Here is a 72,089-nt window from a genome sequence, read left to right on the forward strand (position 1 = left end):
TTTGCTACGGCATAATCCACCGAATATGAACAACCATCTTAGGAATGCCATAGCATCTTTTCACCAAGCTGATGACGAGTCAATGTATGAGTGTTGGGATCGCTACAAAGAATTGCTTCGCAAATGTACCAACCATGGATTCCACGACTGGACTCAAGTCATGATGTTCTACAATGGAGCCAATGCACCCACGAGGATGATGCTAGATGCCTGGACAAATGGCACTTTGCTTGACAAATCACCTGAAGCTTTTGGCATTCTTGATCGAATTGCTAACCATGATTACCAATTTCCTCTTCAAGGTTTGAAACTAAGGAAGGCATTTGGGACATTCAAGTTGGAAGTTGAAGATTCAGTGTCGGCCCAACTCTCTACCATCACCAATATGTTGAAGAATTTGCAAAATTCTAAGGAGGTGAAAGAAGTGAAGGTTGATAGCTAGGCATGTCTGTTATGCCAAGGCAATCACCATGAATGTGAATGCCCGAGCAATCAAAAGTCCATCAAACTATTGGGAAGCTTCAATGGATGGAGTCAGCATCCCAATTTCTCATGGGAAAATTAAGGAGCTTGTAATGTCAGTCATCTCGCTCAGCAGCAGTATATGGATGAGCCCCCAGCCTTGCGAATGAATATGCCATGGCATACTTTTAAGGGGACAACATCTTCTCTAGAGGCCACTATGCAAGACTTTATGGCAACTACAAAGGCTCTATTACAAGATCACGATGTATCTATTAAGAGTCAAGAAGAATTATTACAAAGCCAAGGGGCAATGTTGCAAAGTCATAATTTGTCTTTGAGAGCTTTGGAAATGCAAGTGGGTCATATTGCCACGGCATTACAAGAATACCAACCAGACAGATTGCCTAGTGATACTGAAATCACTAAGGCTAAAGGCAGTGAGCAATTTAGTATATTCACCTCAGGAAGTGGCACCTATCTACAAGATGCTAAGTTTGGGGGGGAAACACTAGAAGAACCTAGCTATGAGATTGTGCATGAAGAGTCTCAATTGCACGAGGACTTACATTCGCTGGAGAACAAAGCTGGATGTTCAATGAGTAAACCCGATGATGACGAGCAAAATAATGCCACGGCAAAAGAAAAAACCCCACTAGCAGAAGTTGATGACCAAAGGGAAGCTGCAGAATTATGCCACGACAATTTTATAGGCACTTGTGAGTACTTGAAGCTCGATGAAGAAGACAAAGATGAGCTTAAGGATATTTCAAAAGAGGCGGGTCAATCTAGCTTACTCATAGCTAGACCAGGTACGAAATCTGAACCTGTGGATTTCATTGAATTTACTCAACCCCAAATAGTTGCCCATGTTAAAGCACTAAGGAATAAAATGGAGAAACAATTCTCTGATGAGAAATTATTATTTGCCACGGTATTGTCGTGGTACGCTGACATTGTCAATTTCTCGTTAGTGGTGTTTGCTTCCATACTTAAATAGCCAGGGCAAGAACAGATTGGTGCAGGATGATGACCCCTACTTCTTGAACGACTTTGCTTCCCAAGTAATTAAAAGATGCCACTGCAACGGGGAGAGAAAAGAGAGGACTACTGCAAAGGTTCTAAAAATCGGGTTCTATCGACTTACACTGAAGGTGGCGCTGTTATATATGTGGAGCATTTTGGTCTATACTGGTGCTCCAATCGAACGCGACAAAAATGCCATGACAATTCATGATGTTTGGAGTTTGCATCCCTTGAACCTTTTTAATTTATGTTTAGAAGTTTTGTTGTTTGTCGTGAGTGTTTGTTTGTTTATTTTTCTTTGTTTATTTCTTTATTTTAATATTAGTCTTTTTAGGATGAAGGGTGTTCTGGAGGATGAATATGATGGAATATCACGAGGGAACTTCATAGGCTTTTGCAAACCAATATGCCACGACAAAGCTAGATGCAATTGAGGCTCTAACAAGACGCAGTCGTTGCACCTGTTCACAAGGAGATGCTCCCACATTGGGCTTATAATCTTCTGGTCATCCTGGACAAGATCTTTCCATCATTTTAGGATGCCACGACATTTACAAATGTCACTCAACAAGACAGTACACCCAAGCCAGAGGATGCTAACCCAGTCGGACTAGATGACATCTGAAGTCATCTGTTGGGCGTATGGAGACCTCAACATCTAAGAACACTGAAGGCCCTAGCACACCAGCTGCTGAACCCAGTTCTGATCCTGACAAAAGCCCCACATCACTGAGGAAGTGCACCAGACGCAATACTACTAGCACTGCCAGCGCGACTCCACCACCATCTTAGGAAGACAAGGTACCTTGCATGGAATTGCATCGCATCACATAGCATGTAGTCTAGTTTAACTTAGGTTTTATTCAACATTGAGGACAATGCTTCTCTCAAGTTTGGGGGAGGTAGTGTTCTTTGTACATGTGCATGATAAGGAAGTTTTTATGAAAGAACTCTGGTTAGCCTTGGCATTAAAATATGGTATATGCTTAAATGATAAATCATTGTTTAAAATCCTTATGTCTAAATTTTGTTTAATCATGAATAAATGCTTCGGCATAACTGTAGAGGGACACTCCTCTTTGCCGTGACATTGCCTGGAACTCTCATTAATAAATGGCAGCCACGCGCATACGAGTGAATGAAAGTAGTCACGGGATGACTCTACCTGACTAGCTTGGGGGTGGAAGGTATGCTCCCTTTCACCTAGAGTGTGGGATGGTAGGTGTGATAAGCTGACTCCCTTCGTATCAGCGTAAAAAAAAGTGAAAAAAAATAAAGAAAAAAAAATGTGTAGTAAGTGAAAAGGGGGTATAAATGTGCTTAATGAATGAGTTAATGCCGTGGCAGAACTAGGGAACTCAATTAGAAATTGCCTAAATTCGTTAAGTATAGATTATATACAATCACACACACACAACACCATAAAGAATCTTGACCTAGGGAAAAGTACTTGAATTCTTGATATGTCTAGCATGTTAAAACCAATTTTTCTGAGGGTTGAAATTCAGTTTTTGTCTTGTTGTCCTACTGTTGAAATTGCCATGACATTTTGATTGTGTTAATTGTTATCCATTGCTTGAGGACAAGCAATAGTTTAAGTTTGGGGTGTGATAACTCCGTAAAAAGACTATTTTTAAGGCCTTTTCAACTTAAGTTATTGTTTGTTTAAGGGTACATATAAGTAATTTTAGATGTATGTAGCTGCATGTAATTGCATTTTTGGTGGTTGTGTTATTTTATTTTATTAAGGTGCTATATGAGGAGGAATGTGTGGTTTTTAGTGATGTGCAGAAAATAACAAGCAAAATAGGCGAGCTGGGAAGTAATGCCGCAGCATCACACGTTACTGAAGCAGATTGAAATGCCTTGGCATTTCTGGCGCAGAAAACGACAAAATATACAGCTGTACATGGACAGCTGGCTTGCACGTGAAATGATGGTTGTAACAGCTGCTAGGGACCACTGACACCTGGAGGATAAGGTTCATGCACAACATGTGATTCTAGGGGTATGAGGGGTATTTTCACCCAACAATATCCCAACAACATCATTACCCTAGATATTTTATTATATATTACACCTCACAAGAGAGAGTGTGGAAGAAAGGAGACGCATACTGTAGAAAAATCAGATTTTTATTTTCCCTTTCCTTTCTTTTCCTTGGGTTTCCTCTATTGATAAAGCTTCAAGGAGTGTGAGCTAGGCGCCGAGAGGAGCTAGCGAGCTAAGGCGGTTCGTGGTGGCGAGGAGACCTCCGGGGGCGCGCGTCGAAGGCTCTTTCTCACTTCCTTTGCTCCTTTTTATTATTTATTTGTGGGTTGTTGGAACGATATTTTATGGATTTTTCTATGAATATTTCGACCCCACCATGAATAACTTATTTGGTGGTGGTTGGTTTAATGGATGTTTAAACTTTTTTTAATGGTATGTTTAAGTTTATTTTGGTTCTTTATTTGCTTTGCTTATGAATGCTTCACCATCTAGGCTTTTAAGAGGCATGAAAATGTCTATTTCTTAGATGAAGGTTAGGTGTTCGGAAGAATCCTAAGCTAAAAATACTTGTAAGTATTCGGAAGAAACGCAAGACAAGATCCTCATAAGCAATGGGTTATAGTATTTTCAAGGGGCTTTTAACCGGCCTAGGAGTATTATAACCTAATCCCTTAGATCTCGGAAGAGACTAGGATAGGATTTCAATGACTAAAAAGGGTGTCTTTATCAATAGGGTAGGCTGTCCAACATCGTTGAGTGAGAGCAGATGCCTTGGCATCCTATTCTGTTAGGTTCCTGTGAGAACATTTTAGGAAAGCCCTGTCGAGTCGAGTAAGTAACGACCAGATAGCTTAAATCTGCCTGAGAGATAAGTTTAACATCCTTAGATCAATCCCTACCATTCATTCCATTGAAAGCTTGTCACGTGAGGATTATCTTCTTTTTATTTATTTACTATTTTTTTTACCATTTTCCTTTGCCATGACATTTCTTTTTGTTACTCATACACATTTCATTTGCCTCGGCATAATCATTTGTGAATACCATTAGCTATACTTAATTAATTTAGAATAGTGCATAAATTTTACTCAATATCCTTCCAATCCCTGTGGAGACGATACTCACTCATCACTGTATTACTTTTGCGATTGTGTATACTTGCACATTATTTGCGTATAATTTTATAGTACTCGCAATACGCAACACATGCACATACACGTCACATGAATTTGCATATTTGAATCATACATTCATCATCACATTACAATAAAAAGGTTTTTTTTCTTTCTCATAAGAATGCTTTTATAATTTCTTTTGAGAAACTAATTTCATATTTCTTAAGATTGTTCGTCTAAGAACATCAATTTAGTATTTCTTAAGATTTTCCCCCTGAAATCCTTATTTCATTTTTCTCAAATGCCATTTTTATCCTCTCCCGAGGACATCGTCTAATTTTTCATTCTCAATATCATTTTCTCCTCTCATGAGGGCAAATTCAAAATGTCATTTTTATCAAAATAAAAATCAAATCAAATACATACTTCATCTTAACATCCATAAAAACATAATCATTCATAAATGCATCATTTTTTATGTTGATCTTTCAGGAAATAAAAATTTGGCAATGACTAGACGTCTTCAACATGAAGGAACAATGTCCATCCACAAATTTGACATCCTGAAGTGAACAATCATATATTCTATAGGCAACTAGATCTCCTCAACATGCAGGAGTAGACTGTTCGTCACCTTAGATATTGTTTCTCCCAAAACAAAGTTTCGTCTCGTTTGAGACAATTTTTCTTGAAACAAAATTGATCTCACTTGAGATTGTTTTCTCTAAAAACAAATTTTGTCTCGCTTGAGACCATTTCTCTTGAAACAAATTTTGTCTCGCTTGAGATAATTTCTCTTAAAACATAAATACTTGAGATTGTTTCTCTTGAAACAAATTTTGTAATACCCCAAAATTTGACCAGTGACTAAAATATAAGTTTTGAAAGTTTGAGGGCTAAAGTATAACTTGGTAAAAGTTTAAGGGCCAAAAATGTAATTTTTGAAAAGTTATAGATTTTAGCTCATAAATGAATAGTTTGGCCTAAAACAAGGATTTGTTTGGGAATCAGATTTTCGGTACGAGATTTGTTTTAAAAGCTATAAAGCGATAAAGTTCGGTATTGAAATCAGATAATCGTATTAAACCTGAATCTTATGCAAATTTGAAGTATATTAGAAAATGGTTGGAAATATTATTTTTATATTTTAGATTAGAGAATTTTGGCTTAGAATAGTGTAATTTTTCATATTTGACCAAATAGTGAAATTTTAGTGATCAAAATGCAATTTTCAAAAATTCCACAGCCAAATTAGAAAGTCAAAGCCATTTTGATTCATCTTAGATGCAGGAATATTTTAATCGAAGATAATGCAATGGCAAATGGTAATTATCATGGTTCATTAATGACAATTTTGGAATTTTTCATTAATTGAATTTAATATTCAATTAAATAAAGTTAATGCATGTGTTATAAAAATTTGTTAGAAAAATCAAGAAACCCATCAACCATCTTCTTCAAATTTTAATCGAAGATAATGCAATGGCAAATGGTAATTATCATGGTTCATTAATGACAATTTTGGAATTTTTCATTAATTGAATTTAATATTCAATTAAATAAAGTTAAATGCCATGTGTTATAAAAATTTGTTAGAAAAATCAAGAAACCCATCAACCATCTTCTTCAAGCTGCCGAATCCACCATAGCTAGGTAAGGGTTATTTTCAATTTGATTTTTAAGCTTATTCGATTGATTTTTGGATTAAGCTATTAGATAGAGAATTATTCTACATGAAATTCTCTATCACTGGGTATAAAAATTCATGGAAATCATGCTTAGATGTTTATATTTTTGAATTTGGTGGTTGAAGAACATGTTTGGTTTTGAAGATTTGATGGAATATTTTATGTTATTGAAGTTGTTAGTTGATTCTAATTCATGAGTCATGATTAAAATCAAGTGTAGAAGCTTAAATCATGTTAGGCCATGGTTAGGGTTTATAGAATTAATTGGATTATGATTTAATTTGATGTTTGTGATGATTGGAATAACATGAATTTAATGTTAGGAGGTTGAATTCATGCTTGAAATTGAATGGAAATCAAGCCCTATATACTTGGATAGGTTCGACCACATGAAGAAAATTAGGGGAAAATGTTGAAAAATTTATTATGGTCTAGGATTGATATTAGAAGTATTCTATGTGAATTGGAGATTGTTTTAGATTAATTTGGAGCTTTGAAAGTGAAAAGGGGGGCTAGTTTACAAGTTTTAAGGATTTTGGGACATCATTGTATAAATGTGAGTTTCGGAGTATTCAATGATAATATTTAGTATTGAGATGCTGGAAAATTAAGTTGGAAAGATATTTGGAACCAAATTGAAAATTTGGTAAAAGTTTGGGTTGGAATTCAAAAGGTCCTAAGAAAATGGGGACTTGTTTGCAAGTTAGTAAATGTAGAAGTATCAATTGGGTAAATTAGTACAATTCTAGAAATTCTGGAACCTTGTTGAAATGTTTTTTTAATTATTAAGTTCGAATCAAATTACAATTTTATAGAGACTGAAAGTTGAATTGACAAAATTTAAGAAAGTTTGGGATGAATTTGCAAGCTTTTGAATGTTTAAGTATTGATTTGAATAATTTTATTGAGGTGCTGGAAATTTTATGTTATTAATGTGAAATAATCATAATGGTTAAGGATCATTATGAAGTTAATAGAAAAGTTAAGGCAAATTCTAGAAAGAATTCATAATTAGTGATTTGATTGTGTAGTTGGCAAAAGTTGAAGGGTTGATAGTGAAAATAAATATTCACAGGATCGAATAAGTATTTTGAGAAGTTTGAAAGTTACGATGGAATTATGATTTAGTTTTATACAGATTTAAATATGAGATTTATTTCTATCGAATTTTATATTTAAGTTTAGATTATGTTAGTTCGAAGTTTATTTACGTTATTATATAATGTCGTCAGATCAAGGTAAACCTAGTGATTCAAGTAGTTTAAAGAGAAGGAAAAAGTATGGGATCGAGAAGATTATCGTGGAGAAGGTTCGATAGCGAGGCAAAAGTGAGTTCATTTAACTTGTATTTATGTTATCGAAACAAAAATTGGTTTGCAGTGAGACATGTCGGAGTTACGTTAAGAATTGACTCCTAGTGCATGAGAAGTCTATTTTATGCCTATATTTTCAGTCGGTAAGATTATATATTTAGTAAATAAGTTAAGGGTGCAAATTGGTTAAATCTGCCTAAAAATTATGTTCTAAACAAAAAGTTTAGAAAATCACTAGATATTATAAAAAATAATTGAAGAATGAATATTATATCATTGGATTCATATATGAGTCTAGTTTAGTTTAGAAAAAACATAAATTGATTTCGATGGGTAAACTAAAAGATATAAATTTTTAATCAGTGATAGGTCAGAAAACAAGACAGCAGGTTCTGTCCAAAACAACTTATGTCATTCAACTTTGAAAATTTTCTATAAACTATATAAATGGAACTAGATGGAGTAACTTATATGGTTAAAATAATAGAAAGCAAAGGATTAAACCTAAAGTTTAGTGAGGCTTATATTTTGATTTATAATTAAAGTGTTAAAATAAGTATATTAATATTTTCGATTAAATTGATTGAGGATGACTTGTGATAAGTCAACCTCGTATTATTATTTTAAAGTATGTTTTCCTTTTTAAATACAAATTATTTATATAATGCTTGCAATAAATATTTTATGAAAGATGATGGAATGAACTATCTTAATCTATGATTATTTTTATGAGAATGATATTGGAAAATACTACAGATTGAAAATGTTGAATTATAAATGAATGAAATATAATCTGGAAGCCCATTATATGTTGCATTGAGAGTCGTGGGTACATAAGGTGGAGTGATTCTAATATACTGGGTGTTACCTGAAGGTGCACTAGTATATTTTCCGATGTGATTGCACCTTGTGTTCACATTACAATTCTGATATGATAGCATTGGGTGTGCTTATATGTTCCAATTCTGATATATTGTGGTGTACTGAAATGTACACTGGTATATATTCCGATATGATTGCACTTTGTGTGCATATTACAATTTCTGATGTGACAGCACTGTGTGTGCTTATTTGTTCCGATTATGATGATAGCACTTGTCTGACTCATGTATCTTGCATTCTCATAAATATACATTGGGCTATGAAAATGAAATAAGAAAAGTTCTAAAAGTGACCAAAAGAAAAAAATATAAAAAATGAAAATATGAAAGTTTTGAAATGTGTTTGAATGGAAAGTATATGCAAAGTATATTATATTATACTGATGTTGATTATTGTGATTTTGATTAAATTGGCAGAGCATGATTTTTAGGTTTTTGATGAGAAAAAATACGGCTTGAAAAGTTCGGTTTGAAGTTTTAATATTTTTATTTAAATTATAGTTTATTGCTTATATGTTATGAATGTTATGTGTTAGTTATATTTCTGCCTCACTAAGTTTTACTTAGTGCGTGATGATTTTCATGTGTAGGTTCGGATAAAGTAGGGGTCGTGAAGTGAGGAGCTTGCTAACATCTTATGCAAAATCAAACCTACGGACAGTGTCAGTAAGACATCCTAACTTTGACTTATTAGTGGGATGTACATCATTCTGTTGGGTTGCTTTATCAGATTAATTTTTAATAATCAAACAATATTTTATAAATTTATACGATTAAGGAAAAAATTTAAAGTCAAAAAGAAAATTATTAAATGAAATAAAATTTTAAGCATTTAAGTTCAGCAAAAATATCAGTTGACTTAATGTGACTTATATAGCTCGTATTACGAAACATATATGGGCCATGGTTGTTATATTTATTGGTATATGATAAGAAAGTTTAGTCAATTCTCGGCCTAAACCGAGGCTATGTTATGTTAGAAAAATGTACATGCCACTAGGATGTCAAATTTACTGATCTGGTATAGTTTTTAGGATTTTATTAGTGATGTTACTCCTTACTAAGGTAATACGGAATTGTATATGGTAGATGTTGGAAGTTAAGAACTAGGGTAAGTATGTAGAAAATATTAGAAATAGAATCAAGATTATAACCAATTCAATTGGATTCAGGGAGATTTTAGTATATCACCCTAGTAAGGTTAGGGCTATCAAGGACTTTTCTCTATTTTGTGGAAGATATACCCCAATATTTAATAATGTAGCTGGATTAGAGGAAACTATCGGAAGGTTTGGAAAGTATATAAGAGAAATCGAAATTTAAGAGACGTCGGGATTATTGAAATTACCGATGATTTTGGAATGTCTATAGGTAAGTAAATTGTTTGTTAAAGTTTAAAGAAAGTTAAGTTTTAGTGAGACAGATAATAATTATGTTATTATTTGAAAGGACCAAAAAGGAGATTGAAAAAGAGTAGTTGTTGATTTGAGGGGCTTGAAGGATTTCACTATTATGGTAATTGGAGCAAGATTATAGAAATGAGAAAGTATATAAAGAATAACTCCAAGTGATAGAGTAGTAATTTAACTGTTGAGAATAGAATTTAGGAATAAGTTGTGTTAATAAAAGAATTGCCTTAAACATGCATTATCTTAGAATTTATTTATAGTAACGAAACTAATGGGTCTTAGCATTAGAATAAAACACATAAGTAGGAATCTCCTTATAAAATTCAAGGAATGATATTTCCATAAAATATAATGGAATTGTTATTTGATGAATTTGAGATTATCATGATAAGTGCAATTGATAGTTGAACAACTGAAGTTAGATTAGAGGATATTATGATATTTTGAGAAATTCTAGATGTAACATTGATGAATTATTTGATTACCTTCTGATCAAGAAGTGGAGTTTAAACTTTATATTTTCCAGGCACAATGCTAATTGTGATGGTCTCATATCGGATAGTTCTGATAGAATTCAGAGAGTTAAAGGTAAAACTACATGAGTTATTTAATCGAAGTTTTATCAGATCGAAAGTATCTCCATATGATATATTGATACTTTTTGGTAAAAGAAAAATGAATAGATGTATATATATATATATATATATATATATATATATATATATATATATATATATATATATATATATATATATATATATATATATATATATATATATATATATAAATTATCATCAGCTGAATAAAGTGACAGAAAGAAATAAGTACCCACTTTTAAGGATAGATGATCTATTAGATTAGCTCAAAGTAACATTAGAAATTTTGAAGATTGATATTTAATCAAGGTATCATCTGTTAAAGATTAAAGAATAAAGATATTCTGAAGATGATTTCCAGAACATAATATGGATATTATAAGTTTGTAGTGATGTCATTTGGACTAATTAATGTTCCAACAATATTTATAGATTTAATAAATCAAGTGTTTTAGTCGTAATTAGACTACTTCGTAGTAGTATTTATTGATGATATTTTGATTTATTATAAGATTAAAGAGGAGCACGATTCAGATGTTGCCACATAAAAAAGTTGTATGTTAAGTTGTTAAAATAGGAATTCTAGTTGTCAGAAATTTCTTTCCTTAGTCCATGATTTCAGCAGAAGGAATCTGAGTAAATTCCAAGAAAGTACAAGTTATAATAGAATGGAAAACCTCAAAGAATGTATTCGAAGTTCATAATTTCTTAGGATTAACTGACGATTTTCGGGGATTTGTTTTTTTTCGATAATTACTTCTCTGTTTACAAAGTTGCTTAGAAATGATGTACCCATTAGTTGGACTGAAAATTGACAGAAACATTAGTTTTAGTGTAGTCATAATCAGGTATAGAGTATGTGAATTGCAATGATGCGTTCCTTAATGGTTTGTGATGTGTCTTGAAGCAAGAAGGTAAAGTGATAGTTTATACATCGAGATAGCTAAAGATGCATGAACGAGATTATTCGACTTAGAATTTAGAGTTAACGGTTGTGGTGTTTACTTAGAAATTTTGGCACCACTATTTATATGGTGAGCGATGTTATATTTAAATAGACTATAAAGGTTTGAAGTATTTGCTTATTTAGAAAGAATTGGATCTATAATAAAGAAGATAGATCGAACTTCTATATAATGGATATGATTATTGATTATCATCTTGGGAAGTTTAATATGGTAATTGACACATTTAGTCGAAAGATCTTCTCTGCTTTGAAAGTTTTAAATACGTGATCTTCAAGGAAAAATTATGGTGTACTTGTTGTGGAGTTGATGTTGAGATATGTATTGTCAGATTTAGTTAAATATCTTCCCAACAAAGATGAAAGATATTTAGAAAGGATTGAAAATTGAAGAAAGGAAATTGAATATCAAAGAGATGATAAAATATTTCTCAAAGTTTTACTTTAGAAAAAGATTCCAAGATTTGAGCATAAAAGTAAAGTCCGAGATTTATCACTTATATGAGATCGTAAAGAGAGTTAGTATGGTAATTTACCAGTTAGCATTATCTGAGAAAATGGATAAGATTTATAATGTGTTTCATGTATCGTTGCTTCAAAAATATAGTTTGAATACTTTACATGTAATTACATAGAGCACATCAAGATTCAGTCAGATTTGTCATATGAAGAGGAACCAGTAAAATTTTAGTATTTGGAGACAAAGAACTGAGAAAAAAAAACATGATTCCACTGGTAAAAGTTCTTTAGTGAAATCATAAAGTTATAAAAGCGACTTAAGAACATACAAAGACACGAAAAGACAGTTTCCTTATCTCTTTACTTCAGGTATATATATATGAACATAAAATTCAAGGATGAATTTTCTTTAAGGGGGAGGAATTGTAATACCCAAAATTTGACTAGTGACGAAAATGTAAGTTTTGAAAGTTTAAGGGCTAAAGTATAAACTTTGTAAAAGTTTAGAGACCAAAATATAATTTTTGAAAAGTTATAGATTTTAGCTCGTAAATGAATAGTTTGGCATAAAATAAGGATTTTTGTGGGAATCAAAATTTTGGTACGGGATTTGTGTTAAAAGCTATAAAGCAATAAAGTTCGGTATTGAAATCGATTAATCGGATAACACTAGAATCTTAAGAAAATTTGAATTATGTTATAAAATGGTTGGAAATATTATTTTCATATTTTAGATCAGAGAAATTTGACTCAGAATAGTGTAATTTTTCAGATTTGACCAAATAGTGAAATTTTAGTTATTAAAATGCAATTTTCAAAAATTTCATGGCCAAATTAGAAAGTCAAAACCAAGTTGATTCAACTGTTACTAAGGAATATTTTAATGGAAGATAATGCAATGGAAAATTATAATTATCATGGTTCATTAATGACAATTTTAGAATTTTTCATTAATTGAATTTAATATTCAATTAAATAAAGTTAAGTGCCATGTGTTATAAACAAATTGCTAGAAAAATCAAGAAACACATCAACCGTATTCTTCAAGCTGTCGAATCCACCATAGCTAGGTAAGGGTTATTTTCAATTTGATTTTTAAGCTTATTCGATTGATTTTTGGATTAAGCTCTTAGATAAAGAATTAATCTACATGAAATTCTCTATCATTGGATATAATAATTACATGGAAATCATGCTTAGATGTTGAGATTCTTGAAACAGGTGGTTGAAGAACGTGTTTGGTTTTGAAGTTTTGATGGAATATTTTTATGTTATTGAAGTTGTTGGTTAATTCTAATTCATGAGTGATGATTACAATCAAGTGTATAAGCTTAAATCATGTTAGGCCATGGTTAGGGTTTGTAGAGTTGGCTGAATTTTGATTGAATTTGATGTTGTGATGATTGTAATAACATGAATTTAATGTTAGGAGGTTGAATTCTTGCTTGAAATTTAATGGAAATCAAGCCCTATGTACTTGGATAGGTTCGGCCACATGAAAATTAGGGGGAAAATGTTGAAAAAAAACATGCCCATTAGAATTCGATTTAGAGAACCTTGAATTATTACGGACTCAATTGAGTTTTGGGATTGATTATTGTGCATACATGTGTTTTAAAATTGCAGGTTACATTCCTAATTCTGATTTCTTAAACCATGTCAAACCCTAAACACCCTAGGACTTCTTCTAGTCACTATAACCGACCTCCTAATCCTTTTTCTCCTCAAGCTCCAAATCCAAATGATACCAATATGACCATTCTAAACTCATGTTTTAATATGCCTGAGCGTCGTAGAGAAGAACTCTACCATAGGTACATGGATTCCTTTCAATCTTATAAAATCCGAGTAGAACGTATTCCCTCTGTTCAAGCCATGGTAGATATCAACTTTCAATACCTACCGACTCTCAAGTTCTGGAAGTTTGATAAGCTGTTTCACCTTAAACCTATTGTCTATCATCAGCTGGTCTGTATTTTCTACTCTAATATAGTATATATTCAAAACGAGAGTCAATGTGGGACTATAGGAATTAGATCCTACCTTTTAGGACAATATATTCATATTGACTCCGAGACTATAGCTAAACAATTTGGGCTAGATGGCAATGGTTTATATAATGAAAAAGAAACTGTGGCATATCCCTATATTCCCAATACTAGTGTTAGTACCTTACGTACACATCACGATTATTTTCTTCATTTAATGATCTCTTGATGGTTTAGACCATCTAGAGGTAGGTACTCCATTCTTCATGTCAGGGATTTATGGTGGATGCATTGTATCCAGAATAATAGGAAGATAAATTTGCCACATATTATTTTTAGTGAACTAGTAGGTACCATAAATGTTGTCCCTTCTAAACATGTCAAAACTTTAGTTTATGGATGTCTACTTAGTAATCTTTTTATCAAACTTGGTTTGAGAGTCTCTATCGACAATCCAATCCCTCTTCAAAACCAAATCAATCTCACCTCTTTGAAGAAAGCTGATTGGAAACAGGACGAGGAAACTGGTCAATGGGTCTTTCGACCTAATAAGCAAACTCCGGGAGTCAGTTCTTCACGAGCAGCTCCTAGCTCTTCTCGTGCTCCTCCTCCTCCTCCGACACCGGCTACTGACGACGATCCCAAGCTTCAACAGCTTATGCAAGATATTGACGATCACGTACCAGACGATGAGCCTGCTCCAGAACCAGCACAATAAGAAGATCAAATGCCTCCATACTTCCGATCATTTATGGAGAATCTTGATATGAGGCTCGTATCCATCGATTCTAATCTGACTGTTACCAACGATTCGACACTTTGGATGAGAGGGTCGATGCTCTTTCACGTGATGTGACCAACATTTGGACACATTTATCTCCTCCTGATCCACCGATGGATGATTAGATCTTGTTTCTTGCTTAACTTTATTGGATAAAAACTTAGATCTTATTGTTTTAAACATTTTGAATGCTTTTGGATTGTTTTACTTTGGTTATTGAATGTTTGAATTTGTTTGGATTTATGATTTGGATGATTGGATGTTTGAACTTGTTATATATATATTTGGTTTGGTTTTAACTTTCTTTTTGAGCTTAATGTTTATTAATTTTTGCATCATTTACATATTAATTGCATTATGACCAATTATGCCATTTCACATTTGATTATGAATATTGAATTATGAAACTAATGGCTAACCTTTCTCTTGATCTTTGATCTTAGCAGCTTAAGCTATATTTATTTATAATCAATTGGCTATGCTTTTCAAAACCTTGTTTACAGCGTTTTAAAGTCTTTTTGATTTAACAAAAAGGGGGAGAAATGTTAAGGGGGGAGTAATTTTTCAAACTTGATTTCAAAATTTATTAGAAAATCTTAAAATTACTAAAATGTTTTGTTATATAAAAAATGGGGAGATTGTTGAAAACATTTTGATGTTTCTATATAACAAATTAAGTTAAATGAATTTTAAGATTTTACAAATAATTTTCTAAGTATATTCGATTTAATTACTCGAATATCAAAATATTACTCCAAGTCTTTCAAAGTTCAATTTCAATCCTTACTAATGTGTAAAATTGTGTTTTATGCGTAAAATATTTTTGAAACAATTTTCACAAAGTATTTCGAACCAAAAACGAGGTAAAAATCAAAATTGAGAAGGGATGCACCGATGCAATCATTGATGCATCGATGCACTCACCATATCGAATGCATTTTATGCATCAATGCACAGACCATGCATCGATGCACTCAGGCTTGTTTAAAACATCGAATGCATTTTATGCATCGGTGCACTAAGCTAAGGGTCCAACGGTCGAAATATTTGAATTTTACACATAGTGTACCGATGCACTAGCCCTATGCATCGATGCACCAGACGCTCCCACTAATTTTATTAATTGTTTTCACACTTAAACAGCTCTATTAACTCCACTAATCATCCCCAACGTTCAGAATCAATTGAAGGAGTATTTAAACAAGCTTAGAAGCCATTGATAAAAAATAAGAAACAACAATAAACAAGAATCAAGAGAGAATCAAAGAGAAATCATCAAACCTCAAGTTTGAGCAATTTCAAGCCAAATTTCATTCAATATTCATCTTTGCTTTCAAGAACACTTATTGTGCTCAATTGTATTATTCTTGAGTGTTCTTTCTTTGTTCTAGAATTGTGCAAACATCTTGCCTTGTGAGGATTTTCTTGTAAGTTTGCAAAATTTGTATTGTTCTCTTTGGGAGAGAGTATTCTCAAGAATTTGGGGTATAATTCTTGAGGGATTTGTAAGGTTACTCTTTGTTCTCAAAAGAAAGAACAAATTAGTGAATTTGTTGGAAAATCCTTAGTGTGGATAGCTTAGGTAGTGGACGTAGACTTTGGATTGAGAAAGTCGAACCACTCTAAATCGTTGTGCAATTACTTTCAATTTTCTGCAAAAGCTTCCACCAAAATTTTAATTGCCAATTCACCCCCCTATTGGCTGATTACATCGATCGATTAACTCAACATATTATCACTTTCATTTTTATTTAATTAAGATACAATCATTTTTTTAACTAAGATATGGTCTCCACGGTTAACAGTTAACATATTAGGTGATATGATATTTTAGTATAATCACACATTTGTCTCTATTATTTACATATTCTCTTAATTTAATTATACTTTTAATAAATTAAAATAAATTTAATCATTCAATCGAATGATGTCATATGTCGTGTCATGTGTCACCATTCGATTGGAGCATGGCCGATTTTGGGCCTGTGCGGGCTGCCCAACAGCACAAGGCCCAATTTATGTAAGGGCCTCCAAATTTTTTAAGTCTTTTGTATATATGTGTATTTAGGATGTTTGGCCCAAGAATTTTCAAGTCCAAGGCCCACATTAAATAATATTTTAGTTTTAAAAGGCCTATTTTACTGTTATGGCATAGGGCCACCAAAATTTACAAGACGACCATGGATTGGAGGGTTTAGGTTTATTTTTATCATCCTCTAATTGGTAGAAAATAATATATTAAATTAAAATAAACTTAGTCCTCCAATCAAATAGTGGCACGTGACATTAAATTTATTTTAATTTATTAAAAGTAAGACTAAATTGAGAGAATATGTAAATAACATGGATAAAATTTGTGATTATACCAAAATATTATTGGCAGATAACTTATGGTGACCACATCTTAATTAAATAAAAACAAAAGTGACCATATATTATGTTTTTTTTAAATCAGTAAAAAAAGTGAACAAAACACAAACATAAGTAATCAATCTTGTAATTAATGATATTTTTAATATAACTCGGAAAAAATGATTGAGCATCCACGAACGTAAAGGTAACATTGTTAAATGGTTGAGGATAGTTAAACATATAATACTTTATAGGATAAACTATACCAGTGACCATCTAGCTATAGTCGCTTTCCATTTTGACCATCATTTTTGAATTTTTGTCAATCAGATCACTCAACTATTTAAATACATTCAATCAAGCCATTTGTTGTTAAGATTTAACGGAAGTGCTGACGTGACATTTAATAAATTGATATAATTATAAATTTGGCCACCGTTACTTATATACTCTATTAATTTGGTCCTAATTTTAATAAATTAAAATAAATTTAATTTTTAAATCATATCATGCCACATGTCACCATTCGATTGAATAATTTAATTTATTTTAATTTAATAGTTTTAATTAAAGGCAACGAAAGAGGGGAACAAGAGAATCAAACCTGGGTTCCTTAAGAGTTTAAGCAAGTGTTTAACCATTGAACCAAGCACGCCTTTTGAATTGAAATAAACTACATATGCTATATATATTGAATACTAGTCTAAATTTAAATTCTTATCATTTTATATATCTTAAATTCACATATTAAATTAAATTAACATCTCAACATTAAAAATATATTTTTTATTTTTATCTTAACTTAAAAAATTAAAAAATAAATATATATTTTAAATAAAAATAAAAATAAATGTACATTTTTCAATAAAAATAAAAATAAAATATACATTTTTAAATTAAATTAAAAATAAAATATACCTTTTTAAGTTAAAAATAAGAATAAAATATATTTTATGTTAAAATAAAGATAAGTTATATTTAATAAATTAAAGTAAGATTAGAATATATTTAATAATTTAAGTTAAGAATATAATATATGTGATAAGTTAAAATAAAAATAAGATATTTTTTTAAAAGTTAAAATAAATATAAAATATATTTTTAAGTTAAGGTAAGATTAAAATATATTTTTAAGTTAAAATAAAATAATATTTTTAGGTTAAGATAAAATAAAATAGATTTAATAATTTAATATAAAAATAAAAATATTTTTAATGTTAATATTTAAATTTAAATTAAAATATAGAGTATTATATAAAATATTAAGAATTTAAGTTTAAACTAATATACAAAATATAGACAATATGTAGTATATCCCAAACAAAATAATTTGGTTGGTTTAATGGTTGGGAGGTTGTTTAAACACCTGCAAGTTTGATTCCCACACTTCTCTATTTTAACAGCTTTAATTTTCTTTTCAGTAAAGAGTAATATGTGTTACCCTTTAATTGGTAGAAAATAAATTTATTAAATTAAAAAAAATTAAATCCTTTAATTAGATGGCATCATGTGTCATAATATTTGACACTAGTACATGTGTTATGATTTAATTTAAAGATTAAATTTATTTTATTAATTAAAATTAGGATAAATTAATAGAATATATAAATAACAGTGAACAAATATATAATTATACTAATTTTATTAATTATCATCTCACTATTTTCATTGAATGTTAACAAAAAATAATCTGATTAAATGTATTTAAATAATTAAGTGATCTTAATAAAAAGTAAAAATAATAATCAAAATGAAAAAAAGATTATAATTAAATAATCATTAATATAGTTTATCTTATTTTTATAATCATCTTTTGCTTAATGAAAAAAATTAGAAAATTAAAGAAGCCATAGCTGTCAAAGTGTACACGTTTCCCTAATGTTTTTAAAATCGGATCGGACATTAAATCGGTGAAAGTACTGGTTCACTGGTTCAACCAGGTTCAACTACGGTTGAACCGGATTTTATATAAAATAATATATTTTTTTAATTTTACATTATATTCAAAGCAATATTAATATATATGTAACACTTTTTTTAAGTTTACAATATTAAAAGGTATAAAAATATCACAAGTCATAACATGTATAAATGAAAAACCATAAAATCAAGTGAAACAAAATGATTCAAATCAACTACAACATAATATTTAAGGTAAAACATATTAAATAATAAATATAATTATATAACTATAATCAAAAAAATAAAATTGGGGTTTAAAAAAATAATAACAAATGATTTCATTTGGTTTAATTGTTTTAAAAAAAACAATCTCACATGGCTAAGAAACATAGAAGAGTATCCCAAAAGTTTAAAGAGTAAAAATATGAGAACAAAACAATCCCACATGGCTAAGAAACATAGAAGAGCATCCCAACTTACTTCTATAAATAATAGAGGTAATTTGACATTCAAAATCATGGAGCCTTTTGGTGAGCACAAAGTGAACTATTCGTTCGCTTCAATTGAGCTCAAATTTTAGGCTTCAATCAAACTTTTAATTTTTTTTTGAGTTCGAGCCTTTTCGATTTCAAGATATAATATTATATTTCGAGTTAATAATTTTTAACTCGTGAGTTTTTGAGTCGAGTTGAGCTTACTTTTAAAGTTTTCGAGTTCGAGTCGAGCTCAACAATACTCGAATTTGACTCGGCTCGTTGAACAAACGACGTTGTTTGGTTTAATTTTTTTTTTAAAGAAAAAAAGTGAACCGGTAGTTCAAACTGGCTTTATCGGTTTTTAGCCGGTTCACCCCGATTTTCAGCCGATTCTTCCGATTCTGTGCTAATCCGATTTTGGGAGTTAACCGGACCGGACAGGCCACCGATTCACGGTTCAATCGGTCGAACCGACCGATCCGATCCGATTTTAATAACATTGCGTTTCCCCTAATTATGTGCGTAGTGAATATAAAATGAGTTGCGATGTTTATATAATAAAGGAGTTTTTATTTGTCTAAGTTGGCGAAGATATTTTCTTCTCTCTCTACACTACGACGAATTTGATAATCCAGGCTTACCGTACCTTTCGATTTTGGTTCCAAAACTTGATCTGTATAGTTATACGTTACTTTTTTTTCCACTGTTTTCCTCGTTGTTTTCTTCTTCGCTTTGATGATGATTTTGCAGATGCTTTTCTTTGAGAACTTTCATGGCGGTATCGCTGCATGTTAATGGCTGTAGGCTTTAATCTTTCTTTTGATTCTCTACCTTTCGTTTTTCCCTCTTTTTTCTCATTATTTTCATTTGATTATTCCGTTTCTTGACATACTGTTCTCTAATGTTTTCAAGAATCGAATTAGGTAAATTCTTTAAAAGCTTTTTACTTGAGAAAGTGCTTAATTCCTTTGCTTTTGCGTTTCGTCGCACTTCTTTCTATGTAAGTTTTAGTTCCACTTCCATGTCATAATTTGGTTTGCCGCTTTTTTTTATTTTAAAGGTGTAAGTTAACGTATAATTTGATCGTCTATGTTGTTTGATTTTCTTCGTTTATAGCTGTTGTGAGTTTAACATGTTTTCATCACTTAATCGTGACGAATTAATGAAATTACATGTTATTGTAATCTCATGGCTTTATGTTTGCTATTGCTTTGCTGTATTTTCGCCTATTTAATCCTTTTGGGAAGAGTACTAATCTCCATAACTCTCTATACTCTACTATGTCTTCCACCCCTCCGCTCTAATCCTAAAATTGCACCTGGGAAACTAAAATCGTCAATACGGACCTATCTTTTCTTGGTTTTGATAGATGCTGGTACTTTTTAATTAGAGGAAGGGAAAATGTAGTGAATTTTGTGGATTTTGGCCATTTTCCTTAGCTGTTAGAATCTTGCAGTGAATTAGGGCTTTTCTCTATTAAAAATACATGGTTTTGTATGGTTAAATTGTCAAGTGATTGTATGATATGATGAAATGAGTTGGAATTAACAAGAGTATTCTTGGATTAATGAAAGGAAGAGAGTGCAATGGTATTGATTATGTTTTCAAATGAGAAACACACATTTATCTAAGGGAATTGCTGTCTAAAGACCTGCTGTCTAGGATCATCTTGTTAGACCATAATGTCTTCATTTTTCAGTGCTTTATTTAAATCGAGGAAAATCATAATTTCTAGTCTATGATTCTTCTCTTTGTATACAAGTAGCCGAATTGATTTAAGTTGTTGTTTGTTAGCCTTATTGTATTAGAAACTATTATAGTCAGGTTTCTAAAATGCTACTATCATCTTTGTAATTGTTTATTGAATTTTTAACCTATATTGTTGCGCTATAACCTATTTTAATGTGTTAAATATTGCTTTCTAGAGTTTTTTCTTTGAAATATTTTGAATTGGAGTACCATCTTTAAAGTTACAAAAAGATTGCTTTATCATTGTAATTGTTTTCTCATTAGATTTCAATTCAAGGAAATTGGAGCTATTTGTGGTTTTTTTTATAAGTAGTCATTTTTAGCGAACCATGTTATTAGTATTTGTGTTGATAGATTCTTTTTTTTTCTGGTTTGTTAACATTTGTTGAACATTACCGTAGTTTGATCTTTTAACACTATGTTATGCCATCAGTAGCTATTTGCTAGTTTTTTTTTTCATATTCAAGTTCAGCAATTGGTAATTAGTATTTTTTCCTTGACAAGTTTTTGGGTTTCTTATTTGAAGTATCACTAGCAGTAAGAGTAGCACTGAAGTAAATTCCTAAGCCTTAATGGGTATGTCTGTCAATAAACTTTTCCTGTTCTCCATTGGTATGTGTTGGCAATTATACAGGTCTGCATTCTTTATACTTGGGGTTCTGGTGGTGTCAAAAAAAGGTGTGTTTCTGTGACAAATACATTCAATCTTCTTAAATTTTTACTTGGACAGCCCTTGGTATTTATGAAAACTTTGATTTGTCCAACACAGGTCTGCTAGGAAATAGAGAGTTACAACATTACCAAGATTATTAAGAGTGAATATTTCATATATTTTAATGTTTTTATACATATATATATATATATGCATATTTTTCTTAATTTGAATGATGTTTTCAGATAGCTTTGGCTTCAATACTTCTCATCCTGTATACCTTCTTTTCACTCATGTTGCACTTTTGTGTTTCAGAATTAGCTTCATGGTTAGCTAAAATAGAAACCCAACAATTCTCATTCCAGCGGGTACCCTTTTCGTCTAATCCTTAGCTTAGAGGTATAGTCATTATAAAGGGAAAATGTGTTGTCAATGTCCAAAGCTAAACCTTCTAAAAACCTAGTGAATTAAGTAGATTACATCCTCTGGAAATTTTGGTGTATGCAGTTTTTTGGTTTTTCTGATTAGATTTATTCATTAAATTAAGTTGAATTTCTTATGACTCTTAATGATTGAAAACTAAGTTTGTAAGGTCATTTATGATCTACCGATATTCTAATTGAAAGTAAGTACATGCTAAGGCCATTCTGCTTGCTGCCGAAGGTGTCTTGTTGAATGGATGAGTATCTTTAGATAGAAATAATTTCCTCTGTATAATATAAGGAAAATTATGGTTTGTTTATTTGAACTGTCTACCTTACCATGGGGAAGAGATTTTCTTCTCCTGTGACTGATAACTATACTGGAGGATCATATTCTTGTGCATTTAATGCAGCAGCCAGTAATGGTCATGCATATTGTATAAGTTTACTCCTCACTATATGAGCTGAAATGTCATGTTTATACTGCAATAAATCCATACAATTTATTAGTAAGATTCAAGTTGCATTTCAAGATTATGAAAAAACATTGCTTAGCTTGATTCCAACATGCCAATTCTGGCTCTTACAACTACTGCTTACCTGTTTCCCTAACATGAATTGTGTTCAGTAGATAGATGCTGATATTTCAAATTATTGAAAGTTTCAGAGGTAATAGGGTTTATGTCTTTTTTCTGTGCTATTAGTAAAGGCATTCTATGTGCTGAGCATGAGAACTGTTCTTTTCCCTGCTGCTGGGAATTAATTAGGACTACTATGAAATGAGTCCCGCAATTTCTTGAATATCCACTTTCTTGTGGATCATATTCCATTGAGGATATTATGGTGTGGTAATATTTCTAATTTTATGGTTACAACTTTCTTCCCAAACTTCCTGGTTCCTCCCTGCTACTGAATTTTAAGAAGTGGTTTGATTATTCTTTTATCGTAAATGTATGCATGATCTGTAATTGACTGCTCTATTTTTCTCCATTGTAGTTTATGCAACTACTTTTGAAGAGGTAATGAGTGGAATGGAGTAATCTGATTAAATGGTGACTATCCGTTCAAGATAGTGTGCTTAGAAAACTTGTGGCCTGTCTAAAGCAGTTACTAATTATCAAAGCATGCTTTTAGTGGTGCAATGGATTGCCCAATTTATTTCTCATTATGATGTTGCATTTCTTGTTGCATTGTTAGTTCCCGATAATATTGATATGAATAAATCCATAATTCTTTTGACCCTCACTATCTCTCCTCTTTGTTCAGCTTTAAGTTCCTTTATATATAATGTGGAGCTATTAGAAGAACCAAAAACCAATGTGAGAAATTATTTTTATTGGATAACACTAGTACGGTTGCAATTTGCAGTCAGTAAATCAATACTGTCAAACACAATAAGTTCACGAGGCAGCTGACTGCAGGGTAACATCAGACACAAACAGTGCATTCTAATTATTTCGTAAATTTACACCAGATAATGTGCTTTTCTGTTCATTACAGAACCCTACAGTTTCTTTCATTAAATATTTAATATAATTATCTTTTTATGTGCTGAACATACTTTATCTAATTGCTGGAACACGAATACCACTGGTAAAACTTTGGTTTTTAACCACGGGATAGATGTTGAGATGGTACTGATGATGTCCATCCATAGTTGTCCGACCAGTTTGTTATTGCAGCTGTAATCTGATGGAAATATGAGAAGTTACTGTTACGATTGATATTTAAATAACACGTTTTCTTACTTGGCTTCTGTTTGCTGTAGCTTTTAAAAATGTGTTAAGCAGAAGAATTACACTAAGTTCATTGATTTTTCTGGTGCATCATTCTTAGGAGTTAGGGGTTGGCTTAATTGGAGATTAACAGGTGCATGCAGATCATATCCATTGTTGAAAGTGTAAGTTGTGTGGGGGATTCTGCTAGCTTCATTTGCTTGCGCAGTTCCATAAACCTAAGACCCAAAAATTATCAGTTATAACTCATATTTCATGGGACTTATGGCATACTGGTAATTTTATCAGTTATAAATTATCTAATCTAGTACCTTTTTAAGTTCGGTATTTTCCTGGCGCATGAGGTCTAACTTCTTATGCAGCTGTAGACTCTCCTGATGAATGAGGTGTCCCTGCAATTCAATAAATGAATGTTACCCAACCAGAAAACATAAAAAATGTAAACCTGAATAAAATTGCAGCAAAAGTTTCTATTAAACCTTGTGGTTTAGCTCTTTGATTTCGCCGGATAAAATTTGATCCTACAAGCAAAAATTATAATAGGAGTAATTGCATAAATGTAATCATTTGATCTTGAATATTATTGGTAAAAATTTCATCCAATTCTAGTTGTCATACCTTTTTCATGCGGACACCTTTCAAACTTGTTTCAAGTTGGTTTTCCAGGTTTTGTAGTTCGTTCAAGCTTAAGCCAGATAGTTCTTCTCCCATCAATTGCCTGCAACCCATCAGAGTGGAATGTTATGTATGCTATTCCTTGTCACATGGTATGGAAAATCTCATTATGTCATGTTTTAAAAAGTTCCTATTAACCATCAAGACTTTCTTGTTAGGAACATAACTATGAAGAGTTTTTTAAGTGATCTTTAGCATTTCTAATATCATGTTATACATGCAATGCATATATATACTAACATTTCTTGAAACCCCATGGCAAGAGTAGATTTGCTTTTTTATTTTATGCTATCTAGTTGATGAAATTTCCTTGTTTCAATGGTTTGTTTGTTTTCAAATCATATGTGAGATTTGTATTATAGGGTCCGAAATCGTTCAGGCTTTTTAATTATCTGATGGAAGAATAGGGTTTTCAGGAAATAATGGAATCAACACTGGAAGAGATGAAAAAATATAAGAGGAGAAGGAGAATTGTAAACATGCTAAATGAATCGAAGAGAGTATTAAAAGTTGGACGAATAATAGAAATTTCTTGTTGTCGGGAATGATTTTAGAGCTAGAGAAGTTTATTTTTTATATGGAGGCAACTATCCAACAGGGGTTAAATTCAATATCGTGGGATGCTATTGTGAAGGCAAAGAAGGAATTGTGGGATTTGTAAAAAAAGAGGAATTAATTTAGTTCCAAAAGTCACATGCGAAGTGGATTTCAGATGGGGATCGAAATTTCAGATATTTTCATCAGTGTGCTAGGGTGAAGGTAAACGCCCTGAAGGTTCTTAAAGTAAATGGCGAATGGGTTTCAGACCCAGATCAGATTAAGTTTAGTGTTTTCGATTTTTTCAAGGAGGCCTATAATAAGAAGCCAACAGTGGGAGTGAAAAAATGGACCTAGAGTTTTGCCAGATTATCGGAAACGTAAAGTTATCTGTTTGAGAGGAATTTTTCCGAGGAAGAAATTTGGGAGGCAAATGCATCTTCGGATAGCATTAAAGCACCTGGACCAGATGGACTAAATATGGGTTTTTTAAGAGATTTTGGCTAGTTTTGAAGGATGAAATCTTAATGTTTTTCTCGATTTTTTATTCAGGTAAGAGGTGAGAGAAAGGAGTGAATCATTCATTTATATCATTGATCCCTAAGAAATTGAATCTGGAGAGTTTAGAAGATTATCGGCCTATTAGTTTGGTTGGTGGTCTTTACAAAATTTGGTCGAAAGTTTTTTCAAGAAGATTGATGACTTGTATTGATTCTCTTATAGGTCTTGTTCAATTTGCATTTGTACCAGGGAGCCAGTTTCTTGACTGCTCCTTTATAGCAAATGAGGTGATTGATTTCTGGAGAAAAAAAGGGCTAAAAGGTGTTGATTTTAAAGTGGATTTTAAAAGAGCTTACGATTCAATAGACTAGTCAATCTTGTTGAAGGTTATGGAGTATATGGTGTTTGGGCAGCGGTGGCATTCTTGGATTTTAAAATATTTATCTTTAGCTTCCATTTCCATTTTGGTTAGCGGCTCTTCGACTGAAAAAATTTAAAATTTCTAGGGGTTACGCCAAGGTTGTTTGTTATCACCATTGTTGTTTAATTTAGTGGGTGAGATGTTAAGCTTGTTGTTGTCTAAGGCGGTTAAGATGGGCCTTTGCAGTGGGTTTCAGATCAGCAGCCCTAATAAGTCGTTCTCGCCATCTCATTCGCAGTTTTTGGATGACCTATTAATTTTTAGTGGTGTTTCAGAAGGGCAGCTGAAGAATGTGATGAGGGGATTGATTATTTTTTATTTGCGTTCGGGACTTCAATTAAATTTGTCTAAGATAAGAATTTTCGGTATAATGTTGATGAAACCTACATCAAATAGTGGGTGATTTTGATTGGATGTTCGGTTGGAGTATTTCCAACATAGTATCTTGGACATTCCCTTAGTTCAACGAAAAATTTGGTTACTTTGTGGGAATTAATAATCCAAAGATGTTACCAGAAATTGGCGGGTTGGAAAGCAAATACTCTTTCTCTTGCAGGGAGGGTTGTGTTGGTGAAGTCGGTTTAAGCGCTTTTCTAATTTATTTTATGTCGATGTTTAGAATGTTGAATAAGGTTATGAGGAAACTGAATTATATTCTGGCAAACTTCTTATGAGGGATTATCTAAGAAAAATCGTATCCATTAGGTTAAATGGCTGACTGTGTGTAGACCTAGAGTTCAAAGGGGTTGGGTCTCATTAATTTAAACCTTATGAATAGGGCTCTCATGAGGAAGTGGGCATGGAAGTTTGCTACGGAAAAAGAGTATTGGTAGAAGAATTTTGGTGTGTTGCAAGTATAAATTGGATAATGAAACCATTTTTATGGATAATGTGATATCCTATAAGTCATCTTGGATTTGGAGGAGAGTTGGTAGTAACTGTTGGGCGAATGATGCTTTTTATCACTGTTTTTGGAATCATTTTCAAATATTAGTCGAAAATGGGAATGATATTTTGTTTTGATATGAAAGTTAGATTTTCAATGTCCCTCTTAGGTTGAAGTTTCCTTGGTTGTTTTCTCTTTCCGTTAATAAAGAAGGAAAAATCTTTGAGTTTGGATTTTTTAATGCAGGGGGCTGGTGCTGGTATATTCAACTGAGAAGGAATTTATTGGACTGGGAAATCGAGCAGTGGGTTGAGCTTTTGTCGTTATTAAGTAATGCTAGTATTCAAAATAATGTGAATGATCAATGTGTGTGGACGAGGAATGAGGAGGGTGTTTATTCGGTCAAATCATGCGTCAAATTACTATCATGAGGTCTGTTGTGGATTCAATTTGGTCGAGGTTGGTTTGGATCAGTTATTCTCCCCTAAGAGTGGAGGCGTTTATGTGGCAGGTTTTGCATCAAAAATTGGCTATTTGAACTTATCAAGTTTGGTTTAAGTGGGATAGATAACATTTTATGTCCTCTTTGTGGTTTGCATCAAGGGACAGTTTTTCATCTGTTTTTTCTTGTTCTATTGCGTGGGGCTTATAGGCGAGTTTCTTAAGGTTGTGGAATCTAACCTCGGTCCTTCCAGATAATCCTAATACCTTCTTATCGGGAAGCTTAGTTCCTGAGTTTATAATTTGGAATTTTATTCCGGGAGCTGTCTTGTGGTTAGTATAGAAGTGTTGAGACCAATTGGTTTTCAAGAAAGGAAGTCTTAATCTTACACATTTATTCTTTATTTCTAGATATAAAGTGGTTGTGTGGTTTTTAACAAAATTTCCTAATTTTTCAGTTCTCTTAGATTGCCTTGCTGGTGACCCAAAGTTGGTTGATTGAAGTAATTCATCCATGAAGGTAAGCTCCTCATCAGCCTCGTGGAGTCCCCTACCCCCAGGTTTCTTCAAAATTAATGTGGATGGGGCAGTGAAAAGTGATTGGAAAAGTAGTGGAATTAGTGGAATCCTTAAAGATGACGAAAACAAGCTGTTGGATTCCTTCTCGGCATCTACTGGTCCAAGTTCGTCTATTTTAGCCGAGTTGAAGGCCATTCAAGTTGGTTTATCTATGTTTGTGGAGTCAGAGTGGTGTGGAAAGGGTCGATTAATTATATAGACTTATTCTGCAATTGCAGTGAAGTGGATTAAGACACCAGGAATGTGCCCTGTCATGTTTTCCCAACTAGTTAAGGAAATTGTCAGTGTTGTATTGGAGCATAATGTTATTATTAAGTTTGTAAAAATGGTTGTGAATTGAGAGGCTGATAGCTTGACCAAGTCGGGTATAGGGTAATTTTTTTGTAACTTTTTGTTTGGATGATGTGTTTATATAGAGGATTGAGGCTAAGTTGGTGGGTGATATATGTAATATCCTGCTATTGTATGAGGTGTATTTTTTTTGGCAATAAAAATTTGAGGCACATTTTCCTCCTAATGTTCGTTGTGGTACTTATGTAGCGTGACAGTTATGAAGGGGGTATTTAACGAGGCTCGTTTCTATTAAAAAAGGCTTTTCCCTTATTTCATGTTCTCAATCTTACAACCAAAATCTTCGGTTGCAAAGTTTTTGTCCATAATCACCAACCAAATCAGTTCAAACTTGATCCTCGAGCTCACATTTGTTCTTTCATTGTATATTCTCCAACACAAGGAGGCTATAAGTGTTATTCACCTACCTTACGCCGAATGTTTATCTCTCAGGATGTCACCTTTTTTTAAGAATGAACCATATTTTGCAGCAACTCATCTTCAGGGAAGACTCAATGAAGATGAGACCCTTAACACCCTCCTCATTGTGCCTCCTGATCTTACCACCACTATCACCAACAAGCCTACAAATCAAGGAGTCATTGTAGTTCCAGATTTAGACACAGGTTCCCCTATGCAACAAGAAATAAGCATGATCAATGATCAATATCCCCTTAATCCAAAGAGACAACAATAACAAGCTCCAGAACTGCGGACTTATTCTCGACGACGTCATTCTCCTGAAACCGAGACAGCAGTGCCAATTTCATCCCCAATCGAGGACTATTCTAAAACAGAAGTCTCACCTCTATCGACATCCATCTACCTTCTAATTGCAATTCGAAAGGGCAAAAGAAGTTGCACTCAACACCCTATTTCCCGGTTTATGTCCTATGGAAACTTATCTAAGTCTTATAAAGCCTTTGTGTCTAATGTTGCATCTTCATTGTTTATGTGGATGATATAATATTAACAGGGGATGATTCAAGCGAAACAAAATTGAAAGTCTAAAAGAATTTCTTAGTGTTGAATTTGAACTTAAGGACTTGGGGAACCTTAAGTACTTCCTTGGAATGGAAGTAGCAAGGTATAAAACGGGTATTTCCATCTCCCAAAGAAAGTATATTCTTGATATATTGTCTGAAGTTGGGTTGTTAAGGTGTAAACCAGCCGAAATTCCTATGGAATTTAATCTTAAATTGGGAACTGACAGAGATGGAGAAGAAGTCAAAAGGGGAGATATCAATGACTGGTAGGAAGACTCATCTACCTATCTCACACCCTTCCAAACATAGCCTTTGGTGTGAGTGTTATCAACTAGTACATGCGTGCCCCAAGAGAGAAGGACCTAGAAGCTACTTATAGATTTTTAAAGTATCTAAAGGGGACCCCTGGTAAAGGCCTACACTTCAGGAAAACTACCAATCGAAGTGTAGAAATTTATAGTGATGCAGACTGGGCAAGGTCTGTTAATGACATACGTTCTACAAATGGTTACTGTAGCTATGTGTGGGGGTAATCTTGTGACATGGAGAAGCAAAAAGCAATATGTTGTAGCAGGAAATAGCGTAGAGACAGAGTATCGAGCACTATCCCATGGTATATGCGAAGGAATATGGATGCAACAACTAATGGGAGAACTAAAAGTGCTATACACTAGACCTATAAAGATGTATTGTGACAACCAAACAGCTGTCAGCATAGCTCATAACCCTGTTCACCACGATCGCACCAAACATGAAGAAATAGATCGCCACTTCATCAAGGAAAAAATTAACTCAGGAGAAGTGTGCATCATCTACCTTGTAATACCCCAAATATCGGGTCGATGACCATAATGAAAGAATTTAAAAGTTTTAGGATTTAATTTGAATAAATGGTAAAGTACAAGAAATGAATTAGGAAATTTAGTTAAGACTAATTTTTAAAAATGAAAGAATGAAAGGGCATTTTGGTTCTTTAGGAGGAAATGTATTTAAAAGTTTATTTATTAGGGATATTTAAGAAGGGGAAAAGAGGTAAGTGGATAAGTTATCTTCTTCTTCTCCTTTACTCGTCTCGTGCTCCCCCCCCTTAGCCAAAGGTAAGTTTTACTCAAGTTGGTTTTTCCTTAGTTTATGGGCTAGTTTTGAAACCTTAAGTGATATAGAGGCTTAAGGAAAGTTCAAGGATGATTAAAACTAAGTGGTTAGTAAATTATTTGAGATTTAAGAAAATTGGTTTTTTGAGTGATATATTCAAATATGAGTTTTTATTGAAGTTTACAAGTAAATTTGACTTGTTAAAGAAATAAATGAGAGATTACAAGCATTGGTTGTGATTAAAAATATGTATGAAAAAATAGTGTGATTCTTGGGTTGGAGTGTTCTTTGAAGATTTTATATGTTATAGGAAGATTAATGAAAGAAAGTTAGTTGGGTTTAGTAAATATGAGTTTAATGGTATTATAGGAGGTAAAAGTAAGAAATTTAAAAGAAATTTGGGTAAAAATTGAAATGAAAAATGGAAAATCTATGTAAGGGTATCGGTACTGGAAGAACAGTACCGATACTATTGGTTTAAATTTGACGAAATTCGATGAACAATATCAATACTAATGCAAGTATCGATACTGTTGTGGGTATCGATACTAAGAGGAATGTATCGATACTATAGCTTCCAGAATGCAAAAATGGTATCGATATTGAAAGGGGTATTGGTACCATAGTATATAAGTATCGATATCATAGTAGGGGTACCGATACTGTTGAGCCTGGAATTTTAAGATAGAATGAATTTTAATAGAAATTGAAAATAATAATACTTTTTAAGTATTATTAAAAGAATAAATGTTAGAAAGTATACTAACAATTATATGGTATGTGTAATAATGAATGCTTGTGTAGATCGTAACCAAGCTCCAGAGACAAGCAAGAAAAAGGGCAAAGATAAAGTTGTCGAATAGTTGGACATCCTTAAAGCATACTAGTGAGGCATATCAAGTGAGTGCATTTATTGTACTTATATGAGATGAGGAAGACTCGCGATGAGTCAACCTCGAAGGTTTTGTTCAATATATGTGTTATAGTATTTTGATATATTTTCATATGGGAATGATATTATGAATAAGTTTTAAAGTATGAACTGCTCTAAAATGAATAGATGAATGATGATGATGTTCAATGATTATCGATGTTGTAGAAATAAATGCTTAAATCCGTGAATTTGACTTAAAAGGCCATTGTATGTGCATGGAGAGTTATACGTGCATTTCAACATACTTTGTATATGATAGTGTCGATCGATTTTGTTTAATGCATAACCGTGCATTTTCGGCATAAAATGTGTCACCCATGATATTCATAATGAGGTGAATTACCATTTCGACATACTTCGTGTATGAAAGTTATCGATCAATTTTGCTTAATGCATAACAGTTCTTTTTCGGTATAAAAGGTGCCACCAATGGTATTCATAATGAGGTGAATTACCATTTCGGCACTTCGATGCAATGCATGTATCTTGCATTCTCAGTTGTCATACAATGGGAAAAATAAAATATAATTGGAAAAATACATATAAAAGAAATTTGGTTTAACTTAGATGTTTTTTAAATGATTCTTATGAAGTATATGATTTATTTCGTATTTTGATAGTCATGATATACTTGTGTATAAATTTCAGTTCCTTTACATTATTATGTCTCACTAAGTAAATACTTAGCATGTGGTGATTTCACATGTAGGAAATAGCAAAGACTAGCAGAGTAAGGAGTGCAGCAGAGATCATCATCCAAGGTTGACTCATCAGTAACTATAGGACATTTATATTTTCTTTAGATAATTAGATGGCATGTATTTGAATTTAAGAAATGGCTCTAGAATGTATTAAGGTTATAATTTTGTATCATATTACAACAAATGTTTTATTTTATATTAAATTGTTTTGTTTTCGAAAGAAAATTTTATGGGTGTACAGAAACATATACGGGAAATGGGTGTTACATTTATTGGTGTCATTAGAGTGTGATTGATGTTACTCCTTACTGACTTGAGTGTTATTATGTATTTCCTATTAGATGTCAGAATCTTCAAACTCAAGAAGAGTGGGAGAATAAGAAATTAGAGAAGGATCGAGTAGCGAAAGTTATGAGGCTAATAGTGAGCAGTCGATTCCATCTGAAAATGCTAGTGCACCTGCACATTAGGATATGTCGGTGCCTGAGTTTGGAGCTTTCATGCAAGCTCTCGATGCCATTTTGACTCAGTTTCAACCTCCTTCGCCTCCCTCTGCTTCTCCAGCATCGCGGATGTTGATCCCAAAAGAGCTAAAGAGTTTAGGAGCTCCTGAGTTCCAGGGAGAAGAGGATGAAGTTCCTATGGAGGCTGACTTATGACTAAATGATGTTACGGTAATGCTTGAAAGTCTTCACTGCTCGGATCTAAAAAAGCTGGGTGGAATTGTATCTTTACTTCAGGGATCAGGTCGAGTATGGTGGTCAAATACTACGATGTATGCACCACCAAAGCAAGTGACCTGGCAGTTCTTTTAGGAGGAATTTAAGAACAAGTATGTTGGTGAGCAGTTTAGACGGGCGATGCTGTTAAAGTTTCTTAATTTGAAACAAGGTGATCGAGCAGAACATGAGTACGAGGCTGAGTACAACAAGCTGAGCCGTTTTGCTACTGAGGTAGTTCCCAATGACAAGGCTCGACGTGATTGGTTCATTGAAGGTTTAAGGTCAAAGTTGAAAGAGATGAAGTTGTCTTTAAACTTGCCTAGCTTGCAAGAAGTTATAAACCGAGCTAAGGCTATTGAAAGAACTCAAGATGAGACTCTAGCAGTTGAACAGAGTATGCAAACGGGGAAAAGAGTTGGAATGTCTACAATTCCCCATCATGCTAAGAGAGGCAAGGGCTCAAGTTCCAGATATACTAATAGAGCTGGTTCTGCTGCAGCTTCGCAGAAAACTAAACAATCCTAGTCTTTTGTTGCTAGCTCGGGTAGAGTATTTGGGGAGAGAACTCCATGTCAGACATGTGGTAAATTTCACCGTGGAGTATGCAGATTTCTCAATAGAGCTTGTTTCTAGTGTGGTGAAATTGGTCACTATGCCCGAAACTGCCCTAAGAAATCCGGGGATAATTTAGCATAATTTGAGATCTGTGGCAGCTTCTAATAAGAGCAGAGGTAGAGGTAAATCCAGAGGACAGTTTGAGTCAATGTCGCTACAAGAGACTCGGGGAGTAGCCATGATTTACAACATTAAGACTAATGAGGATCGGAATGACCCGGAGATCTTGACAGGTGCATTCCATCTTTTTGATTAACTTGCGTTTGTTTTGGTTTACCCTAGTTCTACACACTCTTATATTAGTACAAAGTTGATTATAACTAGAGGAATTCCTTTAGAACCAATTGTTAGTGAGATGATAGCGGTAAACCCTATGAGCCATAGTGCGAGAGTAACTCGGGTATGTAAGAAATGTCCGATAAAGATTCAAGGGGTTGTATTCCCGGCAAACTTGATGGAGTTGCCCTTTAACGAGTTTGAAATCATTTTGGGCATGGATTGGTTGTCACCACATCATTAATGGGTTGATTGTCGCAAGAAGCGATTATTTTTTAAGGATGCGGTAGGCTCCGAAATAATAGTGATCGACGAAAAAGCGAAATCACCATTCAACGTAATGTCAGCCATGACTACAAAGAAAATGATGTCAAACAGGTGTATAGCTTTTCTAGCTAACGTGATAGACACTCGAGTATTAGAAGTGAGATTAGATGATATTCCCATGGTTAGGGAGATTCTGGATGTTTTTCCCGAGGAGTTACCAGGATTACCTCCTGATCACGAGGTGGAATTCCAGATTGAGGTTTACCCGGGTTCTGAACCTATTTCTATGGCTCCATATTGAATGGCTCCAACGGAGTTAAGAGAATTAAAGGTCCAATTGCAGGAGCTATTTGATAAGGGATTTGTCAGACTTAGTGTTTCTCCTTAAGGAGTACCTGTATTTTTTGTGGAAAAGAATGACGGGTCCATGCGATTATGCATCGACTATCGTCAGTTAAATAAAGTGACCATAAAGAATAAGTATCCTCTGCCGAGGATTGATGATATGTTCGATCAATTGAAAGGTGAAACAGTGTTCTCTAAGATAGATCCGAGGTCGGGGTACCACCAATTAAAGATAAAAGATGAGGATATTTCAAACACAGCTTTTCGGACTCAGTATGAACATTACGAATTTTTGGTAATGCCATTTGGTTTGACTAATGCTCCTATGGCATTTATAGACTTGATGAACCGAATATTTCAATATTACTTGGATCATTTTGTGGTGGTATTTATCGATGATATTTTGGTATATTCCAAGTCAAGAGAAGAGCATGATGCTCATCTTTGCATTGTTCTTTAGACTCTTCGAGAGAAGAAGCTGTATGCTAAATTTTCCAAGTATGAATTTTGGTTAGCTGAGATTTCTTTCCTTGGTCATATAGTCTCCGTAGAAGGCATCAGAGTAGATCTCAAGAAGATTTAAGCTATAGTGGATTAGCAACCCTTAAAGAATGTTTCTGAAATTCGGAGTTTCTTGGGACTTGCTAGTTATTATAGACGATTCGTAAAAAACTTCTCAATGTTAGCTTTGCCACTAATTAAGTTGTTACGAAAAGATGTGCCAAGACAGTAGACCCTAGTGCTTGTACAATCTGAGTCGGGTAAATACTATGTAGTCTTTAGTGATGCATCTCATAATGGGTTGGGATGTGTGCTTATGCAAGATGGAAAAGTCGGGGCTTATGCCTCAAGACAGTAGAAACTCATGAGAGAAATTACCCGACTCATAACTTGGAATTGGCGGCAATTGTGTTTGCTTTGAAAATTTGACGTCATTATTTGTACGGTGAGTGGTGCCATATTTATACAGATCACAAGAGTTTAAAGTATTTGTTGACTCAAAAAGAATTGAACCTGAGGCAGAGAAGATGGATCGATCTTTTATAATATTATGATGTAATCATCGATTATCATCCAGGAAAAGCTAATGTGGTAGTTGATGCACTTAGTCGAAAAACTTTTGCAGCTCTACGAGCTTTGGATGCACGTATGTCAGTAAAGGAAGACGACGCATTAATTGCTAAGCTTAAGCTAAAGCCGATGTTTTTGGATCGGATAAAAGAACACCAAGGATAAGATGGAGCATGTTTGACTAAAATTGCTCAAGTAGAAAAAGGTGAGGCTAAAGGCTTCGAAATGAGGACTAATGGACGTTTATATAATCGTGGAAGACTTTTCATTCCTGATAATGATGAACTAAAGAAAGATATTCTTTCTGAGACACATTATAGTCCTTTGACGATGCATCCAGGCGGGAATAAGATGTATCAGGATGTAAAGAGCCGTTATTGGTGGCCTGGCATGAAAAGAGTTGTATCATAGTTTCTTTCAAAATGTTTGACATGTCAGCAAGTGAAAGTTTAACATCAAGTGCCTTCTGGATTGCTACAACCGACATTCATTCCCGAGTGGAAATGAGAAAGAGTTGTAATGGATTTTGTTTCAGGGTTACCTTTGTCAACCGATGAAAAGGACTCAATATGGGTAATTATAGATATATTGACCAAGACAGCTCACTTTATTCTAGTTCGGGTGGATTAATCGATGGATAAATATGTGGAATTGTATATAAAAGAGATAGTTTGGCTGCATGGAGTGCTTATATCGATAGTGTCTGATCGAGACCCAAGGTTTACTTCAAGATTCTGGAAGTCTTTACACGAGGCTTTGGGTACTCGATTGAATTTCAGCACAACTTTTCATCCGCAAATAGATGGATAGTCAGAGTGAACAATTCAGGTATTGGAGGATATGCTAAGGGTATATTTGATTGAATTCAAATGATCATGGGAAAGGTATTTGCCTTTAGCAAAATTTACTTATAGTAATTGTTACCAATCGAGTATTAAGATGGCTCCGTATGAAGCCTTGTATGGGAGAAAATGCATAACACCTTTAAATTGGTTTGAATTAAAAGATCGAGACCTGGTTGGCCCCGATTTAATGGAAGAAATGGAAGATAAAGTGAAAGTTATCCAGGATAACATTAAGATAGCCTCGGATCGCCAAAAGTCTTATGCTGATCTAAAAAGAAAAAAGATTGAATTTCAAGGAGATAAAGTATTTCTAAAAGTATCGCCCTAGAAGAAAGTAGTACGGTTTGGGTGCAAAATAAAGTTGAGTACGAGATTCATTGGACTTTATGAGATTTTGAAAAGGGTCGGACCAATATCTTATTAGTTAGCTTTGCCTCCCGATATGGATAAGATCCATAATGTTTTTCACGTGTCGATGCTCAGAAAGTACTGAATAGATCCATCCCATATCATCACACTTGAAGAAATAGAGATTCGACTAGATTTAACTGACGAGGAAGAACCATTGCGGATCTTGGCTCGAGAAAGCAAAGAGCTGCGTAACAGGAAGATTCTTCTAGTTAAAATACTATGGCAAAACCATAAGGTAGAAGAATCTACTTGAGAAAAAAGGACATGAGGAAACAGTTTCCACACCTTTTCGTATCAAGTATTTCTTAAAATTCGAGGATGAATTTTCTTAAAGGGGGAGAATTGTAACAACCCAAATATTGGGTCGGTGACCATAATGAAAAAAATTAAAATTTAGAGGATTTAATTTGAATAAATGGTAAGTACAAGAAATGAATTAGGAAATTTGGTTAAGACTAATTTGTAAGAACGGAAGAATGAAAGAGCATTTTGGTCCTTTAGGGGAAAATGGATTTAAAAGTTTATTTATTAGGGATATTTAAGAAGAGGAAAAGAGGAAAGTGGATAAGTTATCTTCTTTTTTGCTCGTCCCGTGCTCTCCCCCATAGCCAAAGGTAAGTATTATTCAAATTGGTTTTTCCTTATTTTTATGGGCTAGTTTTGAAACCTTAAGTGATATAGAAGCTTAAGGAAAGTTCAACGATGATTAAAACTAAGTGATTAGTGAATTATTTGAGATTTAAGAAAAAGGGTTTTTGAGTGATATGTTGAAATATGAGTTTTTTATTGAAGTTTACAACTAAATTTGACTTGTCAAAGAAGTAATTGAGAGATTAGAAGCATTGGTTGTGATTAAAAATGTGTATGAAAAAGTAGTGTGATTCTTGGGTTTGAGTGTTCTTTGAAGATTTTAGATGTTATAGGAAGATTAATGAAAGAAAGTTAGTTGGGTTTAGTAAATATGAGTTTAATGGTATTATAGGAGGTAAAAGTAAGAAATTTAAAAGAAATTTGGGTAAAAATCGAAATGAAAAATGGAAAATCTATGTAAGGGTATCGGTACTGGAAGAACAATATCGATACTATTGGTTTAAATTTGACGGAATTCGATGAACAATATCAATACTAATGCAAGTATCGATACTGTTGTGGGTATCGATACTAAGAGGAATGTATCGATACTATAGCTTCCAAAATGCAAAAATGGTATCGATATTGAAAGGAGTATTGGTACCATAGTATATATAAGTATCGATATCATAGTAGGGGTATCGATACTGCCGAGCCTGGAATTTTAAGATATGATGAATTTTAATAGAAATTGAAAATAATAGTACTTTTTAAGTATTATTAAAAGAATAAATGTTAGAAAATATACTAACAATTGTATAATATGTGTAATAATGGATGCTTATGTAGATTGTAACCAAGCTCCAGAGTCGAGCAAGAAAAAGGGCAAAGATAAAGTTGTCGAATAGCTGGACATCCTTAAAGCATACTAGTGAGGCATATCGGGGGAGTTCATTTATTGTACTTATATGAGATGAGGAAGACTCGCGATGAGTCAACCTCAAAGGTTTTGTTAAATGTATGTGTTACAGTATTTTGATATATTTTCATATGGGAATGATATTATGAATAAGTTTTAGAGTATGAACTGCTCTAAAATGAATAGATGAATGTTGTTCAATGGTTATCGATGTTGCATAAATAAATGTTTAAATCCGTGGATTTGACTTAAAAGCCCATCATATGTGCATTGAGAGTTATAGGTGCATTTCGACATACTTTGTGTATGATAGTATTGATCAATTTTGTTTAATGCATAACGGTGCATTTTTCGGCATAAAAGGTGACACCCATTGTATTCATAATGAGGTGAATTATCATTTCGTCATACTTCGTGTATGAAAGTTATTGATCGATTTTGCTTAACGTATAAAGGTGCATTTTCGACATAAAAGGTGCCACCCATGGTATTCATAATGAGTTGAATTAGCATTTTGGTGCAACACATGTACCTTGCATTCTCAATTGTCATACAATGGGCAAAATAAAAGATAATTGGAAAAATACGGATAGATAAGTATGTTGGGCATACTAAAAAATAGTTTCGATGACTATATGAAAGAAATTTGGTTTAACTGAGATGGTTTCTAAATGATTCTAATGAAGTATACAATTTATTTCGTATTTTGATAGTCATGATATACTAGTGGTTAAATTTCAGTTCATTTACATTATTAAGTCTCACTAAGTAAATACTTAGTATGTGGTGATTTCACATGTAGGAAATAGCAAAGACTAGCAGAGTAGGGAGTGCAGCAGAGATCATCAATCCAAGGTTGACTCATCAGTAACTGTAGGACATTTATGTCTTCTTTTGATAATTAGATGGCATGTATTTGAATTTAAGAAAATGCTCTGGAATGTATTAAGGTTATAATTTTGTAATATGTTACAACAAATGTTTTATTTTATATTAAATTGTTTTGTTTTATTTTCGAAACAAAATTTTATGGGTTTACAAATAAGAAAAATGCTTTTAAAAGCCATGTGACACTTGTGACTTGTGTATGAAAACATATACGGGAAATGGGTGTTACATACCTACGTACCAAACAACAAGTTGAATACTTGCTAACTAAAAACTTAAGCAGAAACATATTCAAGGAGCTTATTGGCAAGCTGGGTTTGATAAATATCTACACTCCAGCTTGAGGGGGAGTGTTAGAATTCCTAAGATTAAGGACAGAATACTTACCTTAGTCATAGGAGTTATCTTGTATAGTAGGATCTAATCTTAGTCTCTAATTCTTAGGAAGTTGCTGATTTTTAGGGATTGTTTCCTTATTTGTACTTAGCTCTCCTTATAAAGGTTGTAAATTAATTAATAAAAAGCAACAATCTTCTTTTTAAGTTTGTTCAAAATATAACAGAAGTAAATGTTGAACCAATCGGTAATAAAGATAAAGGGTGAACCAATATAGAAAAGAATGTAGACAAATGACTTTGTGAAAGAAATGCCAAAGAAACAAAGGGGTTGTATCATAGTTTTCTTCTATATAATCAAAATAATTTGATGTAGATAATTTTTGAGTGAATAATTGTATGGTTATGTGTGTAGAAATTTTTTATTTGTTATTGAAAATTTAAAATTTTCATTATGTTTCCAAAATATAAAACCCATGTGGAACATTTGTAATTTAGTATATTGATGTAGATAACTTTATGTGTATATATATATATATATATTAGTTTGTCCCATTTGAACACAAATCTTGGGTCCATCCTTGTTCTTCCTTGTACTTTCCCCAACAAGATGGCAAACATGATCATAAAACTTAATTTAGGAAACAATGTATTTTATGCATTTGTTACTACAAAAAAATTTGAGGCAATTTTTTTGTAGTTTATTGAAGTCCCTAGACTTGTGCTTTAAATTTGCAAGTCTGAAGATTCTTAAAGAGTGCATTGGTGTGATGAAATGGAGGTTCTTAATACCTGTGGTATTCTTGTAAGTACTGGAGTTGTTGCCTCAAGCTTGCTACCTCCCTTTGCCAAAACTATCAAGTACAATAAGAGTCATAAGTAAAAATCATATTCTTGAATGTGAAGTATTGTATTTTTAAAATGATGTAAAAAGAGGTACATAGTAGAACTTGGTAGATTAGTCTTTATTCAATGACATTATAATGTTATCTACTTGTGAGTTACATGGATTTAATGTACCAACCCAAGTCATTTTGATGTTGAGTGCACATATTTTGCAATTAGAGTGCATATAAGTGATTTATTACTTAAACTGAAGCTATCTACAAGCTTAATTTAGCTTTTGACAAGTTTGAGCTAGATCCTTCTTTATTCACTTTTTTGCAATCTTAATATAAAGTTATGTCCTAATCTATCATCAATTGATTTTAGGTTGGATGCGTAACATTGTAGTGAACCTCATGTTGTTTTGTGTTGATCTTCTTTACCACATGTGAGGTTGATGGCCTTGGAGATGTTGTTCTTGAAGAGTTGTCTTGAGTGGTGTTACTATGCATATCTATCAAGTCATGGGTTTCTTGTGATCTTTTATTAAGGGCTAGTTCGCATATGCCATTAAGAACCAGATGTTTTTCAGATGAAAAGTGTTTTTCAAACCTACTTTTCAATCCAAACACAGAAAAAAAATTGGAGAAGTCTTTTTGGATATGAAATTATCAAAATACCCTTTATTGATTCTTCATCTTTCTCAATCAGTTGCACTTTCCAACATATTTATAAAATTGACGTTTTAACTTCCCATAGTAATTTTTGATAACAATGTCAAATATTTGAATTAAAAAATCTTATTTTTACACAATCCTTTTCAACTGCATAATACAAATTGTTTTATACAAGGTAGTTAACAAAACTTATGTCTCTCTGATGTCATGTTTCAGAGGAAGAAAAATAGATGGAAGGAAAAAAAATGGATGGTAATAGAAAAGAGGAGAAAAGCAAATTCAATTTATTTTTACTTCTTGCTATACGAAATTTTAGTAAAACCAATTGGTAATAGGTGAGGGGAGCTAACTTTAGTATTGGAACGCAAGTAACCTAGAACTAAAGAAATGTGGGATAACTTCGAACTAAAGAAATGTGGGATAACTTCACATACTTATTTTCTGTCGTGTTTTGTATTTCCATATGGAGGGAAAATGGTTGGTAGCGAATTTGATATCTAAAATTTTCATAAAATATTTTAATTTGCACTATCCCCTATAAAATAGGTTTCTAGCAATCTATCCATTCAACCCCTCTTCTTTTATTTCTCCATTTGAACTAACTGCATTTTTACTTTAGCTTAGTTCATAATAGTTTGTACCTTGTGCTTTCTTGAATATATGATATGTTCAATAGCTAGGAGTAAAGTAGGAAAGAACCAGAACTCTTAAATCCAATGGTTAAGACTTATAGTTGTTAAGCATCCAACCTAAAATCGGTTGGTAATAGGTGTCAGAAAACCTAATTCATTACAAATGTGTCTCGATTAACAAGAATATTTGCTATTTTTTAGCTCACCAATAGAGTTTGAACCTTTTATTGCTAATGTGCTATCCCTTGTTATCCCCAAAAAATTATTGCTATCCTTTTTCATCTCCCAGGCATAGTGGAAGTGTCCCACTTAATGAAGGCAATGTTTTCAAGTTATATTGCGTGAGTGAAGAGATGAAAGCACAATATGCATGTGTGTGCATGTAGATGGCTCGGTTTATGTACGAAACATTCAAAATTTTCTTTTGTTGAGCCATATGCGTGATTTCCTTATGATCCTAGTTTTGTTGCTGAGTACCCAAATATCGTGTTTCTTGCTAGTGAAGGAAAAGGTAATGAAAAAAAAACATGAAAAATAAAGTACATTAATAGAGAACTTTAGGTGGGCTTTTTTACTCCTATTGTTTTGCAAAAAAAGAGCTAGCCTATATGCATCTAGGTATGCACTTCATTAAATGCATCTTGCCTAAAGGAATCTATTATTCAATAGTATGGATAGGCACAATATTGACAACTCTATTAGAATGTAAAGGACTCGATACTCGAAACTTGAGTCGTAGGTGTTTTTACTCAACATGTAGTAAGGGCTCCTATATAAGTAAATGCAAATTGTTGGTTTTCCATTTGTCTTTCATTGCATTGGCTTCTTTCAAAGTAAGGGATATTATTCCATGCCATGGAGATTTGTTATTTTTTTCCTTCTTTTTCCCCTATTTATCTATTTATGAGAAAAACTGATCAAAAAGGTTGCTAGCATGTGTCACTTATGGAATGGATCTTGAGAAATAATATAGATGTTTACTTTCATGATATTTTATGTTAGGCAGTGAGGGATGTACCGAAGGGGACTAAGAGCACAAAATTGTTATGAATAGCTTATTGGAGACATCTTCATATGTTATTTGGAGGGAATTTATCTCTAAGAGGGTAAAAAGCCATTTGTCTTCATTAGTTATTGAAGTCACTCTTAACCCCTTTCTAGTTTCTATGCTCAAGTGTGTGATCAACCTTGGTGCATTTTATGGAGGAGAAAATATGTTCCTTTCATAATCTTTGCAGATATAGATGTATGATCTGGCTATATGTTTGTATTGTGATTTTTTGTCTATTTTTCATAGTTTTCAAGCTAGTGTTGAGTCTATGTTTGACATCTTCATATTGATGCCTTCTCCCTCATGTTTGTTATTTGCCCTCTTTAACAAGTTTTCTATTTGGTTTTCTTCTTGAATGTGAAAATTGACATGCATAAACATTTTATGCTCGAGAGTAAATCACTAAATCACCACGTACATGGGCTAGAAATCAATCCTATATGTTGGTTGGGCTAATTGTCCAATCACCTCCCAGTGTTCTTGGAAATACATTTTTTATGCAACACTCTGAACATCTGCTCCTTGGCTAGCAGAAACTTATCAAGGTTTTGTTATTGATCCACTGCACCATCTATTCCATACTCTTCTTTGAGTTTACTGCAATATTAGTTTGTCAACCATTTTAAAAGCAGATGTGAAAGAATATCGACCGATATGTCTATGCTATGTGTTTAGTCTTCCAATAAGCCTAAATCTTGCATTGTCCACAAAGATCATGATACCATGCCTGTTTCTCTATAAATGACGCTAATCTAAACAACCACTGATGTACTAAGTGTGTGAAAATGCAATTTTGTGTGTATACATCCATCTGACAAAATGAATATCATGCTGAGAAGTTGTTTGTGCCTTCACAAATTCAACTATTGATTGAATAAGATATGCTTGATCAAGTAACACTGAACCAGTAATTATAATGATTGCCTCTTGGAAGAGTGTACTAACCTACTTGAGGTAGCAAATGGTGGATATTGCTGAATGCATGATAGGATTGTTGCTTTAGAATATGAGCAGAGGGTGGCATCTTACAGTTAGGAAAGACGGTTGTTGGGCAGAAGAAGTAGCGATGGAGTCTTATTGATCATAAACCTGGAGATGCAGTGGAAAGAAAAGCAACTTTAAATTAGTCTGGAGGGAGGTTATGATTCTTGAATTGTAAAGTCACTTCTGAGAATATATGACCACTTATTCACTTAAGGATCCCAATGGGGAAAAGGATACAAGGTGCAATTTAAATAGAGGATAATTTACTTGAAGAATTTTTACTCTTGTAACACCTTCAATAGTTTGATAAAATCACTGTCTGCAACCTTAAAGTACTCGAGGCATCCATTTGGTGGTTTCTGTATTTTCTACTTTGACTTTAAATATTGGTGTGCAACAGATGTCTTGAAGATTTAAGTATGAATGTCTACTGCTGGCTCATTGCTGAAATTTCACTAAGTATGTGTTATTATCTTCTACTCGAAAAAAAAAGGTTATGGTTTCTTCTCATGCTATTCGGTAGAAAATAATGACTGCTGCGGTGGGAAGTCATTTCTATAGTAGACTTGATACTGTCATGGAGACTAAGTGAGCTTTCATGGTTTAGACTTGAAAAGCTTTTTTTCTGATGGTTTCTTGACAAGAAATACTATGATGGTTTTGCTTAAAGGAATATACTCAAGGATTTGGATGGATTTCATTTTTCAGTATGCTGTATAGAAGTCCTAAAAGCTGTGTGTTTAAGCTGAGATCTATGTGTAGATGAAGCTTGAGTTGTTTTTGTGGCATCATTTCTCCTCCTATCTCATAAGGATTGCTGTTGGGAGCAGGCTTTTCACTATTCACCATGACTGGCTTGGATACACTGTTCCATTTTTTTATACATCTATTGGTGTAAATGCTGGAATGCAGGCATTATTCTCCACGAGGTTTAATAGGAGCCCCATGAACCATTTATGCAATACATGTTGCTATCAGCTTACTTCCATCATCGAGTATGTGATGCTTTACTGGCTTTAGAAATTGATCTGCTAGCAATTTCCCGGCACCCTCTAATAGGAAGCTTAATTTGGAATTACTCTTTAATCTTTTTAGGTTAATTAAAACAAAATAGTTTTTGGTAGGTTTATGTTAAGTAGGATGCCTACTTAAATGGAATTAATTTTTTATGCCCTGCCTTGTTGCAAGCAGATTCTTATGCTCTATAATCGGGGATTCTTCTTATTCTTTGTGGCGGAGCAGCTACCTCTTCTTCTTACTTTTAGTGTGGTGTGATGCCAATTACTGACAGAGATCTTAAACTTTACATGAAGTAGGATTCATGATGTAATTTCCGTTGTCTGGCAGCACAATTTTCCATTTTATGATCCTCTATGGGGATCACTTGACAATAAACAAAGTAAAGCCAAATTCTTTCTCTGCTTCTCTTTCTTTCATATTACTCTTACTAAGAAATTTTGAGACCACACTTGGATTGACAAGAATGACAATCGACTACATGTAATGTCGCCTGCACCTTGTCACTGAGACTAAAAACTTCATCTTTCTGCTATTCACCAATGTTTCTTGAACCTTTCACAAAGTGGTTTACTATATGTCTGGTTTGATCATGTTTAGTTCTTCAGAAATAAGCAACCTTTATTCATGAGGTTATTCATGTACGCTTTTGCTAAATTAGTAAATCATATGCCTAAAAGGGCGCTTACTAAAAGGGACACAATGATATGAATGGTTGAGACTGGACTGAATATGTGAACCATTTGCTAACAATTTTCAAACGGGGGATATTTAGTGGAGTAAATTGAAAGCAGTTAATAGAAAATTTACCTGGACTTCGGAAGCAGGATTCATTGCTTGACGATGTTCCTCTTTTACCCTGTTGTAGCGTTCTATAACAGAGTTCATGCTGATGACATAATGAAGAGAAAAAATCAGTTCTCATTTATGTTCGGCATTTATAGTATAACAGTAATTTGTAAATACAAGGTGCGCATCTTTGAAAGGCAATAGCTCTAATTGGAAGGTGTAAATATGAAATAGAGAAAGGATCATAAGGAATTCCTTTCTGCGTTGTGCTTGATTAGTTGCGGCATTATCTTATCCTTGCAAAGAAGCAATCCCTCATCACTTATGGAATAAATAAATATTTTTTTGATAAATTCTAAATCTAATTTTAATTTTACCTAGAGGAGAGGGGAAAGAGAGACTCCAGGAAAAGGAAGTGGAATGAGAACTTATAACCTAAAAGAATAGGAGAATAAAAATGAGCAGCTTAGCCACCTGTTAGATATGCTTGCTCAGTAAATAAATATTTCTAACATGCTTGCTCAGTAAATATATATTTCTAACATGCTTGCTCAATAAATATATATTTCGAACGGAGTTAGTAATAAATTGATTTTTGAACGTCTATCATATAGTTCAGGTCATATCATCCCAATTTTCTATGTTTAAAGTCCTTAATCACCTTGTTTGAGAAAAAACTAAAAAAATATTAACTTTAAATGTAAAAAAAGAGATTAAGTATTTATAATTGATTTTTAAGAAAAAATATTGAATTTATATATATATATTAAAAAAATTCTTAACCTCTTTTTTGCAACCCAATTTTCTGTTAGTAAAATCAAACTAATGCAAATATTGACTATATTTTTGAAGGATTTACTATCTTAAAGAACACATCTTCCGTCTTTGTGGATTGCAAGTTGCATAACTTCCATAAACAATTATCTTTTGATTTTATGTTCAAATTTCGCCATTAGTATTTTAAAAATGCTTTATAACTTAAAGAAAGAGTAAAAATTGGGTGCAAATTTGCAGAAACAATGAGCAATAACCATCCAGTCGAATGAACCTCCTAGCATATTGGAACCATCAACAGCATAATCCATATTCGATGATGGACTGTCCTTTACATTCACAAGTTGAAAATTATTTTATAATCATTAATTTTAAAAATTATTATTGTGAGCAAGCATATTCAACCTGTTGGTCAAGTTACTCATATTTATTCTCTCGCATTCTCTTAAGTTGTATATTCTAGACTCAGTCAGAGTACCCATTAATTTCTCTAGAGTCCCCTTTCTTCTCTCCTATAAATAGGATTAAGATTAAAATTAGGACTTATAAATATCAAGGAGGCTTTTAAATGCCCCCAACTTCAATCATGCTGCAAAATTTTGTACGATCCAAATCTATATACGTATCCTTCAAATTAAATACAATATGCAAATACTTTTCCTATCATATTCCACTTAACTATTAAGATCAAGGTATAAGCTTCTTTAGCATCATCCAATAAAAACCCTTATATAAAAGAATGGAGAAAAGAATGTACGCAAGCATCAACTTCTCCAAGTCGGTAGAAAATGTGGAATTTAAACACCCCACCCAATTATACTTCCACTTTCTTAAGTTTCTTTGTTTTCTCATTTCCAACATATATGGATGGATACATGGATGTATGTGTATAGTCATCTAAATGTAATAGTAAGAATTGCTTTCATTGTTGGATTTCCTAAAATGTCCATAAAATTTGAAAAATTAACCTAATTGATTCAAACGATACCCCTTAAATGTAATATTTAGTAAGTGTGAAACTTGGAGTCACGTTAATTTACACAATGAAATCTTTTATTAAAAGAAAAAGTCTATAAACAATATTCTATGATTCGAACCTTTGTTTCATTCTTGTTTTTCTTTATTTACTCAACTGCTTCTCTTCAAATTAAGGGTAATTTCACAATGAAATTTCATTACAAATAACAGTCAAAATCTAACCATTTGTCTTACAACTTAAGAGAAAGCAAAGTACAAAAGAACAGGAAAAGTGCAGAAACACAATGAGCAAGAACCAAATTAATTAAAAGGTTTATTTGACTTATTTGCTTAATCTAAAAATGTTTGGATGTCTTAAAGTTAAATGATTGGCAACATAACTAATTATTTTGTTATAAAAATTAAAGAAATTTTTAAGAAACAATTAGAATAATAAAAATAAAGAACATAATGCCCTTTGGAGAAAAAAAATACCCAAAAGAATGAATCTGATCAAAAGCATATTGGAACCATCGACAGGATGTTCCATAAAATCTTTTATGTTCCATGATTATAAGAACAAAGTAAAAACTATTTTAAAGAATATGCATTAATTTCCTAAAATAAAAGAATGCATTACTTATAAATATCACGTGGTTAAATAATTTTGCCCGAAAGAATGTTTACTGTTTTTTTAAATACTCTCAACTCAATAATTATGCATGTTAGGGTGAGCGTTCAATCGAGTCGAGTCGAGTAAAAAATTTCGAGTTATTCGAGTTGATGAGTTCTATTTTATAACTCGGAGTTGACTTGAAATTTTTTCGAGTCGAGTCGAATTTTTGAGTTTGTGTTCAAATTTAATTTTCAATATTTATAATATTATGATATTATTAGATTTCAATTTAAACGGTTTTTCATGATCATATATATATATATACATATACATATATAACAATACATTCATGTGTGATTTTTGATAAAAAAAAATACAATACATGTATATTTCTTTCATATGTGAGATACATATATTATACAAAATTGAGGGACCCGACTCAAACTTAAAAATTCATCCACTAATTACTAAAAATTTTGAGTTATTAGAGTTGTAATTTACAACTCGATTTGAACTTGAAATTTTTTCAAGTCGAGTTTATGAAATTATAACTCAAAATCAATCAAGTTGAGTTTTTTCAAATCGAGTCGAAAAAATCGATTTTTCGAATTGAGTTGAGTTTTACTCACCCCTAATACATGCTACAAAATTTATACAATCCAACACAATAAGTATATATATCCTTCAAATTAAACACAATATACAAATGCCTTCTCTATAATTTTTCTCTTAACTACTATAACCAAGATAGATAGATATACATGAACTCTTTCCCATCATCTAAATCGTCACCCTTTTTTTCGGCTACTAATTACCTGGTTTAAAAGAATGGAGAAAAGTATGCTTCCATGCAATGCATTAACCTCTCCAAGCAATGAAAAATGGTGTAATTTATGCAAGAATACACTTACACATTCTTAATTTTCTTTGCATTCTCATCTTCATCCATCCAGCCATATATATATAATAGGGTTAAAAAAGCATGTTTCATTTATTAATATTTATAAATAATTAATTAATTAATACACATGACGGGTTTTTTACTCTATTTGTGGAGTTAAAAAGAACTCTACAATCAATTTTTCAGGTTAAAATGATACAATCCAATATATAAATATATGTATAGGTGCATGTATAGCCCTTGAAAAGAAATAGCAAATGTTTCCATGATGGGGAAATACTAAATACGAAAATAAGTCTAAGTACTCGAGATTTAATTTAATTGGTTCAAACAATCAACCTTAATGATAATAAGTAAAAACTGAGAGATATGAATCCTGGCTAGCATCAATTTCCAACTCCTTCCCATATTCTACGTGACCCCTTTTATACAAATAAATAAATCAAGTCTACAGATGATATTCTAAAATTCCAACATTTGATTCATTCTTCATACCATTTTTTCGTAGTCAATGAATGAAAAAAGTTAAACGAGGACCCAAAATAGCTTCTTTGCAGAAATGCATCAACTACAATAAACAGTTCAATTTTGCTTTTCAATCTTTCAATTGTCTAAAATTGTTAGTATGTATTTAGATTTGTAAAATACTCCAAGGATCACAGCTAAATAAGAGAAGAGAATAGAAGAGGGGAGTTTATTCCGTCAATGTTAATCGTATTTTTTCATTTCTTTTAAAAATATTCTTGTCTAAAATTGATGTGCAACACATATTCCAAATTATAATATGATTCTTTAAATATATGAAGGAAAAAAAACTTCATAATATTAAATATATCCATATCAAATAATTATCCCTATTGAGCACGTATCTTAGACCCAAAGAACATAAATTGTAACTTTTCCTACTTGTCATCATTAAAAGAAACTTGAATGGCTCTTAGATTTTCTTCATTATTTACATAATCTCAAACTTAATATTTGCATGCATGTTGACGCTAATGGAAGGGGGGGGGGGAAGTGGCAAACTCTACTCCATGTTAATTATTAACATTCTAAGAAAGGAAAAGGCGGAGAAAAAGACCCAAACATACGTTATATATACTTATTATTTATGTTTCATTGTAAATCTATACGGCCATCAGTTTTCAGATAACCAAAAAAAATGACTAAGAACTATAAACACATGTATAAGGGAAAAAATGAGATAAAAATATCAATCACTCATCAGATAACAAAATTATTGAATGAATAAATATGTAATAAACAAAAAACAGACCAAATATAAAAAAAATTAAAGAAAGAAATAGAAACTGACCTAGTGCTGGCATAATCATAAAGCTTGCCGGTGCTGGAAAATATGATTAATCCAACTTCAGCATCGCAAAGGATCGATAACTCTCTCGCTTTCTTCAGCAATCCATTTCTTCTCTTTGAGAAAGTCACTTGCCTGCTTGTCAAATTGTCGATTCTTCGAATCACTAGTTTTCCTCTTCCCATTGAAATCTTAGGGTTTTAACTGCCTAGATCTCCCCCGATTTCAGACCTAGAAAATTTCAAATCAATGTCCAATCAAAATACACATAACTGTATGCTAAGAACAACGAAATTAATCGAAAAACAAAAGGTAAAAAATGAAACAAAATAAGATTTCGAGCAGGAAAAAAAAGATTTAGCCACCTACGGATCATATATAGAGACAAAAGCTTACTTGTTTTAAAGCTAATTAGGAAGAAACGCAAGTTTTTTTCGTGTTCTTTTCCTTTTGGAAGAGAAAACTTTCGGGACAGAAAAAAAAAATGAACTGATTGAAAGAGGAAATTGTATTTATGCTCTAAATGGAAAAGCTGTAAGAGGTTTTCAAACATCACATGAAAATCCTCCTTTTAGCGCTTGAGCCCGAAACCGCTTAGCGGTTTCATTTTGTACCTCACTTCTCCTACTCTCGCGAATAAATGGATGACTTCAATACTCGCTTTACTGGAGCGGCATTTGTCGCGGTGAATCAAACCGAAGGACTTCTATTATAAAAGTGCTGTTAAATTTTTAAATACTTTTTAAAAATTAATTTGAAAATATATTTTAAAAATATTTTTTAAATATTTATAATAACTACATACTTTATAAAAATATATAAAATTTAAAATGATTTCTATCTAAAAATTTAACACAATAAGATATAAATTTTTTAAAACTCATAATAAAGTATTAATTATATAAATATTTTTAATAATAATATAAATCTATAAATTATAAAAATAAGGATGAGTCTATCACAATCGACAAACACCGATGAACACCACTAATGATGAGCGTCATTAATTTAATTTGTAAAAATTTAAAATTCTAATCCATTTAACGTATAAGAATGATTATTCTACGCTCGACGAACACCGCTAAGCATCACTAATGATGAGTAACATTAATTTAATTTATAAAAATACAAAATTCTGAAGGACTCGGCGTATAATTATAAATTAGTTAAAATTTTAAAGGTAAATTAGTTAAAATAAAATATTTATTATATTATTTTCCATAATTTTTTTCAATAATCTATATCAGTGATCACCTAACTATTTCCCCTTTTTATTTTGACCACCATTCTTGAAATTTTTTCAATCAGATAATTAAACTATTTAAATGCATTCAATCAAGTTACTTGTCGTTAACAATTAACGTAAGTGGTGACGTAACGATTAATAAAATTTGTATAATTACATGTTTAATCATTATTACTTACACAATCTATCAAATTGGTCATAATTTTGAATTAATTCAATATATTTGATCCTCTAATCATATAACTTCAAAATCTTTTATATTGTCATATTAACAGATGATACACAGTGAATTATAATTTGATGATTTTATCTTGTCAGTTGTCAATTGTCTAATGATTAAATAGATTTTTTTTTAAATTATTTGAATAATATCAATTAATTGTTAGAAGTTCATCAATGATAAAACAAATAATATTTTACTTACTTTTTTAAATAAAATTTAAATATATATTAATAAACATAAAAAATGTAACTCAATCTATATGTATAGATATAAAACAATATTAAATAAAAAAAATCAAAATAATATAAAATATTATAAGTATTGTTACTCGAAAAAATACCACTTGAAACTTGGTTTATTGTATACCTATTGATATCAACAACTACAAAATCATCTCATACATGTTTCGTTGTTGATCCATTGATTTTCTTTTTTTATTTCCCTTATTTATTTATAATTCAAAATGTGAATTTATATGATTGGATGATAATTGTATGTGCATAATTTGTTAATATTTCAATATAAAAGATTTGAAGTTATATGATTGGAGGATAAAATATGTTGAATTAATTTCAAAACATGACCAATTTGATAGATTGTGTAAGTAATAATGACTAAATGTGTAATTATAAAAAATTTATTAATTGCCACGTCAACATTTCCGTTAATTGTTAACGACAAGTGGTTTGATTGGATGTATTTAAATAGTTTAGTGACTTGATTGACAAAATTTCAAAAATAGTGGTCAAAATGAAAAAAAGCAATATTTAGGTGGTTACTATTATTGTTTACCTAAAAAGATAATGAAAAATAATATAATAAATATTTTTATCTTAACTAATTTGTCTTTAAATTTTTAACTAATTTATAATTATACGTTGAGTATTAGAATTTTAAATTTTTATAAATTAAATTAATAGTGATCATCATTAGTGGTGCTCAATCGTGCTCATCGAGCATTGTAGAATTTTCCAAGGTATAATTATAAATTAATTAAAAAATTAAAGTTAAATTACTTAAAAATAAAGGGTAAAGTATACTAGTGACCACCTAACTATTACCCCATTTCATTTTGACCACCATTTTTGAATTTTTTCAATCAACTCAAATCAAATGGTGCCATGTGTCATTGGTTCTAAGTGTAATAACATGTGTCACCATCCGATTAGATGATTAAATATATTTTAATTTAATATATTTTTCTCACCAATCGAGTATCCAAGGGAATCGAACATGGGATTCTTGAGTTGAAGAAACAAGGCTCAACCACTGAACCAAAGTAGTTAATTGGTTCAATTTTTTATTCTTATCTTAGCTTTAAAATATATTTTATTTTAACTGCAAAAGTATATTTTATTTTTGTCTTAACTACAAAAAAATATATTATATTTTTATCTTAAATTTAAAATATTATCATAATAAAATATAAATATTTAAGTTAAGATAATAATAAATTATATTTTTTAATTTAAGATAAGATTAAAATATATATTTTAAATTAAAATAAGAATAAATATATTTTTAGGTTACAAAAATAATAAAATATATTTAATAAGTTAAGATAAAAAAAATTATTTTTTTAATGTTAAGATGTAAAATTAATTGAGAAAATAAGCTTAGTGACCGAAAATTCCTTATAATATACGATTTTGACCAACTTTTTTTCGATTTGCCAAAATGACCAACAAAATCGCAACGCGATTTCCAGTATCGCAAATCAGTTTCCAGATTCGCAACACGATTTTGACTATCGCATTGCGATTTTCCAAATCCGTGTTGCGATTTTGCGAATATGTAAATCGCAACGCGATTCTGACTATCGCAACGCGATTCTGACTGTCGCAACGCTGAATTTCAAATTCGCAACATGTTTTAGTTTCGCAACACAAATGTTTTGGGTATATAACTACGCAGAAGCAATAACTCATAACCTAAATCCCTAAATCGCAACTCATTTCATCTCCATCTATCACTCTCTCCGGCGACATCCGTTCCTATATCCAACGACATCCTTCCCCATCCGGCAACAGGTTTTAGTTTCGCAGCTCGTTTGTTTAGTAAATTAATTTACAATAATGAAATCATCTAATGTTGATCATGTTTGGATAGATTTGTGTTTTGGAGGGTCATGGGAGAATGTTCATGGTGTTTTACAATATATGCCTTTATCCATGAATCTTCAACTAAAACTGTCATTAAAAGAGTTAACTTATGAAACTCTAATATTACGTGTTGCAAATAAATTGAATTTAGAGCCCTTAAGTGGATTTAGGCTATCTTATCAGAGAAAAGGTAAAGTTTATTTGTTAACTGACAATGAAGATGTTGAATGACTCATTGCTTACATTAGTGTTTCGCAAGATGATGTTACATTGTATGTTGTTGAACCTAGAAGTAGTGAAGTTGGGTCAGTAGCTGGTAGTAATCAACTAAGTTTTTCAACCCTAGTTTATGGTGCTCAAAATTTAGTGGTTCCACCAGAATTTCATCACCAAGCAAATTTTGTTTCACCACATTTCCAATACCAAACACAATCTCAAAACCCACAACCTTTCCCTAATCCAAATCTCAGTCAACTTTCAACACCAAATTCCGGTTTTCGTATTGACCAGTTAGACGATGATGAGCCAACAGAAAAAATTGTGAGTACTAGTCAGTATTCAAAATTTGATCGGATTTTGATGATGTTTCAGAAGAAGAAACAGACCTGCGTGTAATGATTTTGATATTGGTCAATACCCGAATTTTGATGATGAAACAGCCGCTGCCGAGGAAGATGTTGTTGATGATAATGAGGAGGAAGTTACGACTGTGAATGAACATGTTGAACATTCATTATGTAATTCATATACCACGGGAGTATAACTGGAATATGCCAGAATTACTTCAGATACCGGAAGAAGAGTTGGTAAAGATAGCAGTTGATTGTTACACAAAAATTATTCGTATCAAGAAAGATGATTGTTTTGATACAAAGGAAGACTTGAAGATAGCTTTGTATACGAAATGTGTGGAAGATGGCTATCAACTAAAAGTTAACAAATCAAGCAAAGATCGTTTCGAAACAAGGTGTATGATTGACAAAAACTGTACGTGGCGTATGATTGCAAAGAGGATAAAAGATTACGAAATGTTTCAGGTTAGGACTTTTATTGATAAACATACATGTTCAAGAACCCAAGTTTTTCCTCACCATAGACAGGCAAACAAAAAGGTGTTGGGTGGTTTTCTGGCTGAGTTAATGTTTTTGAATGACAGGGTATATCGAGGACATGAAATTATGACTGACATGAATGCTCGGTTCAAGATTAGTATCTCATATTCTCAAGCTTGGAGAGCCAAATGTTATGCCTTGGAATTGTTGAGGGGGTCGCCAGAAGCATCGTTTGCCCAACTGCCGGCTTATTGTCATAATTTAAAGCTGAAAAATTATGGGTCGGTAACTCATATCAAAAGAGATAGAGATGGACGCTTTAAGTTGCTGTTTATCGCCATTGGTGCTGCGGTTAGTAAATCAATATAATTTTGTTGACTCATTTTTTTTAGTTACATGCATTTCACATTTAAATGATTATATTTCTTGTGTATATGATTTTGTAGATTCGTTCGTTTATTACTTGCATGCGCCCAGTTATTATAGTTGACGGAGCACATTTAAAAGGTCGATACCTTGGAGTAAACTTATTAGCAGTAGCCATGGATGCTAACAATGGAATACTGCCAATAGCTTACGGGGTTGGCAAATCTGAAACCTCTGATTCATGGACATGGTTTATGGGGCATCTTAGGGATTGCATAGGTCCTATTAGCAATATGACAATCATATCCGATAGGGCAAACTCAATTGACAACGCTGTTAGAAGGTGTTTCCCAGATGCTTTTCATGGACTTTGTGGTATTCATTTGTATAGAAATCTAAAATCAAGGTCTGCTGGTATAAAAAAATCACAAATGGACATACTGGAAGGCTGTAAAAGCTTATCGGGAAGTGAATTTTAATGAGCATATAAATTGTTTAAGACGTGTTTTGCCTCAGTGTGCTCAAACACTAGAAGATGTTGGGTTTGAAATATGGTCAAGAGTACATCAACTTGGAGCAAGATATGGTTTCATGACATCTAATTGTGCAGAATCAATCAACGCTCTAAGTCGTCATTCCCAGAAATTACCCATTACTATGTTAATAGAGTTTTTTCGAGCCTCTATTTAATAGTGGTACTACAAGAAAAGAAACCATGCAGGTATTATTTCTTTAAATTCGTAACTTATCATATATTTTACTAAGTATTATTTATTTAAATTTACAGGAACATTGGAACATCGTGTTACACCATGGACTGAAAAAAAGATAACGAAACGTGTTGTGAAGTCATCGTCATGGAGAGTTGAACCATGTTCAAACACTTTGTTTGAAGTACTGGATAATAACTTAAATGGGATTATCGATCTAAATGCAAAGACGTATAGTTGTATGAAATGGTAAACATCTGGTTATCCGTGTGGCCATGTTATAAAAGTTACTCTTCATCAAACCAAGATGATTCAAGCGCATACGCTATGGATTGCTACACTACAGAAGTATATCGACAAACTTATGCCGAGATTATCTACCCTATTCCACATTCTTCTGAGTGTGACATACCAGATGACTTACAAACAGTTTTGCCGCCAGCCATGGACAGAAGGCTACCTGGCCGACCAAAAAGTCACGATCGTATACCGTCTAAGGGTGAAGAGAAGAAGAGATCGACATGTAGTCGGTGCAAGTAAAGTGGTCATACAAGGTTGACATGTGGATCACCAGTGCCATCACAATCATCTTTTCCTCTACCAAAATATGGATCCTCATCAAAATCCAAAGCTCATATGGTGTCAAGAAAAAGGCAATCAAAATCGCAATCAAAATCAAAATCACAATCACAACCGGCTTCACCTTTTGGGACTATTAACTTAGGTGATTTTTAAATGCAAATGTTGTATTATGTGTATTTTATGTGTAAACTTTTAACATTTTCAGTTAGGCATGTATTAGTAACTTGAGTTTGAACATTGCTATGATCTGTTCAGTTATTATCACTTATTACACATTCATTTGAATATCGCAACGCGAATTTGACTATTATGTGTATTTTATGTGTAAACTTTTAACATTTTCAGTTAGGCATGTATTAATAACTTGAGTTTGAACATTGCTATGATCTGTTCAGTTGTTATCACTTATTACATATTCATTTGAATATTGCAACGCGAATTTGACTATTATGTGTATTTTATGTATAAACTTTTAACATTTTCAGTTAGGCATGTATTAGTAACTTGAGTTTGAACATTGCTATGATTTGTTCAGTTGTTATCACTTATTACACATTCATTTGAATATCGCAACGCGAATTTGACTATTGCAACGCAAAAATCGCAACGCGAATATGACTATCGCAACGCGAATTTGACTATCGCAACGCGAATATGACTATCGCAACGCAAAAATCACAACGCGAATTTGACTATCACAACGCGAATTCGACTATCGCAACGCGAATTCGACTATCGCAACGCGAATTCGACTATCGCAACGTGAATTTGATTATCGCAACGCGAATTGACTTTCGCATTGCGATTTTGACTTTCACATTGTGATTTTGAGTTTAGCGTTGCAAAAGTGTACCTTCAACAGGTCTTTTGCCTTCAATATGATGCAGATTGAAATCAACAAATCAACTTTTACATTTCAATCAATTAAACAAGCGCAAATAAGAATTATTTACACATTAATTAAACAAATCAACTTTTACAAATCAATTAAACAAGCAAAAAATGCTAATAATTCTTATTTTCCTCATCAATTAAACAAATCAGACTTTTAAGAATAAATTAAACAATCAAAAAAAGTGTACCCCAGAAAGTTGTTTATGCACCCATACATCAATTTCACGCAGCTCACTTCAGGATTAACCTGCAGAAACCAAACATTTGCTCAAACAACACTTTCTACACATCTAAAACCAACAAACAACAAATTATTATTGAATTCTAGGTACTTAACAACACTTGCATTTGACTTACAAATTGTTTATGGACACTTTGATAACGCGGATGCAGGTAGGCAACATTTCGCATATATCGCTCTAGCCATAAAATGCTGAAACCACAAGCCTACTGCACCTCTATCTCTATCGATGGGAGGTAGAAACTGTGTAATTCCTGTCGTCAAACGCTCCAAGCACATGCATACGAGAGGACCACAATCCTCTCTGGCTTCCTACGTTTGTTGTGGCGCGGTCTCGTCTCTAATAACTGTAACATTGAACTTCTTTGGCTTCTTGTTTCCAGAATAAGTCCAATAATTAATCGCATCCAAGAATTTAGCCAAATGAGAGCTCCATCCCTTAATAATATCTCTTAAATCAGACAATGATATGTAATTTATCATGCTGTCATATGCTATAGTCTTCAGGGTTGGGAGCTGAAGCTTGACGAGAAACCAATGAGTACGTTCCAAAATAGGGATAAACACCTGTAATCATAATTAATAATTCAAATTGCGCACTTATTTATGAACACCTTTAAAATATTTAAAAAATAAATACTAACCTTATCGACCTCCCACCATGCAGGATAAAGTTTAGCTTGTCCATTAGCCAACACATATGATTCCTGTCGTTGATTCTTCAAGTGAACTACGTGAAAAGACGTCGGCATAATTGTATATCGTATTTTTTTATTTTTCCTCAATTTCCTTACTATTAGAAGACGCCCATGCATCAATATGCTATTTTACAAAAAAGTCATTTATTAGTGAATTACATAAATTTAAAAAAAAATAATCAAAATGAAATATAAGAAGAAATATAAGACTTACCCCCCCATCGAAATAACCTTTGTCTTCAACCCCTAATAACATACCCCACCAAGACCGATCAATAAACAAATGCATATCATCGTTGAGTTTGTATATGTCAGCGTAACACCCCTGGCTCCGCTCATGTAGATAAAAATCAACTGCGGTCTTAGCCCAAAGGGTATTATCCAGAATTGTTTCCGGTGGTTGTCTCCTCTCCACTTCATCTGCCGGAATGGTACTGGCCGGTAACTCATATGAAAGCCAATAGTCATCCATCATGTCCGGCATGTGAGGGGGTTTCTCAATAATTCTACATATTACACCGTATGAATCGGACTCTTGAATGGTGGGAGGGACCTCTTCAACGATGATAGGGGCCTCTTGAATGGTGGGAGGGGACTCTTGAGGGATAATAGGGGCCTCTTGAACGATAGGAGAGGCCTCTTGAACGATGACAGGTGTGTCAAGCTTCTTCTTACGGAGTCTTTGCACTATTGGGGTGAACAGAGACGTAATGGCACGTGCACGCCATCGGATATGTGAACCCCGTCGTGCAAGAAAAACCCGACGTAAAGTATCCACCTTATCGGGCCGCTAAAAATAAATTAATACATAAATCAGTAAATAAACAGACATGATATTAAACAGTGAAAACAAAGACAAATATGTTTCAAACTTGCACAGTATTCACCCAAGTCATTATTCTATCATAGTTCACAAAATGCATCAGATAACATTCCGGAAGTAAGCACTTATATAAACATTTAAATTTAAAAGGACAACATATAGGTTTAGTGCATGTTCAAGGATAACATAAAGAGTAGTAGTTTATTCTTGAAACTTAAATTTGCAACACTGTGAAGTTAGTATTTGTCTTTGTCTTTTGGTTGAAGTAATGCAATCCATTCAAGTTTCAATTTGCAGAAGAAGAATAGTTTCTGAAACTTAAAATAGCAACACGAAACTTAAAAATCGCAACGCGAAAATGACTATCGCAACACGGAAATGACTATCGCAACGCGAATTTGACTATCGCAACGGGATAATCGCAATGCGAAACCAAAATCGCAACGCGAAACTAAATTCGCGTTGCGTTTTTCATTTTCGCATTGCGATTTTCACGTTGCGATTTTTATTTCGCATTGCGATTATCACGTTGCGATAGTCAAATTCGCGTTGCGATAGTCATTTTCGCGTTGCGATTTTTATGTTTCGTGTTGCGATTTTAAGTTTCAGAAACTATTCTTCTTCTGCAAATTGAAACTTGAATGGATTACATTACTTCAACCAAAAGACAAAACAAAGACAAATACTAACTTAACAGGGTTATTTTAGAACTGTTTAGCAGTATTGGCAGCAACCGAATGAATTTACTAAGCAATCTAAGTGAAATGGTTAATCTAAGTGAAATTACGAGTAAATCAAGTTAAATATGAAAAATCTTAAACTTACCTCGTTGCGTAGAGTATGAACCTCATTCTACAACGATGCTACCATCTCACGTAGAGCCGCTACCTTACCACGTAAAGTAGATACCTCGACACGCCATGCACCATTGTCATCGTGTAAAGTACCGACCTCCTCATGCAAGGCATTGACCTCATCACGTAACTCCCCTAACTCATCCCGTGGAGGTGGAGAACAGGGAGATAAATGTCGTGGCATCTTTGTCGGTCGCCTATCATGAGGTGATGGTGAAGAAGAGGCTTGAAGATGTGACGGATTAGGTGATGGCTCTCGTTGTAGAGGTATATAGTGTGGTCGATCAGGTGATGGCTCTGGGTGAGGTGATGGCTCTCGAAGTGGAGGCTGCTCATCATCCGTGCCATCAAAAAAATGCTTACTAGCTTGCCACCAATCAGTGGCAAGCTCAGTCTCCGTGGGTCTCAGCCTCTGTAATGGAGTGTTGGCCTCCTAACAATATAAAAGCTCAAACAAAGTTAAACGTGTACTAGTAATAACTTGTTTATATATGGTAGTATTTGTGTTAACTTACATCATTTATTGTCGTATACCGTAGTAACTCTTCCCAAATCAACAGCCGCCGTTTCCTCTTCCAGGAAATATCTCTAGGAATATCATTTGAAGTTTTTAATGCATATGTCTGCATGTCGGGAAAAGCCTCAAATATCCAAATCTACAAAAATAATATAATACACAAACATTAGTAATTGTTAAATAATTAATTATAATTTTGGATACATTATATAGAAATTCTTACCTTAAAGGCCCAAATAAAGCCTGACAAAGTATATTTGGAACCATCGCCACGCAAACTTTTGCGGTCATCAAAGGAAGACGACAACTTATTCTAGGTAGTTTTCCATAGATACGAACTCCACAGAAACAGGTTCCATGCATTTAGGTCATCTACTAATAATATTAGGTCTTTAGGAATTGGTTGTCTGGCCTCTCTGCCTAAAAAGCCAGCATGCAAAAATACTAAAAGGCATACTCGGACAACATCGACGTCATCCATCCGAGTAAAACCATATTTCTTATTCAATAATCTCGTCAAGTCGTCGACGTGTAAATTCAGCTTCTCCATTGACAGCTCAGGAAAAACCCGGGATAACCATGATGGGCGGGTAATATAACTAGTGTATCGACCTACATCATCATGTCCGAAGCGTAGACCAGTGATTAAGCAAAACTCCTCCCGCCCAAAACACGTATACGCCGGTGGAAAATGAAACCATATCTCTTCATTACCACGTTTTATACTCTCGGGTAGATCGCTAGTCATGGTCTGAAGCCACAAATGGGTCAACATAGCATCTCCACCCGGATGTGTACTTTCAGCCATGGCCCGAAGCAAGTATCCCCAAACAATTTTCTTTGTACAGGTTAAAGCTTCAACGCAATTGTAGTTACTAGGCTTATTTTATTCCTTAAGGTCAATTGAGCCGAAAAAAAGTTCTACAAAAACAATAAACATACCAAGTTAGATTAAAAACTACACTGTGAAGATATACCAAAAACAATAGAGAACAATAATAAACATAAAGAGTAGTAGTAGTTTATTCTTCAAACTTAAATTTGCAACACTGTGAATTTCGTATTTGTCTTTGTTTTTTGGTTGAAGTAATGCAATTCATTCAAGTTTCAATTTGCAGAAGAATAATATTTTCTAAAACTTAAAATCACAGCGCGAAAATGAAAATCGCAACATGAAAATGATTATCGCAACGCGAATTTGACTATCGCAACGAGAAAATCGCAACGCGAAATGAAAATCGCAACACGAAAATGACTATCGCAATGCGAATTTGACTATCGTTGCGATTTTCATTTCGCGTTACGATCCTCGGTTTCAAATAGACATTGTCTAAAATTGAACCTTGAATGAATAGCATTACTTCAACCAAAAGACAAAACAAAGACAAATACTAACTTTACAGGGTTAAAGACTAAACAGTTTATCAGTATTCGCAGCAATCGAATGAATTTAATAAGCAATCTAAGTGAAATGGTTAATCAATTATTGAAATTACCAGTAAACTTATCATCAATTTCAATATGAAAAACCTAATAATAATGCAAAAATTTCAAAATAAAAATAATTAAAAAAACTAACCCTCGGTGGTTGATTTTCCATTTCTGATCGTGAATGATTGTGAGGGTGGCTCTGAGAGATGGAGATTGATTTCGCCGGAGATGGGGACGGATTTTGTAACATCCCAAACTACGGGTTAGTGACCAAATCGTAAATTTTCAGAATTTGGTGATTAAAGTAAAATAGTTGAATAGTTCAATGATTTATTTGGGGATATTTCCTGAAAGTTTATGGTAATTATCCAAATAATTAAAGGGCAAAATAGTCATTTGTCATGAAAGATATTTTTATCCCTTTAATAAGAGATAAAAACGTGTGAAGATGAAAACATTTCATCTTCTTCCTCCTTTCTTCTTCTCCAACCGTGGAAGACTAGGAAAAAGGTGAGTTTCTATTTTTGTTGATTATTTTTTGAATTAAAGGTTGGGTTTTGATCACTAGATGATAATTAAGCTTAGTTTAAGTATGTATATTTGAGTGAAGAATAGAAAAGTAAATGAAACATGAAGAATTTAAGTTATTATAGTGAATTTTCGGGCATGAACAGTGATTTTCTGGGTTTAAACGAAATTTCCAGATTGTGCAGGGGGTACAGATTCCCCCCTGGGGGGTATCGATTCCCCCCTAAATGAAAAAATAGAATTTGGTTCATAAAACCGGTTTAAGTTATTAACATCAAGTTTAAAGTTTAGCCTTCTGATAGTTGTTTTGAAATGTTATATTTATGTAGATATTGAGCCTAAACAAGTTTCGGAATAATCAAAGGATTAGGATTGAATCAAAGCAAGGCTAAGGTGAGTGCAATTTCATTGTACTGATGCTATCGAAAAATATTGGCTTGCGATGAGCCAGTGACGGAGTTACTATGGTAAGAAGTGACTCCTAAAATGTTATATGATTGATATGATTTTTATGAGTGCATTTTAGTTTATAAGATTATAAGAAATTGGACTTGTGATAAGTCTATTTCCAATAGTTATAGTGTATGGAGTATTGATTATAAGGATGTGAATGACATGAAATGTATACTTGATTATATGAACTGATATGTGCTTATATGTGCTATGTGATGTATGTGATGCATGTGAAGCATATGAGAACAAGAGATGGCATGATTTGTATGATATATGAATTCATGAGTAAAGGCATATGTGAATATAATTTGTATGCATATATGTCATGTGAACATAAGAGAATAAAATATGTTATATGATATGAAGTTAGGTGATGAAACATAGATGAAATATATATGATGATATAAGAATAAGACATGAATCAAATGATATATATGTTTATGTGAATCCATGCAAAGTGATACGAGCTATGTGACATATGAATATGAATTCATATGAAAAGTGACATGAAAGGAAACTACGCGATTATATGCATATGTGATATGTGATTACAAGAGAAATGACATGAGTACATGAACATATGAAACATAAGAATAATGCCCATGTTATATGATACGAGAGCTATAGGTATAGTTGGCATACCAAGAGTAGAGGGTCTACGCGGTCCTTCGGGACAAATTCTACGTGGTCCTTCAGGACGTATATGTATTCTTTGGAGCATGTATGAGGAATTTTGAGACACTTACTTGATCCTTGGTATATTGATATGATTCTTAAGGAATTTATATGTGGTCCTTATGGACAATCTTATATGGCACTACGGTACAATTCTATGTGGCACTTCGGTGCATTTTTACGCGGTTCTTCGGGATAATTTCTACATGGCACTTCGGTGCAATTTATACGAGCTGTGGTGACAGCATTTGTGCACAACCTCAGTGTACTCACATACCTTCAGTTCTCACCAGTGTATCATGGGCTAATAAAGAGACACTAACGAATACAATATATAATATGCATATGCTTGTGGTGATATGAAAGGTATTGCATGGATTATAGGTTGCTATGTATGTTTCTTTGTGAAATATATGTGTTCTATGATATGTATAGAAATGTTCAACACATGCTTATATGATCACAAGGAATTAGTAACAATAATATGAGTATTGAAAGGCATGTTAATGATATATGTTTTTATATGATATGATAGTATTTGCATATGTATACCTTTTGTTTATATGAAATGATATATGGTTATAGTTTATGTTTAATATGCCTCACTAAGTCAACGACTTAGCGTGTGATTGTTTCACGAGTAGGTTCCGAGAAGAGGAAGATTGGTAAAAGTTATGCAAGACATGTCAGTTTCTCCTTTCCAAAGATCAGATCAGAAAATAAATGTATAGTATGTATTTTGTAACAATGATAGTGGTTGGCATGTAAATAAAGGTTTAAATTCGATAAGTTTTAATCGGTTTTGTAAAATCATATGATTGAATTTTATAATGTTTTAAATGTATATATATGTAAATGGTAAATGTGTAGAGATGAACGTTTTAAATTTTATGAATTTATACGTATTTTACGAAAGTTACTGTAACAGTACTGTAGCAGGGTATCGGTTCCTTGTAGCAGGGGAATCGGTTTCCCTCTTTGAATCTAGAAAATTTTAAATTTCAGGTACTGTAGTAGGTATTGTTTATTATTGTTCATACGATACTGTTCATACATATTTTACTATTCATAAATATGTTTTTAATTGGAAATTTTATACGAACCATAATTTAATAGAATATTGTGGTATTTTCCTAAAATGAGTTCAAATGTTTTAATATTTTGAAATAAAAAGGATTTGAAAAGTCAATGTGACATCTCAAACTCGTATTCGGGTCGGATACGGGTTGAGGTGTTACATTTAATGGTATCAGAACTACGGTTTAGCCGATTTTAGGCTAAAAACGAAGTCAAAAGTGTCTTAAAAAGTATACATGCAAACACAAAGTGAAAAATTTTCTGATATGATAGTGTAAGGAGTGTAATGTCTTGCAAATAGAATTAAAATGCTATGTTATAATAGATGTATGATCATAAGAGTTTCCAAAGTAAAGCATAAGGCAATAGATTGAAGGTAATAGCATTCACCTGCCCTGGCCAGGCATGGAGAAGAGCGAAAAACCTCAGGGAGTGCCTGTACAAGATTAGAGAATGTTTCATGATGTTGAATGATATTATGATGTGTTTTTAATTTTATACTTCTATATTTCATAGAAGGAATGTATTGAAAAGAGTTGAGAACACCCGAGTTCAAGGGTGAATTTGAGAAATGTTCTATTTTTATAGACATTTGATTAAATGATAGGAAGATAATGTGAGAAAGTTTTCATTTCTCCAAAGTGGAGAAGTTAAATTGAATAGTTTCGTTACTACGTGGGCAAGTTAGATTATGGTGGACAAATGTCACCATAAGAATATTGAAAAAACAATCAAGTGACATGGTTATTATTTGTAGAGGAATTCAAGAATAAGTACATGGATGACCAGTTCATAAGACAAATGAAGCTTGAATATATGAGCTTGAAGCAAGGGAATTATACATGCATGGGTATGAAAGTAAGTTTGATAAGTTAAGTATAATTATTATTGAGTTGATTCTGATTAAGAGGGATACATGTGATTGATTGTTTAAGGCTTGTGCCTTAAATTAAAAGAGTTTTCCTGGTTTTGAAATTGTTCTCATTTCAAGAAATAGTTGATCGTGTTAAAGCTCTAGAGAGAGCTAAGAATAAAAGGATTGGAAAAAAAATCTCAGATGATTAAGAGAATTAGTGCTCCATAGAATTAAGCACCATCAAAGAAAGATAGAGATTCTGGTTTTCAATTTTAAACTAGACATGAATTAGTTGTATTCTCCGTCAGAGAATCAAATCAGATGAGAGTTCGACAGACTCCAGCAGTAGGTTTGATCTTGAAAGATTAAACAAAGAGTTAATTGATGATAAATCAGGGTTAAAGATAACCCTTGTGAATTGGGTTAAGAGATATGTCAGAAGTTATGTAAATCGAAGCAGAAAAAGCATTTTAAATGGATTAGATGAGTATTGAAATCTGGTGATTTTTTAAACAAGTGGAGAAAACATAAGTATAAGAATGATAAAGAATAAGGTTTTGTGCAAGTAAAGTTGACTATCAAAGTCATGAAAATGTGATAAGGAGTGATAGTTAAGGATAAATATATGTGATATAAAAGAGCATGGAGGATGAAGATATGATATGGATTAGTTATGTATAAGACAAAGGTAAAGGAAATGGTTGAATTCGAACCAAATGAATTGTATTATGGACGAATGAGAATGAAGGTTTGATAAGTGATGGAAATAGCGAATGAATTATTTTGATTAGAAAGAATATATATATATATATATATATATATATATATATATATATATATATATATATATATATGGATAGTTTGATGAAGGTTTATATTTCGATTGAAAGAAATAAGTTGAATAATAAAGTAGTGTGATAGAAAATGTATTAAAGATAAATGATTTGTATGTTTGACGGAAATAAAGATTGATCAAAAAGTTAAAAAGGCATAAAGAAGGAAAAGTATAAATGATATTAAAGGAATGTAAAAGCATAAGAGAAAAGGTAATGAAAGAATTAAAGTAATGAAGTAAAGTTTATGATAGCACGAAAGATTTATTGAAGAAGTGATATATAAAAAGGAATAGTAGACATGTAAATAATATTGTGTATAAGCAAGAGTGGGGATATGATGAGGGATTTGCATTATAAATGGAAAAGTTAGCAATGGCTAACAAAATTATGCGATGGAAATGTATTGGAAGTATAAGAGATTGTTAAGTTATGATAACCAAATATGAAGTGGATTCGAATACAATGCATATTTTAATTATGTAATGTGATGTAGTGAAGGAGATAAGGATTTGAATGTTCAAGAGAATATAAAGAGTAATAGAAAAGTTTGAGAATGCGTATGTCGGTGAACAATTTATAAGATAAAGGAAGTTATAACGTTTGATTTTGAAATAGCGGAATAATATTATGTGTGAATAAGAGTCCGAGTTTGAAAAGTTGAATAAGATATCGTTGAGGGAAATTTTGATGGAAAATAATTTATATAATCAAGTTCATAAGGGTTGAACCCTAGACTAAAAAGTTGAGGATTGTGTTCAAAAAATTTAATGTACAACCGAATAATATTAGAGGATCTCCACTATCCTAAAGTGGAAAAGTTAGATGGAATAATGTAGTCGCTATACGGTTGAATTAAAATATGGTAAACAAATGTTATAATGGGAATAATAAAAGATTCATTGATGTGAATATTGTTTCAGGAAAAGTTCAAGAAATAAGTACGTCGGTGATTATTTTATAAGATGAAAGACGTTGAAATGTTGAGAGTGAACAAAGAAATTTCATGGTGCACGGGAATAAAGGTGGATTTGAAAAGTTAAGTAAACTATGGTTGAGATAATTCTGATTAAAAAAAAATATACTAAATAAATATATGATTAATTGATTAGGGATTGTGCCCTAGAATGAACAATTGTTATTAACTAGCTGTAAGAGTAAAGGTGATAAAGTTATAAGATTGGAAGAAAAGATAAAGTGAATTAATCAAGTATGATATGGATCTGAATATGGTTATGTATTTGGATCATATAAATATGATGAAGGCAAATAGAAGATTATTTACAAGTTTTAAAGGGAGCTTTGAAGAAAAAAAAATATAGGTATAAGAAATGGTGAAGAATAAGATTCTATATAAGTAAAGCTGATTATAAAAGTTAAAAAAATGTGGTAAATATCAGTGATTAGAGATGAACATAAGTGATAGGAAAAGAGTATGTAAACATGAATAAAAAGATATGATATGAGTATAAAGAGATTTTGACTTTGAAGGAATAAAGGAATAATGGAATAAAGAAAGGAAATGATGAAGTATAAAGGATCAAATGTGATAAAGGTTATATGAAAGTTTAGATGATAAGTTCGGTATAGAAACACGAGAAACGTGTAAGGTAATGTGAAGGATTGTTTGATTCCGTAAGGTATATGTTTAATTATGTTTGAGGAATATTTAAAGTTAATACTTTTGTTATAAAAAGGTGATTATTACTTGAACAAATACATGAGATTATATGAAAAGATTTTGTGTATTGTAATACAGACAAGAATTTAGGAATGAGTAAAGATTTGGTTTAAGGTGTAAAGTAATTAAAGAATGATGAAGAAAATCAATCGATTCATAATATTGAGTAGTAAGGATTGGATGTTACTGTTTACGTGATGAGTGATATTTTATGAAATTTTCAAAAGATCAAAGGAAAATGCAGAATCAAAGAAGAGAAAAGATAGAAATGGATGAAGTTACTGGTTACTGTTTATATGATGAGCGATAGTAGATGAAAAAAAATTAGTTGAAGAACAAACAGGAATGAAAGATTAAATAAAGAAAACAACATGAGAGAATTAAAAGATATGTTCTTATCAAAGTGTGCAATGAAAATTCGAGGACAAATTTTCTTAAAAGGATGGGAGATTTGTAACATTCCAAACTACGGGTTAGTGATCAAATAGTAAATTTTCAGAATTTGGTGATTAAAGTAAAATAGTTGAATAGTTCAATGATTTATTTGGGGATATTTCCTGAAAGTTTATAGTAATTATCCAAAGAATTAAAGGGCAAAATAGTCATTTGTCATGAAATATATTTTTATCCCTTTAATAAGAGATAAAAACGTGTGAAGATGAAAACATTTCATCTTCTTCCTCCTTTCTTCTTCTCCAACCGTGGAAGACTAGGAAAATGTGAGTTTCTATTTTTGTTGATTATTTGTTGAATTAAAGGTTGGGTTTTGATCACTAGATGATAATTAAGCTTAAGGAAAGCTTAATTTGTTCTAAAACAATAAGATGAAAGGTATAGGAGAGATTAAAGATTTTGAGTTCTTGAATGAAATCTTGGAATAGAATTGATAAGTTGAATTTGACTTGTCATCTATGAGAATAAGAAGTTAGAAGTGTTAGAATTAAGTTTGGATAACATGAAAAATTTGGGATGATTATTGATTTCTATATGGAGAATAGAATTTTGAGGTTTAAGATGAAATAAATGGATATAAATTAGTTTAAGTATGTATATTTGAGTTAAGAATAGAAAAGTGAATGAAACATGAAGAATTTAAGTTATTATAGTGAATTTTCGAGCATGAACAGTGATTTTCTGGGTTTAAACGAAATTTCCAAATTGTGCAGGGGGTACAAATTCCCTCCTGGGGGGTATCGATTCCCCCCTAAATGAAAAAATGGAATTTGGTTCATAAAACCGGTTTAAGTTATTAGCATCAAGTTTAAAGTTTAGCCTTCTGATAGTTGTTTTGAAATGTTATATTTATGTAGATATTGAGCCTAAACAAGTTCTGGAATAATCAAAGGATTAAGATTGAATCAAAGCAAGGCTAAAGTGAGTGCAATTTAATTGTACTGATGCTATCGAAAAATATTGGCTTGCGATGAGCCAGTGACGGAGTTACTATGGTAAGAAGTGACTCCTAAAATGTTATATGATTGATATGATTTTTATGAGTGCATTTTAGTTTATAAGATTATAAGAAATTGGACTTGTGATAAGTCTATTTCCAATAGTTATAGTGTATGGAGTATTGATTATAAGGATATGAATGACATGAAATGTATACTTGATTATATGAACTGATATGTGCTTATATGTGCTATGTGATGTATGTGATGCATGTGAAGCATATGAGAACAAGAGATGGCATGATTTGTATGATATATGAATTCATGAGTAAAGGCATATGTGAATATAATTTGTATGCATATATGTCATGTGAACATAAGAGAATAAAATATGTTATATGATATGAAGTTAGGTGATGAAACATAGATGAAATATATATGATGATATAAGAATAAGACATGAATCAAATTATATATATATATTTATGTGAATCCATGCAAAGTGATACGAGCTATGTGATATATATGAATATGAATTCATATGAAAAGTGACATGAAAGGAAACTACGCGATTATATGCACATGTGATATGTGATTACAAGAGAAATGACATGAGTACATGAACATATGAAACATAAGAATAATGCCCATGTTATATGATACGAGAGCTATAGGTATAGTTGGCATGCCAAGAGTAGAGGGTCTACGCGGTCTTTCAGGACAAATTCTACGTGGTTCTTCGGGACGTATATGTATTCTTTGGAGCATGTATGAGGTCTTTTGAGACACTTACTTGATCCTTTGTATATTTATATGATTCTTAAGGAATTTATATGTGGTCCTTATGGACAATCTTATATGGCACTACGGTGTAATTCTATGTGGCACTTCGGTGCATTTCTACGCGGTCCTTCAGGACAATTTCTATGTGGCACTTCGGTGCAATTTATACGAGCTGTGGTGACAGCATTTGTGCACAACCTCAGTGTACTCACATACCTTCAGTTCTCACCAGTGTACCATGGGCTAATAAAGAGACACTAACAAATACAATATATAAGATGCATATGCTTGTGGTGATATGAAAGGTATTGCATGGATTATAGGATGCTATGTGTGTTTCTTTGTGAAATATATGTGTTCTATGATATGTATAGAAATGTTCAACACATGCTTATATGATCACAAGGAATTAGTAACAATAATATGAGTATTGAAAGGCATGTTAATGATATATGTTTTTATATGATATGATAGTATTTGCATATGTATACCTTTTGTTTATATGAAATGATATAAGGTTATAGTTTATGTTTAATATGCCTCACTAAGTCAACGACTTAGCGTGTGATTGTTTCACGCGTAGGTTCCGAGAAGAGGAAGATTAGTAAAAGTTATGCAAGACATGTCAGTTTCTTCTTTCCAAAGATTAGATCAGAAAATAAATGTATAGTATGTATTTTGTAACAATGATAGTGGTTGGCATGTAAATAAAGGTTTAAATTCGATATGTTTTAATCGGTTTTGTAAAATCATATGATTGAATTTTATAATGTTTTAAATGTATATATATGTAAATGGTAAATGTGTAGAGATGAACGTTTTAAATTTTATGAATTTATACGTATTTTATGAAAGTTACTATAGTAGTACTGTAGCAGGGTATCGGTTCCCTGTAGCAGGGGAATCGGTTTCCCTCTTTGAATCTGGAAAATTTTAAAATTCAGGTACTGTAGTAGGTATTGTTTATTATTGTTCATATGGTACTGTTCATACGTATTTTATTGTTCATAAATATGTTTTTAATTAGAAATTTTATACGAACCACAATTTAATAGAATATTATGGTATTTTCCTAAAATAAGTTCAAATGTTTTAATATTTTGAAATAAAAAGGATTTGAAAAGTCAATGTGACATCTCAGACTCGTATTCGGGTCGGATACGGGTTTGGGTGTTACAGATTTCGTCGGAGATGGGGACAGATTTCGTCGGAGATGGGGATGGATATCACCGTAGAGAGTGAGAATGGAGATGGGATTGAGTTATGATTTAGGGTTTTATGTTAAGAGTTGCGATTACGGGATGCATTAATATTCGTGTTTGGAATTTGAAAATAAAATACGCATTGCGATACTAATGGCGCTTTGAAAATTGCATTGTGATTTTGTATTATCGCAACGCGATAGTCAGAGTCGCGTTGCGATAGTCAGAATCGCGTTGCGATTTACATATTTGCATTGCGATTTACATATTCTCATTACGATTTTCTAAAATCGCAACGCGAATTTGGAAAATCGCAATGCGATAGTCAAAATCGCGTTGCGAATCTGGAAACTGATTTGCGATACTGGAGATCGCGTTGCGATTTTGTTGGTCATTTTGGCAAATCGAAAAAAAGTTGGTCAAAATCGTATATTATAAGGAATTTTCGGTCACTGAGGTTATTTTCTCATTAATTTAAAATGTGAACTTAAGTTAAGATATATTAAATATTAAGAATTTAAGCTTATACTAATATACAACATATATAATATATGTAGTCATGTTTAAACCAAATAACTATTTTATCTTAATGGTTGAGTCATGCTTCTTTAACCTAGGAACCCCAAGTTCGATTCCGTTGGGCATCATTTAAATGCTTAAATTTTTATTTCCTTTAAAGGGTGACACATGTCACCCTTTAATTGGTGATAAAAATATATTAAATTAAAAATAAATTAAAATAAATTTAATCATCCAATCGGATGATGACTCATGTTATTACAATTGGCACTATGACACATGACACCATTTTATTTTAGGGTTAAGTTTATTTTTAATTTATTAAATTATGACCAATTTTATAGAATATATAACTAACATTGATCAAATGTATAATTATACCAAATATTTTAACTACCACATCAACTTCTCTGTTAAATATTAACAATAAGTGGCCTAATTGAATGCATTTAAATAGTTGAGTGACCTGGTTAACAAATTTTCAAAAATTGTGGCCAAAATTAA

At 32.4% G+C, this 72,089-nt stretch overlaps 1 protein-coding gene across 2 annotated transcripts; it reads right to left on the minus strand.

The window, feature by feature from the left end:
* Window positions 1-24,436: 24,436 nt before the first annotated feature.
* On the minus strand, window positions 24,437-50,411 carry LOC120171761 (MADS-box transcription factor ANR1-like). Of its 2 annotated transcripts, XM_039179413.1 has the most exons (6): window positions 50,245-50,411; window positions 49,852-50,079; window positions 45,310-45,388; window positions 40,106-40,167; window positions 24,582-24,681; window positions 24,437-24,484 (listed from the first exon to the last, which is right to left on the minus strand). In XM_039179413.1, exons 2-6 carry the CDS (start codon window positions 50,031-50,033, stop codon window positions 24,437-24,439), a joined length of 471 nt encoding a protein of 156 aa, XP_039035344.1. In that variant the 5' UTR covers window positions 50,034-50,079; window positions 50,245-50,411. The 2 variants fall into 2 exon arrangements, with proteins under 2 accessions (XP_039035344.1, XP_039035346.1); XM_039179415.1 differs by lacking the exon at window positions 24,437-24,484 and having other exon boundaries at window positions 24,576-24,681; window positions 50,245-50,409.
* Window positions 50,412-72,089: the final 21,678 nt, after the last annotated feature.

This window comes from Hibiscus syriacus, unplaced genomic scaffold, assembly GCF_006381635.1.
Source record: "Hibiscus syriacus cultivar Baekdansim isolate YM2019G1 unplaced genomic scaffold, ASM638163v2 tig00111835_pilon, whole genome shotgun sequence".
Taxonomy (NCBI): Eukaryota; Viridiplantae; Streptophyta; class Magnoliopsida; order Malvales; family Malvaceae; genus Hibiscus; species Hibiscus syriacus.

Bases quoted from the DNA above. Each gene is read 5' to 3' on its own strand.
- LOC120171761 (XM_039179413.1), bottom strand. From the start codon at position 50,033: ATGGGAAGAGGAAAACTAGTGATTCGAAGAATCGACAATTTGACAAGC. The intron at 40,168-45,309 runs GTAAATTTTCTA...TGTACTTGATAG, and splicing joins ATCCTGCTTCCGAAGTCCAG to TTTTGGCAAAGGGAGGTAGC. The intron at 24,682-40,105 runs GTATTAAGAACC...GATGGGTTGCAG, and splicing joins TACTTACAAGAATACCACAG to GCAATTGATGGGAGAAGAAC.